At 38.8% G+C, this 72089-nt stretch overlaps 1 protein-coding gene and 1 long non-coding RNA gene across 3 annotated transcripts; both read left to right on the forward strand.

The window, feature by feature from the left end:
- Window positions 1-21898: 21898 nt before the first annotated feature.
- LOC128517096 (globoside alpha-1,3-N-acetylgalactosaminyltransferase 1-like) lies at window positions 21899-38449 on the forward strand. Of its 2 annotated transcripts, XM_053490878.1 has the most exons (7): window positions 21899-21997; window positions 26926-26961; window positions 28809-28835; window positions 30695-30748; window positions 33132-33164; window positions 34542-34676; window positions 37363-38449. In XM_053490878.1, exons 1-7 carry the CDS (start codon window positions 21951-21953, stop codon window positions 38051-38053), a joined length of 1023 nt encoding a protein of 340 aa, XP_053346853.1. In that variant the 5' UTR covers window positions 21899-21950; the 3' UTR covers window positions 38054-38449. The 2 variants fall into 2 exon arrangements, with proteins under 2 accessions (XP_053346853.1, XP_053346854.1); XM_053490879.1 differs by lacking the exon at window positions 30695-30748.
- A 5268-nt stretch (window positions 38450-43717) lies between these two features.
- On the forward strand, window positions 43718-44673 carry LOC128517092 (uncharacterized). The gene is made up of 3 exons (XR_008356789.1): window positions 43718-43764; window positions 44023-44111; window positions 44604-44673. It is a non-coding gene; the product is annotated as an uncharacterized LOC128517092 (long non-coding RNA).
- Window positions 44674-72089: the final 27416 nt, after the last annotated feature.

Below are 72089 nucleotides of genomic sequence, written 5' to 3' on the forward strand. Positions count from 1 at the left end.
TTTGTTCCAGTTTTCTCCTGTATGACTCTTTCCCCTCCTTGATTTTACCAGTTAGCATTTTTTGAGCCTTCTTCACTGCTTCCTTATCACCAGACCTAAAAGCATTTTTTTTTGCATTTAGACACGCTTTAATGTCCTTGGTGACCCAGGGTTTGTTGTTGGGGAAACAGCGAATATCTCTCATCGGTACACATGTGTCAACACAGAAGTTAATGTACTCTGTGATGCAGTCCGTCACTCCATCAATGTCCTCGCCATATGATGCACTGAGAACCTCCCAGTCCGTAGCCTCGAAACAATCCTGTAATGTAGCAGTGGCTCCTTCTGACCACCTTCTTACACTCCTCACTAAGGCAGGCTGTCTTTGAACAAGGGGTTTGTATGTTGGCATGAGGTGGACCAGGTTGTGATCCGACCTCCCCAGGGGGGGAAGTGCTGCAGCACTGTAAGCACCTTTAACATTAGCATACAGCAGGTCTAGTGTCCTCTCCCCCCTAGTGTGGCAATCCACATATTGAGTGAAAGTGGGAATAGTCTTGGTCAGCGATGTGTGGTTGAAATCACCGGAGATCAGGAGAAAGGCGTCGGGGTGTCGAGTCTGGAGTTTGGCAGTTACCGAATGTATGACGTCACAGGCGGCAGTGGCATTCGCGGATGGAGGAATGTACACAGCCGTTATTATCACATGAGAGAATTCTCTGGGTAAATAATATGGGCGAAGTCCGACAGCCAACAGTTCAATATCTGGACTACAAACGCGCTCCTTGACAGTCACATGACCGGGGTTACACCACACGTTGTTGATGTACACAGCCAGCCCCCCTCCTTTCCTCTTACCGCTCTCTCTCCTCGTCCTGTCGCTCCGTATCGCGCTGAAGCCGTCCAGTGTAATATTAGAGTCAGGCACATCACTGTGTAACCAAGTCTCAGTAAAACACATCAGACTGCACTCGCGGAAGATGTTTTCAGTCCTTAACAAAGCTGTCAACTCGTCCATCTTATTGTCCAGAGATCTCACGTTGCCCATGATGAGAGACGGGACATACGGCTTGTACTTTCTCATTTCTTTCTTATGCGCTGCGCGTTTCTCTTCCTCTCTTGCTCCTCTGCGCCGCTTCCTTCCACCCCTGCATCCTCTTGTCGTCCTCCTCCGTATCTCATCCGGAATGTTTAAAGTCCTGTACAGAATCGGGTCCCTGACGCCGGCCGGCTTCAGTGCGATCAGCTGTTCCCTGGTGTAAATAAAGGAGCCGGCTCCTTGCTGTTGCGCGCTGATCACCCGGAGCGCCGAAAATGTAATTAACATTGCGTAACTCAGAACAAGAACACTTTCAAAATGCATGGTTTTGAAAGGGCGACCTTACTTAGTAAATACAAAATAAAGTTATAAGTAAATAATGGAAAGAAAGTATAATAAAAGTAAAAACACACGAAAATTCCGAGAGCAACCACACCAAGCTGCTGCACGCTCGCGCATGCGCAAAACACCCGGACGTGTTGGAAATGCAATTGAAAATGGATTAGAGATTGCGTTTGAGTTTTGGCGGCTTCACGCGCGACGCAGAGAAAGTGAAAAAGCAAACGTGGTCATTGATTTTGTTTAAATATGGCAGGCTCATGACTTGTAAGACATGGGAAACGCAATTGCAAATGTAATTAGCACTTCCTTTTGAATATTGTCCGGGATATTGAATTTTAGATTTTTGTGTTCAAGAAACTCAGCTTCATTTGAATATGCAGAGGTCTTTTTGCACCTGCTTTCTTTGTTATTTGATTGTTAAATTTAGTTTAGTGAGTAATCCATTTCAGAGTGCCTGTAAAGTGAAAATACTAAAAGACTACACTACATTTTCCTGACTTTCTTGTTTCTGACAAGTTACTGCTCTGAGACTGCCTACTGTAAGTACACAGTCTGGGTGTGTGAGTGTCTTAGAGAGGTGTGTCTATAAACAAAGACTTAACATTACAGTCAGGACACTGTGTAATTGTAGAGACATGTACAGTGCAAGGCTTTTATAAGCCTTTATAATCTCTGAAAATTATTCAACTTTACTCTTTCATTCCTGTAACATACGCCCAATAAACACAGTGTAAGAGTTTAATCTGACAATAAATCTAAAATCTTTATCAGTCAGTGAGAGACAGAACTGTGGACATACTGTACAAACAAAACAACAGATGAGGTTACACACATCAGAAACATTTTCAGTAAAGTTTCTCTGATTTATAATTTATTAATAATGAGTTTCTTTTTATGTTCCTGTTTTCTTCTGCTTCTTATCCTTAAAGTCAAACAAATAACTCTAATAACACTGATTTCTTTGTTGTTGTTGTTGTGTAATTCAATAAATGCGAAAGTAGGTCATCTCACAGCGCCGCCTAGAGGTCACTCAGCTTATTTCTAAGTGTGAATACTTGTCACCAGGACCGCTTGCAGATGGATAAATCTGTCCTATGGACAGGACTCATTAACACAAGCATTTACAGACAGATGGCGATGTTAAGGCTAAGGGACACTGTAGAGTTCAGCAGTAACGCTTTATGTCTTCTAAGTGATTGTTAAAAACAACTTAGAAACTTGCATATGTGAGCCGGAGATAACTGCCAATTTTATAAAACATGATCAGAGTCTTTTTAAAGCAAATATTAATAAAAATTAAAATAAGACTTTAATTTATTAAAATCACTAAGGAGACACAAAATCACGCCTAACTTAAAAACCTTTTTTATTTTATTTAAAATTTTATAATACAATTTGAAATTACTATAAAATATATTTTATTTTAAATTTACAGTACAGTAAAAAAAAAAAGTATTTCTTAGTACAAACATTTTTATAATGATTTTTTTAAATTATCATTTTTTATTATTTTAATACTTTATTATTGCATTAGTACAAAATCATTTCAGATTCTGATACATCCGGAATTATTTTAAAAACCCTGTCCAACAGTGTTTGACTGGTACTTAGTTAGTAACCTGGTAACCCAGTTTAAGAATCTATTTAATGATGAAAACTTAAGCAGTTTTGTGGATAAGAGAGTCTGTCTATTGCCTAAATGTAAGTGTAAATGTAGGTGTGACAGTCATCGTCATCAGAAGATCTGTGTGTGTTTTTGCAGGATGCTCAGTAAAACTTGGTGCCTAATTTCTTTATGATTTCTCTATATACAAACTGTACATAAAACTAAAGGAGACTCAAAGCATCATCACACCAAACACTAACTTTGTGTGATTAATTAATGTTTCCTGGGCTTTGTAATTGTGTCATTGTTTTTCTTCTTCTTCTTAAGGAATGCATGCTTTGTAGCATTGATTTGCATGTGCCTAAGCCTTTTCACAGTGCTGTACATACAAGGTAGTCACAAACTAATCAAACAAAGCAATGTGATTTAAATTTCATCTTCTTCTTCATTTATCATAGGCTTGAGTATTAATTAATGATTTGGGATGCAGAAGATCTTTTAGGTTTTAAAATGTGACGTTCTCAAGGCTGTTCCAAGGCACCAAGCAGTGTTAAGTTGTGTGTTGTGTGAATCTGTCTGCTTCTATTGTGACAGTTTATTTAAATTTTCAGGGTGAAAGAGTTTTACTTACAAATCTTTATGCAAATAATGACCTCTGGCCTTTTTCCCCTGCACTGCTCACATTATATGAACCTCTCCATAATATTTCTTTATATTTTTCCAAAAAAAAAAAACAGAAAATTTTTGTGTGTCTATTATATTCTATCTTTTCATCTCAAATGTGTTAAACAGCACATGTTAGATATAAATGTATTCACTTCAAAACCAAAACACTTGTCGCTATATCCTTATTAAATTACCAGTGAAAAAGCAGTTTTAAGGGGTTTTAACTACAGCAAAATGAAAACTCCAGGAAACAGGGTTAGGGTTTTTTAAAAAGTTGTTGTTAATTTTGCTGCATGTTTGCATGCAGTTAAACAATCAGCAACAAAAATACAAGGAACACAGTAAACAATGATTCTATCAAATGTATTTCCTGGACACTTACATTTACAGTCTACCAACTGGACAACCTGGTCCATAGAGTATGTTATTTTCACAGCCACCCATGTTGTACTCGTCCACGCTGCACGCTCCCACGCTGCATTCACCCACACTACACTTGCACATGCTACACTTGCCAGCGCTGCATTTGCCCATACAGAAATATTTATGTAAGGATATTATTTAGAGGATTATGAATGCTACATTGCTAATATAGCACCCAGATTTTCAAAAAAGTGCAACAGCTTATTTATCTGTTAAACTTGTTAGCTATTAACTGAAGCCTGAATTATGTATCTGCGTCATTCTACAATTATACTTCCTTGTGAGCGTTTATCCTTGTGCGATGGTGTGTTTTGGACTAAAGAATAATAATATATTAATAGCATGAAAACACCTTTACTATTTTCCTTTCTCCCTCCTTAAACCCTCTCCTTCTCTGTTTACACCCTTATAGCCCCAAATACATGCTCCTTGCTGAAGTTGAACAGTCTCTCTTTGTTTACATTGTCCTGTGTTGCATGAAACAGGACCTAAGAATAATGCAGGTGTTACTGTATTTCAGTGGAACATGCTATCAGTGGAATGTTTTAGCTGAATTGATTTTGCAACAGATTACTAATCTAATGTCAACTGTAATGGAAAAAGCACATTTTAATCATGTATTCATTTATAGGTAGTGTGCCACATAGACTATAGAAGCTTTAAACCTGTCTGATGACACATAGGAAGACAAGGCTGAGAATAGAACAGAAACAAACTGATTGTAGTTGCCACTGAATGAATGATAAGACGAGGACATCTGGTCTGGGTCTGATAAAGTGTCACGCGTTTTAATGTAGGAACTTCATGTACGGGGTGTTGATTATGTTAGCAGAGATGTTTGTGGACAAAATGGGACAGCTAAGAGAAAGAGATCACGTTTCTCCATGCTGCACCTGTTTGCTGTATGAGGCTGGTCTTTCTGCAGAAGTTTAAAAAAAATCTTTGTTACTTTGCTCTTACCCACTGTATGAATTACTTGTCTTTATAATGTTTACAGAATTTCCACCACACAACTCTTCACTGTAATTGAGAAGCCTGTGCTCCGAACACTGAGGCTGTGATTCTGAGCTTACACATTCAATTTGCTTCACAAAAATTAAAGAAATTCATTAAAAAATAATGAATTAAAATTAATAATAATTTTATTATTATTATTATTTTATTTTATTTTTATATATAAAATAAAATAAAATAATAATAATAATAAAATAATAATAATAATAAGTTGTGTATGTGTGAGAAAAATGTGTCTAGATAATAATGAGATGAATGAATGATGAATGAAATGTCTCTGATGAGCAAGCCAAGGGTGACGGCGACAGTGGCAAGGAAAAACTCCCTGAGATGGTAATAGGAAGAAACCTTGAGAGGAACCAGACTCAACAGGGAACCCATCCTCATCTGGGTGATAACAGATAGAGATGATATAACACCATGTGTGTTATGCAGCTGAAAGTACAATATAACAGAAATTCTTTAAATTAACATGAAGTCCAGTTCAGCACAGGGAGTCAGTAGGTGCAGAGGGCAGATGGGGTCTGGATCACTGGGAGCACAGGAGCAGGATGTGTAGCTCCAACCATCATAAAGCAGAATCCAGCTGGAGCTGGTCCTTCTCTGGATGCCTCAGGATCCTCACAGGGTTGGCCTTTGTGTACTGAAGCTGGTACAATCTCCAGATGCCTCGGGATGGGTAGAAAAGTACAGAACCGATGGAGAGAATTAGCATAGTTGCCATTCAGAATAGATGTACTGAAGTATGAAGTTATGGGATGAGTTACGCGTATGCCAGATTAAAGAGATGCGTCTTGAGTCTACTTTTAAACTGGAAAACTGTGTCTGAGCCCCGAACACTGTCTGGAAGGCTATTCCAAAGTTTAGAAGCTAAATATGAAAAAGCCCTGCCCCCTTTTGCAGATTTTGAAATTCTGGGAGGTTTGTGATCTTAAGGAGCGTGGTGGATTATAGCGTATCAGAAGACTGGTTAGGTATGTGGGAGCTAAACCATTTAAAGCCTTGTATGTAAGTAATACTATTTTGTAATTAATTCTAAACTGAACTGGTAGCCAGTGCAGGGATGATAATATTGGAGTTATATGATCATATTTTCTGGAGCTAGTGAGAACCCTGGTGGCTGCATTTTGGACTAACTGAAGCTTGTTTATTGAGGATGCAGGACAACCACCTAGTAATGCATTACAATAGTCCAGTCTGGAGGTCATGAATGCATGAACTAGCTTTTCTGCATCAGATACGGATAAGATGCTTGGCGATATTTCTAAGATGGAAAAAGGCTGTTTTTATGATATTGGAAATATGATTTTCAAAAGACAAGTTACTGTCTAATATTACGCCCAGGTCTTTTACTGTTGAGCTGGTAGTAACAGTACATCCTTCTAAACGCAGGCTGAATTGTGAAAGCTGTTGTGTTCTGGTTTTTGGGCTGATGAGTAATATCTCTGTCTTGTCTAAGTTTAGTAAAAGAAAGTTATAGGTCATCCAATCTTTTATGTCCTGGACACACTCGGTTAATCTAGACAACTTAGGTATTTCGTCTGGTTTTGTTGAGATATATAATTGGGTATCATCAGCATAACAATGGAAACTAATCCCATGTCTTCTAATGATGTTTCCCAAGGGAAGCATGTATATTGAGAACAGAAGAGGTCCTAAAACTGACCCTTGTGGGACCCCATATTTCACTGGCATTACACCAGACAGTTCTCCATTTAGATCTACAAAATGGTATCGATCAGACAGGTAGTATCTAAACCATTTTAATGCCTGTCCCTGAATACCTATGTGATTTTGTAAGCGATCTATGAGAATATTATGATCTATAGTGTCGAATGCAGCACTAAGATCAAGCAAGACTAGTATTGAGATGCAGCCTTGGTCTGAAACTAAAAACAAGTCATTTGCAATCTTAACTAGTGCAGTTTCTGTACTATGATGGGGCCTGAAACCTGACTGAAATTCTTCAAGGATGTTGTTTTTCTGCAAAAATGTGCATATTTGAGCTGATACTACTTTTTCAAATATTTTTTATATAAAGGGGAGGTTTGAAATCGGTCTATAATTTATTTCATTTGCGCAAATGCCCCTTACACATTGATGACTAAAGGGATCTCTAACATATCTGGCTAATTTCTACTCATGTCCTGAGTCGCCATGATAAATTACTGCTGTTACTGGATTATGGTACACCTCATGACACTCTGTCTGTCCAGGACATTGGGCATCGTGCAGTTACATCACCTAACCCCTTGTTTGAGGTGGGGTATCTGTGCCACTCTACTGAGTCTCTTCGCCACTCTCTTTTTTATTTTTTGTACTACAAATAACGGAAAATAAAAGTGAGCAGATTTTTCTGGAGTTGAAGCTAATAAATTTGATATATATTTAATATACTTGATAGGGCATCACTGTAACAGGTCCTGGCCTTGCTGGCAAAGGATCATCACTACTGAGATAGAATTGTATGTGTATGTGTGTGTACCCAGAGGAAACCCACCAATCACAGGGAGAACATGCAAACTCCACACACACAGAACCACGGCAGGAATCGAACCCAAAACCTGGAGGTTCAAGGCCACAGTGCTAACCACTAAGCCACCATGCCGCCATGCAACAGAAATAAATCAGTATAAAAAACAAAAATACAGGAATATAGGAATAATAATGTCACTGAAAGTTGTTTAATTTTATTAAATTGTTGATCTGTTTAGCACAATTATGACTGTTCCGATTATCATAATTTCTTTTGCATGTGTTTGATGCCTCACACAGCTGTAAATGTCTGTTAATTTTAAGTGGATTATGCAAATATCATTTTTCTACATTTGGGGAGAAAAAAAAGTGTTGAGTGTGGAAAGATAAGTAATTGCATGAGTTTTACGCTCAATTCCTGACGATTGGCAGCTTTGAATATTAAATGTTAAATAGAAGTTTTCAGAGCCTGATTTTGGTGTGTGAGCAAGTGTGAGAAGCTGAATCTACAGCAGTTTGGTTTCCTGCACAATGGTTATATTCAGAAGTGTCTTTACCATAGTGAGTCTGGGAGGTTATTGTAGGTTTGTGGTGGCTCAGTCTACGACTAGGCATTTGGCAAATGCCCTTATCCAGAGTGACTTACATTTTTATCTCATTATACCTCTGAGCAGGAACCTCACTCAAGGACCCAACAGTGACAACTTGATGGTCAGGTGGTTTGATCTTGGGACCTTTCAAACTATAGTCCAATGCTTTAAACACTGAGCTACCCCAGACTTAAATCTTGGATTTGTGATTAAAAGGTCAGGGGTTCAGGTAAAAAAGAGAATTTCAGTTACATGTATGTGACAAACAGGATTAATTAGATGTCATTATATTAACGCGAGTAAGGACACTGGTGGCTCAATGGGTGATGTTTTGCCTGCCATGCGGAAGGCCCGGGTTTAATCCCCAGCCAGTGCCCAAATGTTAGTCACTGAGGTGCCCGGTCCCAACCCCAGATAAAATGGGAGGATTGCGTCAGGAAGGGCGTCTGCCATAAAACCCGTGCAAAGCTTCTATGTGCAGACCAGATGGTCAGAGATGGTGTGTGTGCATGCGTGAAAGTCGTCCTGTACAGTAAATCCCCCCCCCAACCCCCCACTGTACCTAGGATCAATTATTGACTTGTGTTAAAGTGTGTTAGGATCAGTTAGTTGGGCTTGTGCTATCTGGGTAGGGCCATCACAGGGGCTTACTTTATCTCTGACATAAATTATTCAGTACCTTTTTATTCTCAAAAAAACAGTCTTTTATTGTTAAACACAATAAACACAGTGGAGAGAAATACATTAATTTTCCATCACTGATGCAACAGATCAGAGGGAATCAGACAGCAACACGTTGTCATCTTACAGAACCTGTCATGTTAATGCTGGAAGATTCTTAAAATAGTTTTAATAATCAAACATTTGTGTACAGTGGGTTTGGCAAAAGAGGTGAGAAATCCTCTGTGTTTATTTTAATTCTTAGTTTTATGTAGATTCTAGCAGCCTGTGCAGAGCATACAGTAGCAGCTAAAAACATGTGATCACAGACAAATAATTGCAAATTACTTCGGCCATGGATGGAGATCTATCAGACAAACGTAGGCTAGGGCCTCATACATTAACATTTTTAAAAATGTCTTTTTAAAATTTCTTTTCATTTTCTCAAACTAAGATAAATTAATGCCAGATGTTCTTAACCAGCCCAAACTGCTTTTACCTAGGTGCGCACTTGGACTTGCATTCAAAGTACATAGGTTTTAGAATAGGATTAACTTGTAATTAGCATAGGCAACATTCCAATAACCATTATATCCACCATGTAAGTGCAGGTGCATGTTTAGAATTTAAGAGATTTCATTAAAAAGATAGGAAGGTGAAGATGAAGAATCTAATCCAATCTTCAATGGCATCATGCCTGCAGTGTACCTTAGCTTTGAGGTTGTGGGTGCCATGTTAAGCTTGTGCCTCAACATAGCTCAACAAGATTCTGATCAGAACAACAACAACAACAAACAACAGACTGGCAGTTGACTGGACAACTACAGCTAAGGTGATCAGGGGGTACTTAGTGTATCATCGCAAAAGGAAAAAGTGGACAAGGAGACTTGGTAGTGGAACCAGGAAGTCCAGAAGTGTATACAGAGAAAGAGGCTAGCTAAGAAGAAGTGGGACACTGAAAGGACTAAAGAGAGTGAAGAGGAGTACAGGGAGATGCAGCATAAGGGGAAGGTAGAGGTGGCAAAGTACAAAAAAAGAGCATGTGAGGACTTGTATACTAGATTGGACAGTAGGGAAAAAGAGATGGATCTGTACAGTTTGGCGAGGCAAAGAGATAGAGATGAGAAGTATGTGCAGCATGTTAGAGTGATTGAAGATAGGGATGAAAATGTACTAACAGGTGCCAGGAGGGTGATGGGAAGATGGAAGGAGTACTTTGAGGAGGGTGTTAAAGAGGATGAAGAGTGGAAAGGCAGTTCTGAAGACATACCTGTGGAGGTATAGAAGTGCTTAGGAGAGGTCGCAGAAGAGTTTCCTACTAGACTGTTTAACAAGATCTTGGAGAGTGAGAGGATTCCAGAGAAATGAGGGAGAAGTGTATTAGTGCAAGTTTTTAAGAACAATTGGGATGGGCAGAGCTGCGGCAACTACAGAGGAATAAAGCTAAAGAGCCATACAATGAAGCTTTGGGAATGAGTAGTGGAAGCTAGGTTAAGGGCAGAGGTGAGCATTTGTGAGCAGCAATATGGTTTCATGCTTAGAAAGAGTACATCAGATGCGGTATTTAATTTAAGGTAATAGGGAGTTGCATTGTGTCTTTGTAGATTAAGAGAAAGCATATGACGGTGCCGAGAAAGAAGCTGTGGTATTGTATGAGGAAGTCTGGAGTGTCAGAGAAGTATGCTGGAGTGGTGGAAGACATGTATGAGAGCTGTAAGACAGGGGTGAGATGTGCTGTAGGTGTGACAGAAGAGTTCAAGGTGGAGATGGGTCTGCATTAAGGACCGACTCTCAGCCCCTTCTTGTTTGCTATGGTGATGGACAGGATGACAGATGAGGTTAGACAGGATTCTCCATGGACAATGATGTTTGCAGATGACATTGTGCTTTGTAGCGAAAGGTGGAGGAAAATCTAGAGAGGTGAAGGTATGCTCTGGAAAGCAGAGGAATGAAGGTTAGCCGCAGCGAGACGGAATACCTGTGTGTGAATAAGAGGAACCTAAAGGGAACAGTAAGGTACGGTGGCCCTGAAGTGCAAAACAAATTAACAAAACTGAAAACAAAATAACAAAACCCAAAACAAAATAACAAATTCAAAACCAAATTAACAAAACGGAAAACAAAATAACTAATATCCGACTGGCCGAGAAGTGCAAGACAATTTAATAAAACGGAAAACAAATTAAAAACCAAATAACAAAACCCAACCTTTTTTTTTTTGGAGGGGGGGGTTGGTTGTTTTGTTTTTGTTATTTTGTTTTTGGATTTGTTGTTTTGGTTTTGAATTTGTTAATTTGTATTGCACTTCTCGGCTAGTCCGATACCAACCGGAAAAGGTAGGTATAGTTAGCGAATGAAATACTTACCACTGATTGGACAAGACATCTGTCACTCAAGATATACAGGAAGTAGGAACTTGTTTCTTTATCTTTGTTTCTTGTGTGTTCTGCTTTACTTTAAACTATGATGGCCGTGAAGTGCAAAAAAATTAACAAAACTGACTTCAGGGCCATCGTAAGTACGCCATATTTGAAACCACAATAATGTTTGCACATTCATACACACACAAATCTACCGCTACTACAGTACTTCCTGTATATCTTGAGTGACAGATGTCTCACCAATTAGCGGTAAGCATTTAATTCGCAATCTATACCTACCTTTTCCGGTTTGTATCGGACTGGCCGAGAAGTGCAATACAAATGAACAAAACGGAAAACAAATTAACAAATTCAAAACCAAATTAACAAATCCGAAAACAAAATAACAATACGAAAAACAAAACAACAACCAACCCCCCCAGCACCCCCCCACCCCCCACCCCCCCCCCACCCCCTCCAAAAAATAGTTTTGGGTTTTGTGATTTGGTTTTTAATTTGTTTTCCGTTTTGTTAATTTGTATTTCACTTCTCGGCCAGTCAGATATTAGTTATTTTGTTTTCAGTTTTGTTAATTTGTTTTGCACTTCAGGGCCACCATAGCAAGGCTACAGGAAGCAGAGGTAAAGAAGGTGCAGGACTTTAAGTACTTAGGGTCAACAATCCAGAGGAACAGAGAGTGTGGAAACGAGGTGAAGAGGCATGTACAGGCCAGCTGGAATGGGTGGAAAAAAGTGTCAGGTGTGTTATGTGACAAAAGAGTATCAGCAAGAGTAAAAGGTAAGTTGTACAGGACAGTGGTGAGGCCAGCAATGCTCTACGGCTTGTGGCCCAGCAAGTGGCACTGAATAAAAGACAGGAGGCAGCAGAGATGCTGATGTTCTCTTTAAAAGTGACAAGGAAAGATAGGATCAAGAATAGGTTTATTAGAGAGACAACCCCTGTTAGATGTTTTGGAGAGAAAAATCAGAGAGGCCAGATTGAGATGGTTTGGACATAGTCACAGGAGAGATTGTGAGCACATATTGGTAGAAGGATGCTGACGTTGGAGCAGCAGGAGGTCTAGAGAAGGACCAAAGAGGAGATTTATGGATGCAGTGAGAGAGGACATGAAGTTAGTTGGTGTGAGAGAAGAGGATGCAGAGGATAGGGTTAGATGGAGGCAGATGGAGACAGACCCCTGAAAGGGAGTATAAGAAGTATAATAAGAAGTATAATAGACACACGTACTGACTTTATTGCACCAGTTATGTACTGATTGCTCTAATTATGTCATCATTGGCACAATGGATATGTATAATTAAAGCATGAGTCACATTAGTTTAGTTTATTGCCAATCATCATATAGACAGGCACCATATTGCACATTGGATTGAATGTTGTTTAGTGCTTGTTGAGACTGAGGGTGTTTAGGTCCTTGGAAATAAACCATGTTTTGATGGTTGCCTGCCAGATGGCACCAGGTCAAGAAGGCAATGAAAAGTTCTTTTAGAATGTTTTCAGCTTTGTAAAGGAAATGCCATCTTGTGACATTTACTTGCAAATTAATTGTGCACACTTGTGTGCTAATGATGCTCATATCTGCTGCAGAGTAGCTGGTGTACCACACTGAGGTACTCATATTTCAAAGTGTACTCACTGCTGTGCCTTCAGGATACACTTAAACCTTAGATTTTAAGCATAATTTCTTCTAGAAGCTTGCTTGTGTGTCAGAACACTTGTATATAAAAGCAAATTCTCCCCATAAGCAATAATAAAAACTCAAGCGATTCATTCTACAACCAAATAATATTTATTAAAAAATCGATTATACAAAATATAAAGTAAAAATAAAACAAATTAACCTGCACTTTACTTTGGAAAATACTAGTGACTGGTGTTAGATGAGAGCAGAAACAAGAGCAGGGGGGCTACTGTGTAGGACAACTTTCACACACACACACACACACACACACACACACACTACCAAAATCAATCCTCTAAACAGATTGATCTCCGGCACTGCTACAAACTTTTGACTTTTTTTTTCTTCATAAGGGCTATTGTTGCAGTACAGTAACTAAAGAACAGTCACTACACTTGGACACAAAATGTAAAAACTGCTTTCAGCGGACACACATGTGGTCACAATGTGATAGCAAACAGTACACACACACATGGACGTTGACTATATGAGTGACACACGTGCACTGAGACTAAGCTTGGGAGATGATTACCCACAATCCCACAGCATGAGAGAGAGTAGAACCACTGGCCCAGCTGTAATCATGTGACACTTGGCATACAAAGCACATGCGTACTACTCATATATAAAGACCTGCCTTATTTAAAAAGTTAAAATTAATTTTGAAATTTTGCTTATTCAATTCAATTCAATTCAATTTTATTTGTATAGCGCTTTTAACAATTGGCGTTATCCCAAAGCAGCTTTATCTTGCAAAAAACTAGCAGACTTACAGACCAAGCTACCATTTCCGTCTAAGATTCTGAAGAAGGTAGTTTATACACAACTAATAAGTTATTTTGGTGAGCATGGAATTCTTGAGGCCCAGCTCAGCGAGCGTCGCTTCAGCTCCTCAGCTGGGCTTCGAGGACGGCCCGCTTCTTCCTCCGCCTCCCGGCTTTGAGGACATCACGCCAGTTCCTCAGCCGCCGCCGGACGCAGCGAGCGTCGCTCCAGCTCCGCCGCCGCCGCCCATCTCAGCGCACGTCGCTCCAGCTCCGCCGCCGCCGCCCAGCTCAGCTCAGCGCACGTCGCACCAGCTCCGCCGCCGTCGCCCAGCTTAGCGAGCGTCGCTCCAGCTCCTCAGCCGGGCTTCGAGGACGGCACACTTCTTCCTTTGCCTCCCGGCTTAGAGGACGTCGCTCCAGCTCCGCCGCCGCCGCCCAGCTCAGCGCACGTCGCTCCAGCTCCTTAGCCGCCGCCGAGCGTCGCTCCAGCTCCTCAGCCGCCGCCGAGCGTCGCTTCAGCTCCTCAGCCTCGCATGCGGGCGTGGATTACGCAGGCTTTGCGGTCCTGCTCGCGAGAGGGGATCGACCGCCTCAGTGTTGGGGGTCCAGACTGGGACCGCTGGGGAGGGAGTCCGGGTCCTCCGGTAACGCTTTTTAGGGGGGGGTATTGTAATGGTTAACCCCTAGAGGGCGCCAAAGCGCCTGGGTTTGTTTTGTTATGTTGTAGTTTTTGTTTAAGTTGGACTTCGTGTCCCAGACTGCACCTTGGTCAGGTGACGTAGGAATTCACCTGAACCGAGGTAAGCTAATTAAGTTAATTATAAATAGCCTGGAGCGCAGTCAGGCGTCTAGCTTTTGTTGTCGTTTGTTATAAGATTTATGTCGGTGTTTATTTACGTGTTTCTTTAATAAAAACCTTTATTGATATGCCAGCTCGCCTCCTGCAAATATGCCACGCACACACAAACACCGATTGAGGAATCGTGACACTATCTTACTGACTTTTTCTGTTAGCCTTGAAGATCTTGAGTAATCATCAGCTCCTCTTACATATGGGGTCTATCCTTGGACCCCTCGTTTCTCATTGTATTTGTTGCCGCTCGGCTATATCCTGAGAAATCATGGCATCTTCTTTCATGGCATGTATCTCTGTTATTGAAGACTACTCTGTCAAGGCGCTGTTAACATGTCTAGATGACATAAAGGCATGGTTAGCCCAAAAATTTTTACATTTTAATGATAGACGTTGGTTTTGGTATTTGGTCCTGGTGCCAAGGGTAGAGTTCCACCTCTGGATTTAGGAGACTTGGAGCAGTATGTTAAACCCACAGTGTCAAATTTAGGGGTTATTTTTGACCATGGCCTTACATTTTGATAAACAGATTAGTGCTGTGGGTTGGTCCCCTTTCTTTCAGTTAAGGCAATTGGCAAAACTTAAACCTGTTTTGTCCCTTAGGCTGTTCGAAATAGCCATCCACACCTTCATCAACACTTGCATTGATTACTGTAATACTCTGTATTTGGGGGTTTTCAGACAGCATTACATTAGCTACAGCTGATCCAAAACTGCTGCTCGACTATTAACGTCTACGCGTAAAAGAGAACATTTCTCTTCAGTTATGGCTCCTCTTCATTGGCTCCCGGTACAGTACTGAATTCATTTTAAAATTCTCTTGGTCACGTTTAAATGTTTACGTGGCTTTGCCCCGCCCTACCCCTCGGATCTGCTTAAGCCTTATGCTCATTCCGGTCTCTTAGATCATCAGATAAACCTTAGCTGATGGTACCCAAGACCAAATGCAAGCTCAGGGGTGATCGGGTGTTCTCTGTGGCGGCACCCAATTGTGGAATGATCTACCATTGACCATTCTTGTGGCCACATTACTGAGGGTGTTTAAGTCCAATACTAAAACTCACATGTTTTCTTACATCATACGATGTTGATTTTACATATTGTTTTGATTAAATATGTGCTATGCAAATAAAGATGAGTTAAGTTGAATTGAGTGTGATAAGTATTGTAATGGACATGTTTACTATGTAAGCAAACTTGTCTGGCTTTACCAGCATCTAGTCAGTAGTTATTTAAACTGACAATGCCTGATTTCGTAGATAGGATAATAAGAGGATGTTAGGGTGGGGCGATTGCTTGTGTTAAGAATAAAGGTACTTGTGAAGATTCTGCTACGCAGATACACACATGTGAAACTATATCATGCCCTGCAGCCTTTTTCAGGTTTACTGACCTTAGCACACAACTTATTTCATAATCCTGTAGAGTAATTGTGGGCATGCTACTCACTGGCAAAGGTGGGTTTTTAAGACTTAAAAATGAACAGTTTCTCTGCCAGGGAGACTTTCTCACTCACAGTAATAGTGTTGCTGCTGTTGTAGTTTGTGATATGCCATATACCTTTCCACACCTGCTTGGTGCTTGGTTTTTCACCTTAGTGGCATGTATGCATGGGTAAGGAGCAGAATGAGATGGACCAGCTGGCCCCGCAGCTGAATATACATACATGTTGGAGTAAACATGATGAGGTATGGAATTTATCCTGGTAGATACCATGCAACTGTAGATATTATTTATTGTAGTAGAGTTTTTTCTGGAGCTTAGCTTAATTCTCTCACCTGGTCAAATTGAATCCAACATAAAGCATACATATTAATCTGCACCCCTTCTATACCTAGGCCAGCCAAATCAACTCTTTTTGCTCTTTATCTGTGCATAAAAGTTTTTGTCATGCGCACTCTCTCCGCGGCTGGCACTAGGACCCGTAAGTAGTACGGTCGCGATTCAGGAAGCATAAAAGAAGCGTTTGGGTTTACCGTCTAAGCTACAAGGGCTTACTGCTAGTCTTCTGTTCCGCCTATAACACTATAATTTATCTATCGTACCACCCGGGGTTCAAAAATACCAAGGCTGACGCCCTCTCCCGGCAGCATGAGGCATACATCCCCCGGGCGGACCTACGCCTGTCCTCCCACCATCCAAGATCATCGTGCCACTCCGTTGGGATTTGGATTTCTTGGGTTCACCCAGAACAGGCTGCAGGGACCAAACCAGCAGCTGTGCCGCCTGTGCGACTCTACGTACCCAACACCATGAGAGCATAGGTCATTTAGTGGGGCCATTCTTCCCCCCTTTTTGGGCACCCTACACTCGCCGCACCCTCCAGTTCATCCAGTGCGCGCTCTGGTGGCCATCCATGGCAAGTGATGTTGACGAGTTCATCCAGGCATGCCCAGTGTGTGCCAGGGCTAAAGACACCAACCAGCCAACGCCGGTGGAACTTCAACCACTTCCTGTCCCCCGCTGGCCCTGGACGCATATTGCCATTGATTTCATCATGGGCTCACTGGTCTCCGAGGGAAAGAACACCATTCTGACCATCATCGATCGGTTCTCCAAATCCGTGCACCTGGTGGCTCTCACTGGACTCCCGTCAGCTAAAAACACAGCCGAGCTGATACTAGAACACGTAGTCCGCCTGCATGGGTCCCCAAAAGACATCAGCTCGGACAGAGGGCCCCAGTTCACTGCCGGGTTGTGACTGTGCGATTGACCTTTTTCCTGGCACCTCTCCACCCAAGGGGCGACTTTACTCCCTCTCTCGCCCTGAGAGAGAGGCCATGGAACAGTACATAAAGGAGTCACTTGCCGCAGGGATCATCCGCCCATCCTCTTCGCCAGCAGGGGCAGGGTTCTTCTTTGTGGAAAAGAAGGACAAATCCCTCAGACCCTGCATTGATTACAGAGGGCTAAATGAGATCACGGTCAAGAACTGCTACCCCCTTCCTCTGATGTCATCAGCCTTCGAACTTCTCCAGGACGCCCATGTCTTCACCAAGTTGGATCTGAGAAACGCCTACCACCTTGTCAGGATACGGGAGGGTGATGAGTGGAAGACTGCCTTCAACACACCCACCGGCCATTATTAGTATCTAGTGTTTCCTTTTGGCTTAACCAATGCGCCGGCAGTGTTTCAGACTCTCATAAACGATGTCCTCAGGGATTTTCTCAATGTCTTTGTCTTTGCCTACATCGACAATATCTTGATTTTCTCACGCTCAGTCAAGGAACACAGATCCCACGTTCCCCAGGGCCTGCAACGGCTACTTGAGAATAAACTTTACATCAAGGCAGAGAAATGCGAGTTTCATTGCTCGTCCACATCCTTTTTGGGATATTGCATCTCCCCTGAGGGCATCTAGATGGACCAGCGTTAGTTTCATGTCTCGACTACCTGTTACTGACCACGCTTCGCTTCTTCTCGACCACGCCACTGTCTCACGTTTGGATTCCACGCTCACGGAGATTTGTTATCGACCCTTGGATTTGCCTCAACGACCACGAATTTGGATCACAGACCTTCTCTTGTCTCTCTGGCTCTGAACCTTGCTCACCTTCGACGACGAAAAAGCTTAGCAAAACCAGCCACCACCTGTGCGGCGTCTCCATTCGCTCGCCGGCTCTCCACGTCTCTGCAACACTGCGCGAATCGCGCTGCACACCAAGCTTCCTCACCGGCTCTTTGCACTTCCGCATTCCTGCACAGGACACACAAGACGCTCTTGCCAACCGTGAACTATTGGCGGTCAAATTGTCCCTAGAAGAATGGAGGCATTGGCTGGAACGGGCCGACCACCCCTTTCTTGTGTGAACTGACCATAAAAACCTAGAATATCTAAGAACAGCAAAAAGACTCAACACACGCCAGGCACGGTGGTCGTTATTCTTTTCTCGTTTCCGCTTCACGCTGTCGTATCGCTCTGGTTCCAAGAACGCTAAACCTGACGCCCTCTCTGGCCAATTCTCGCCAAGAGGAGGTAGCCGTCCCCTCAGCCCAAACCTTTATCCGGCGCTGCAAGAGAACATGGCAGCGTGCCCGCAACCAGCTACGGCTACAGGTAAGTGCTTTCCAAAGCCAGGCTAACCATCAGCCCTCTAGCGCCCCGTGACATCCATATTACTTGGAGTAGGGCCCACTTTGTTTTATTAAATATCCTAGTCTCATTTTAAAGTTATATATACTTACATTATCTAGTTAGCAACTAGGCATTTCTTATATATTATAGTTAAAATACCAGTTGTGTAATTTTGTACTTTGAAATGCAACTTCATCCAGCACAAAACTTGAAGTAAGAACACTTTTTATCATGTGCATACACTCCTGAACATCCACAGTTCCTTCAAAGTGCACTTTGTTAGTCTTCTGCTTGTTAAAACTTTTTGCACACGAGGTGAACAGAATGCTCCAAAGAGTTGTTTCCTACTGCAATGAGGCTTTGGTGCACTTTTAATTTGATACGGGGTTTCCCAATGGGTTGGACTATAAATTATCCCTATATGCCGATGACTTGTTGTTATATGTGACTGATCCTGCAGCCTCTATTCCTGTTATTTTAATCACTCTGGATAATGTTGGTTCTTTCTCTGGGTATAAACTAAATTTGCATAAGAGTGAACACTACCCGGTTAACAATAGTGCTTTACAACTTTACCATTTAAACCTGCCTTTTAAACTCAATTGTTCAGGCTTTAAATATCTTGGTATTACAGTGACTCGTTCTCTGTCTGACCTTTCTCATGCCAACTTCTCCTCTCTTATTGCTGATGTTAAATCTGATATTCAGAGATGGAGCAATCTGCCTCTTTCTTTAACCGGAGAAATCACTGCAGTTAAAATGACCATTCTTCCTAAATTTCTTTATTTTTTTCAATCACTTACTTTATTTCTTGCTAAGTATTTTTTTTTTTTATTCACAGATTATATTTTAGTGCAATATGTAAAAAGTGTGCTATATTTAATTCTGTTTTTGTGTCTATTTATTGTATGTTTCTTTTACATTTTTTATTTCTTGTGTTTTTACTTTTCCTTGTCTTGAGTTTTTGTTTTGTTTTGTTTTTTTAATTAATTAATGCAACTGTATAACCAAGACAAAGCAACTACCCTCTGGGATTAATAAAGTTCTTTGAATCTTGAATTTTGAATTTGGTCCAAAACACCGCTGCACCTTTTTTAACAGGAACACGTAAATGGAAACACATAACTTCCTTTCCGGGTGTCCTTACAATGGCTCCATGTGCAGCCTACAAAGCCCTAAATAATGTAGTACCACCGAATATTTCTGACCTTTTAAAGCCATACAACCCAGCACAGTCTCTCAGGTATGTTCATCAACTATTACTTACAGTTCAGAATGATCATGCCTTTTCAGTAGCTGCCCCTAAACTCTGGAATGAGCTGTATACATAAGGCTGACCTCTGCTATTCCTATTTATAAATCTCACCCTAAGACCTTTTTATACTCTTTGGCATTTAATACAGTGTGAGCGCATAATCTTTTCCCTGTTTTTATTTATTATTTTTTATTGTTTTATTTGTTTCTTTTATGCAGTGAGCGTGGACTTCTTACTGTTTGTTTTATTTGGATTCTGTTTTTATTTCAACTTCTTGATTGTTTGTTTTTAATGTTTGTTAGAATTCTACAGCACTTTGTGTTGTACGAAACTGTGTTGTGTTAAATGTGCTTCAAAAGTAAATTTGACTACTGTGTGTGCGGATGTTTTCACTTAGCCCTGCAGACTTCCTGGTTGTTTGGTTTCCTTTCACTGTCCAGGTGTGCAGTAATTTAACATTGTTTCTAGAAAACACTCTGAATCCTCCACCACCTGAACCAGGATAAATCACTCACAGAAAACAAATAAAGGATTAAATAAAACATTTTTTATTTTTGGAAAAAATGGAGGTCTGTGACCACACCCCTTCTCTCTCTCCCTCTTCCTCTCTCTCTCGTTCTCTCTCTCTCTTTCTCTCTCTCTCTCTATTTCCTTACACACAAACACACACAAACACCTCTGGGAGCAGACTAATCCCTTTGTCGTTGCTGAGTGACGGACTATCTGAAGGAAATACATAATGCGAACCCATATTTATTTTCTGGTACTTGGTATTGCTTTGGTCGGGTAAGTTATTATCATTATTATTATTATTATTATACAGATTGCTTAATATTTTACAGCATGTTTTTTAATAAATAGTGACATTTATGTAAATCAATGTAAAAAATTTAAATTACATTAGTAATACATTTTTTAAAATAATTTTTGTAGTTGTTATTCAATAAAATTGAAGCTAAAGTGTTATTAATATTAGCTGTTAGTGAATGCCGGATGTTACTTTGAGGTTGACCACGACACAAAATCTAGTTGTAATTGCTGCTTATGTTTGAAATATCTGCGGTTAAACACAGAGTAAACAGAAACTATAGAAAAAATTTTAATGACATTTTTAATGTAATTAGAGTGTAAAACATTTTAGTTTAAAACTAATTCACACTAATCGATTTCTAACTACGGTAACTACTATAGAACAGAAAAATATAAAAATTACATCTAAATGTTTAACACTGACCTTCCTCATGTCACCTCCACCTTTCCAGTTGGACAGAAACTCAAGAAAAAAAAAACTCATCACTTTGTGTAATTTTTTTACACTTCTATTTGTGTTTTTAAAAAAAGAATCCCACATTGCACAATTCCTCAGCAGGTCTCTTATTATGTACGTTACTTCACAAATCTTCATCTCTACATCTAGACCACTCTCTTCTTTTTTCCTTATCTGCATAAATATTATTTGTTAATAATCGCCTTTAATGTATCATGTTAATAATCAGCCGTGTGATATTAAAGTCACAATAATCTTTCCCATTAAATAAAATAAAATAAAATAAAATAAAATATAAGTTAATGAACCAGTTAAAAAGGGGCATTTTACGTTTCCCAAGAACTGAAAGAGACTTTTCAGCACAGAGCTGTGTTCTTATGTATGTTTTGACAACGACAAAAAGCAGGCACTCATCATCACAGACATAGAAACTCGGGTCGGGTGTTTCGAGCTGCTTTCTTTCAAGCTGCAGGCGATTTAACTCGTTCCTCCTGACAGAACTGGTGTAACTGGTGCAAGTTTGTAGGCTTACTTAACCACACACACTGTTTCAGTTCACACCTCATTAAACTAAGGTCACTCTCCAGGTGTGCAGTAATTTAACATTGTTTCTAGAATACACTCCAAATCCTTCACCACCTGAACCAGGATAAATCACTTATACAAAATAAATAAATAATTAAATAAAACTTTTTTTTTTCTTGGAGTAATTGAGGTCTGTGACCACACCCCTTTCTCTCTCTCTCTCTCTCTCACTATCTTTATCTTTTTCCTCACACACACACACACACATACACATAAACACCTTTGGGAGTAGACTGGTATATTTTTTTCTTTGTTGTTGCTGTGTGATGGACTAACTGAAGGAAATACATAATGCGAACCCATATTTATTTTCTGGTACTTGGTATTGCTTTGGTCGGGTAAGTTGTTATTATTATTATTATTATTATTATACAGATTTCTCAATTTTCTACAGCCTGTTTTATTCAATAAAGCTAATGATCATATATAACACTGACATTTACGTCAATTAATGTAAAAAATAATAATAATAACATTAGTAATTAATGAAGAATAAATCTTTTTTGTAGTTGTTATTTATCGGTAAAATTGAAGATAAAGTGTTATAAATATTAATTGTTAGTGTGAATTCGCCTTAGATGAGCCGGCTGTTACTTTAAGGTTGAACACAACACAAAATCTATTGTTTCTGTATAATTATTCATAAGTAGTTGTGATTGCTGTTTGTGTACTGGGTAAAACACACAGTAAACCAGAAGTACATTAAGTATATTTATGTAATTATAATGTAAAACATTTTAGTTTAAAACTAATTAACACTAACAGTTAATATTAGTGACACTTTAGCTTAAATTTTACAAAATATTTAACAAGCACAAAAAAGATTTATCCTTAATTTATTACTATTGTTTTTTGTTTTTTTTGTTACATTGATTTACATTGATGTCAGTATAAAATAATAAAAAATTTAAAACACTATCAAGGCAAATATTGTTTTGGAAAAGCAAGTAAATAAAACGCAACACACACACACACACACACACACACACACATTTGAACCTGCATTGAACAAACCATTAAATGATTAAAGCCTCAGAATTTAATTTTAACTAACAGGAAAATATACCTTCTTCATGTCACCTCCTCATTTCTAGTTTGACAGAAATTAAAAACTCATCACTTTGTGTAATTTTTTTACACTTCTATTTATGTTTTTAAAAAAATAATCCCACATTGCACAATTCCTCAGCAGGTCTCTTATTATGTACGTTACTTCACAAATCTTCATCTCTACATCTAGACCACTCTCTTCTTTTTTCCTTATCTGCATAAATATTATTTGTTAATAATCGCCTTTAATGTATCATGTTAATAATCAGCCGTGTGTAATTAAAGTCACAATAATCTTTCCCATTAAATAAAATAAAATAAAATAAAATAAAATATAAGTTAATGAATTCAATTCAATTCAATTCAATTTTATTTATATAGCGCTTTTAACAATGGTCATTGTCCCAAAGCAGCTTCACAAAAAAAAAAAAAAAAAAATTAAAGATTTTTTTTTTTTTTAGAAAAGAAAAGAAAAGAAAATATTTGGAAGTGTGTAAGTGTGAGAAAAATGTGTCTAGATAATAATGATGAACCAGTTAAAAAGGGGCATTTTACGTTTCCCAAGAACTGAAAGAGACTTTTCAGCACAGAGCTGTGTTCTTATGTATGTTTTGACAACGACAAAAAGCAGGCACTCATCATCACGGACATAGAAACATTATGGTTTACACACACCTTAGCCAAATACATTTAAACTATTTTGTTCACTGCGAGCATCACTACTTTATTTGAGGAATGTGAAATGTCAGAATAATAGTAGAGAGAAAGATTTATTTCTGCTTTGATCTCTTTAATCTTACACCCACTCAGCCGTTTACACACACAGCGTTAGTATTGGGTAATATTTAATTAAAGTATATTTGTATAAAACTTGTATAAGAATTGTCATTGTCGCAAAGCAGCTTTACACTATCAAAAAAAAGTTTTATTCATTTTTATAGTATCGCCTTTAAATTGTGTAACTCGGGTCGGGTGTTTCGAGCTGCTTTCTTTCAAGCTGCAGGCGATTTAACTCGTTCCTCCTGACAGAACTGGTGTAACTGGGGCAGGTTTGTAGGCCTCCTCAAACATTTTTTTGTCAATTATTGTCCTTAAGCCATTTTGACAAACTTGGAAAGTATTCTAGGGGTCATTGTCCATGTGGAAAATCCATTTCTGACTAAACTTAAACCTGGCCGTTGTCTTGATATGTTGCTTCAACATAGCCACATGATCTTCCTTCCTTATGATGTCATATAGATTTTGTGAAGTGCACCAGTCCCTCCTGAAGCACAGCCCCCTGACAACATTGTCCCCAGCTACAGTATAATAAAACACAATGCTGCCCTCCCTGTTCTTCATGATAACCCAGGCTTGTGGAGTTCCACAATTTTTAAGGAGGTTTTAAAGAGTTTTTATGATTTTCCTGTGATGTCAAGCAAAGAGGCACTGAGTTTAAGGGTTTGCCTTTAAATAAAAAGACAGGAAACACAATTGATTTAAATTGTGTCATTTAGACAATTAGAAGCTTCTAAAGCCTAAATAATTTTCTGGAATTTTCCATACTGTTTAAAGGCACAGTCAATTAAGTATATGTAAACGTCTGACCCACTGGAATTATAATATAATAAATTAAAAGGGAAATAAACTACCTGTAGGGTGGCACAGTGGTGTAGTGGTTAGCACTGTCGCCTTGCACCTCCAGGATCCGGGTTCGATTCCTGGCCAGGCTCGATTCCCGTCTCTCTGTGCATGGAGTTTGCATGTTCTTCCTGTGCTTGGTGGGTTTCCTCCGGATATTCCGGTTTCCTCCAACAGTCCAAAGATTTGCAGGTTAGGCTAATTGGCGTTCCTAAATTGCCCCTAGTGAGTGTGTGTGTGTGCTCTGCGATGGATTGGCAGCCTGTCCAGGGTGTACCCTGCCTCGTGCCCTAAGCCTCCTGGGATAGGCTCCAGGTCCCTGCGACCCTGAATACAGGATAAAGTGGTATACAAGTGAGTGAGTAAACTAGCTGTAATGTGTTTGCTTGTTTGCTTGTCCTATTCACTTCATGTTTTTTTTTTATTTAACACAAAACTAATGGATTGCTCAGTTTCCTAAGTCTCATTTTTTTATAGTTAACTCTGTTTGCTACTGTAATTACCTGAAATTGAAAATTTTTGTCTGCTTTTTTCTTACATTTATTTTTAACCTTTATTAAAGATAAAAAATATAGATAAAATATATTTGTCCGAATAAGAACACACAAAGTTACAGATGATATGAATATAGGTTTAACACCACCTTACCCAATGACAATGAATCAATAATACATGATAGAAATATCCATAAAAAATCCCAAATCTGAGACAAAAATCTAAAACATCTGACAACTCTCTACTAAGGAAAATGTTAATTTTGCATAAACAGACAGAGTCAGACAACCATTTTAATTTATTTACAGTAGGACGAAAAAAATACAACAAACAAAATTAACTTTGCTGATTATAATTTTATATTTTATATAGAAAGTGTAAACATTCACTGTGTGAAATTAGTGGGAAATATTTTTACAAGGATCTCATGGCAGACTTTAAATGCAGGGCTTTGACAAGAGATTTTGACTTACTGTGTGTTTAATGCTGTTCAGTAATGCGTGTAATGCCCTTACCAAGAAACACAAGCACGTACATGAACAGGAATGAAAATCTTTCCACCTTCACAGTTTAATAGAATTGAAGAAATACATTTGAGAAATACAGGGAAGGCATGCCCTCTGCATGACAGCAATCTTATACTTTAGTTTTGTGTTGGTTTTGTCCCCTGGCATTGGGTGTGTCAGTTGGCACTGCTAAATTATCTAAAGATCAAATTTCATTTGAAAATAAGGAACTTGTTTGGGAACTGGTTTGGTCTGTCTTGTTCTTCAAATCATTTCAGACTATAACACAGGTACACAGGTACACAGGTACAGGTCTTTTTTTGAATAGCTTACAGAATCAAATTAACCAAAAAGCAAAAAACAAAAACAGAAAACGAGCAAAAGTTACAAGCAACATGTACATACACATGCATATACATCACACAAACATACACACACATTTCTCTCTCTCTCTTTCTCTCTCTCTTTTTATCTGTATATATACTGTATATAGTACTGTGCAAAATCTTGCACATTATCATCTTGAGTACAAATATTATGTATGTATTATTTTATAACAAAGAGTTTTCACATCAAATACTGATTGTGCTTATTCTATTACTCTTTAGTGTTATTCTCGTTCATGTGGAAATATATTTGTCAAAGACATCTTTGCGTATTAAATTTATTTTTGTACAGTATTTAATTACTTTTACAAAATTTGCTAATCATGTCCACATTATTACTGTATATAAACCATTCACTGTTTTTAAACACACCTTAAAAACTCATAAATAAAGAGAGGAATGTTTGCATGTCTGTAAAGAAAGCAACATATTACATGCACAAACAGTTTCAAAGAAACAAACAGCAAAAAAAAACTGTACTGTTGGGTTTTGCATGAAAATAGAATAGAGCGAGTATGACAAAGTAAACAGAAGGACTCATATCCTTCAGAACTTATAAAACTGGATACACGCACAAATAGTTACTGTTTACTGCGTTTTATGTTTTTTTAAATATGTGTTTAAAAGTGTTCTTTTTAATAAAAGTGGTAAAAAAATGGTACTATAGAACAAAAAAAATGGTACTATAGAACAAAAAAGCAGATCTTGGCTTTATCTGTTAAAGGTTTCTGCTCTGTCTGGTCTGGTTTAGATGTCAGTTCTGTTAATTCTTTTATAAACTTTCTGTTTCTAAGGGTATTAAAATAACCATTTGTGTTAATTTTTCAATAAACCCCTCATCTGTGTTTACGCCGTGCCAACAGCTTCCTTTACATGACAGCCCGTATGAATTTGGGATTATTTAAGGATTTCCCCTTCAAAACCGCTAAATTTAGTTTGCAGCAAAATAAGGTTTTTGTTTTCCTTTTTTTAAACATGGATAAAAATGTGTAAAAAAATAAAAAATAAATAAATAAATAAATAGTTCTGCATTTATCAAGTTATATTCCATACAGGAAGAGAGAGAGAGAGAGAGAGAGAGATTAAAAAGTGTAATTATAATAATTATATTAAAATAATAATAATTAAAATTATTGATATATGAATTATCTGGTTTGCCAATTGTTGGTTTTTGGTTCGGGTTGTGAACTTGTGTGATTCTTCTTACAGGTTCGCTTACTACATTTTTTATGTCTCACAGGCCAGGTAAGCAACACACACTCATATTAATCTATATACAGGTACACTACCGTTCAAAAGTTTTGGAACACTTGCAAATTTCCTTTTTTTTTTTATTTAATGATTTATTTTTTTACATTCTACAACAATACTGGGGATTTCAAAACTATAAAATAACACATATGGAATTAGGTAATTACGTAACAACAAGAGAAACAACAGTTAGTTGTTATTTTAAGCCACAGATTTCACAGAGATTCCTTTACAATGTAGAAAGAAATAAAAATCAGGAACCATCATGGAGTTAGAGCTGTTCTAAAACTTTTTTAGTGTATATATAATAGATCACATAATACATTTAATTATGCATGTGTTATTAATATCTTTATTCTTGCTAATGAGAGAAGTGTGGAAGAGACATGTTTAAAAAATTGTACCCGAGCAGAAATACGATTAGAAAGCCTCTCATTTTACTCAGGTACAAGATTTTTGTCTTAGTGTTTTTTTTTCCCCTGCTAATGTTTAGCTATGACATAGCTAGTTTAAATATTATAATAATGGATGCTGTTGGATAAATCAATAGTCTGACAGTTTATCATGTCTCAAAACTTAACCATTGTTTGCTTTAGCTGATGTTTAGAAAGACCTGGCACAGCGGGTTTATGTGCTTTAGGGTTCATGTGAGTTAGAGTTGTAGTTAATGTGGGCTAATGTCGATGGCTAGGTGTTGGGATTGGGGTTAGGGTTATTGTTATTGCATTGGGGTTAATGTAAATAAGCATATTTCATTTAATAATTAGGATTAATGTAGGGTCACAAAGCCCCGGGTTTATGGAACACAGAACAACAAATAACTTAAAGCATCAAATCAATCAGAGATGAGACTGAAGTAGTTAAACTTAATAAAACTGGAGAAACATGAGCTACAAACCCATACTAACCATTATAAAAGTACAATTTAAAAAAGTAACACATTTAGGGACTCAACAGGGAACCCATCCTCATTTGGGTGAAACAGAGAGCAGGAATTGATCTGCATTTATACAGTGTGTAGGGTGGGAGGCAGTTCAGCTGTAACAGTTGATGTTAATTGATGTTAATATGGAGTCCAGGTAGTTATTGAAGACAATTGCAGTCTCGAACTATCCAGCAACCGCAGCCAAGTCAAGTCCTCAGAGAAACAGTTGTCAACACCAGTCAAGGCCAGAACCGTCTTTATGGTAGAGTGAAACCATCCCCAGACACCAGACGCATCCCAAAGAGACACACGGGGCATCCATGTGACGAGAACTCCAACCAAAAGCGGGGCACCAGGATGGGTCAGACAGGTCCGGAGGGCAGAGGGAGTCTGGATCACTGGCAGCTCAGGAACGACATGTGTAGTTCGACAGAGAGAGAGAAAGAGAGAGAGGGGGAGATAGGGAAGAGAAGGAATAGGAGAGAGAGCACGAGAGGAGAGATAAGAGTTAGGTCTCGTCACAGTCACACAATGTATAATGTGAATGTATATTAACTGTAGAGTGCAAGCAGGGACTCTGGCAGGACTAACTATGACATCATAACTAAAAGAATAAATAAAAGAATTTGTATCGAATTGCCTTTGAACTGTACATGTGTGTTTAAATCCTTGATTACTGCTAGGTAACATGAGTGTAAGCCTCTGCCAATGTATTGACAACTTACCTCACAGTTTGGGTTACAGCTAATACAAAGCTACAAAGCTAATTAGACTTCCAAATCCCTCTTTAACCCCTAATCAAGGGCACTACATGACATGGGCAACAAGCGATTGTGAGATGTTTGGGGTTGGGGGTATGTTCTGATTTGATTCTATTGGACTAAACAAAGATTGTTGTGTTTAATGTTTCCATTAGTGGTCCAGCAGAATGTAACCTGAGCAAGTGAGTATGCAATACACAACCATATACTTATTCAAAGTGACGTGACATTTGTGTGGGGAGTGTTGTGTGTAGTGGGTGTGGTATTTGTGTGTAGTGCATTTGTGGAGTGTGTAGAGTGTGTGTGTTGTGGTTTTTTTTGTAGTATCTAGTGTGTGTATAGTGTGTTGTGTGTTTGGGGAGTGTGTGTATGTGTGTGTATAGTGTGTTGTGTGTGTGTGTGTGTGTGCGTGCGTGCGTGAGAGAGAGAGAGAGAAAGAGAGAAAGAGAGAGAGAAGCTTTGGAACATTGTTTGTGCTCACATTCTTGGGACATCTTTTATTTTACTGACAAGTGTGTTTCACAGACGAGCCAAAAGTGTGTTTTTCAGACGTGACACGAGTCTGTTTAACAGACGCAGGATGTGTTTCCCAGATGAGAGATGAGTGTCACAGACAAACAGACTTAAAAAGCAGGTGACTCAGTATACTGTTGTGCCCACAGATACATCATAGGCAGTGGACTCACATCTGCAGTGAACATTCAAATTGTTCATTTCAGCCTTTCTGTGCCACGTGTGTTTTCAGAGTCTGCACTACACCCAGATGAGGATGGGTTCCCTGTTGAGTCTGGTTCCTCTCAGGGTTTCTTCCTATTACCATCTCAGGGAGTTTTTCCTTGCCACTGTCGCCCTCGGCTTGCCCACCAGAGACATTCTTATAATTGTGTTTTATACACATTCTTCTTCTGATTGTGTAAAGCTGCTTTGCGACAATGTCAATTGTTAAAAGCGCTATACAAAAAAAATTGAATTGAACTACAGGGACCTGATCCACTGATTGTGAGTATAGTTTCACAAGAGAGAGGAATAAATTTTCAAGCCAAGAAATTAGGATGTTTAACACACAGGAGTCGAGTTTGGTTCCAAGATGAGAAGTGAATGTGTTTCACAGACAAGAAACCAGTCATGATTAAGTTTCCCAGAATGGTCTATGTTTCACAAACAGGAAAACGGCTGCATTTCACAGACGAGACATAAGTGTGTTTCCTAGATAAGAGACAAGTAAACACCTGATCCACTATGATGCATAAATAAAAAAAATCTCCTCCATTTTTGTATCATGAGGAATTAAACACTGGAAATTAGCAGGTAGATTACAAAAACAGAATTTTACTATAACTGTTGATGGGATGCCGAGCTTTCAGTGGCAGCCCTGAGGTTGATGAACTCTTAACCTTCCATCAAGAAATCTATCCTAGAAGTTTCCTCATCTAATGTAGATTTGCTCAGACAAGGGGCAAAGCAATTAGGCTGAAGCATCCAGAAGGTTTTTCAATACAAACCAGCCAAATGCTGCAAGTTTCTGCTGATTACTAGTTTCCTTATTTAAGGCCCAGTTTTACACTGAAAATGGAGCCATTGTCTTTATAGTTGAGATCCCATAAGGAACATTGCTAGCTTCTTTTCTCTTAATGCTATACACCTCAGCAAAAACCCTGCAACATCGTAAATTAGTAGATGTGGATGTGGACTTGAATGTGGACTTGGATGTAGAGGCATGGGCCTGAACATGGACTTGGACATGGATGTGTATGTGGATTTGGACATGAGTATGGACATGGTCATTGATGTAAATGTGAATATAAATGTGGATGTGGAAGTGAACTTTGATATAAATCAAATGAAGATGAAGATGTGGATATGAATGTAGATCTAGCTGTAATGTGGAGGTGGTGAAAATGTTGTTTGTTTTTTATTGTGTGTAATTCTGTTATTTTGTTGGTTGATGTACAGTTTTTAAAGTTTTATAAACACACACACACACACACATGCATTAAATATGCGTACAAAATAATTAAAGATAAGCCTCATCATCTTTCAGGGATAAAGAAGTTAAGATACAAGAAGTTAATAAGGATTTACTCGTTCCAGAGGGGTGAGAAAACACACACACACACACACACACACACACACAGAGTTATGCTCACCTGCTCTAGTTCCCTCATGTATTCTCATCATGCCGTAGGTGGTAGGAGGCGGGGCTAATCACTATAGTTACCTGAGTCACCTGGGCCAGCTGCTTCCAGACTATTACACCTTCACCCCATTCAGCTATCCTTTTGATTTACACACATTCACACATATACAGGTCCTTCTAAAAAAAATTGTGATAAAGTTCATCATTTTCTTTAATGTACTGATAAACTTTAGACTTTCATATATTTTAGATTCATTACACACAACTGAAGTAGTTCAAGCCTTTTAATTATTTTAATATTGATGATTTTGGCATACAGCTCATGAAAACCCAAAATTCCTATCTCAAAAAATTAGCATATTTACATTTAGCAGACGCTCTTATCCAGAGCGACTTACATTTTTTTATCTCATTACACATCTGAGCAGTTGAGGGTTAAGGGCCTTGCTCAAGGGCCCAACAGTGGCAACTTGGTGGTTGTGGGGTTTGAACCTGGGATCTTCCGAACCGTAATCCAATGCCTTAACCACTGAGCTACCCCTGGCCCGCATATTATGAAAAGGTTCTCTAAATGAGCCATTAACCTAATCATCTGAATCAACTAATAAACTCTAAACACCTGCAAAAGATTCCTGAGGCTTTTAAAAACTCCCAGCCTGGTTCATTACTCAAAACCGCAATCATGGGTAAGACTGCCGACCTGACTGCTGTCCAGAAGGCCATCATTGACACCCTCAAGCAAGAGGGTAAGACACAGAAAGAAATTTCTGAATGATTAGGCTGTTTCCAGAGTGCTGTATCAAGGCACCTCAGTGGGAAGGAAAAAGTGTGGCAGAAAACGCTGCACAACGAGAAGAGGTGACCTGACCCTGAGGAAGATTGTGGAGAAGGACCGATTCCAGACCTTGGGGGACCTGCGGAAGCAGTGGACTGAGTCTGGAGTAGAAACATCCAGAGCCACCGTGTACAGGCGTGTGCAGGAAATGGGCTACAGGTGCCGCATTCCCCAGGTCAAGCCACTTTTGAACCAGAAACAGCGGCAGAAGCGCCTGACCTGGGCTACAGAGAAGCAGCACTGGACTGTTGCTCAGTGGTCCAAAGTACTTTTTTTCGGATGAAAGCAAATTTTGCATGTCATTCGGAAATCAAGGTGCCAGAGTCTGGAGGAAGACTGGGGAGAGGGAAATGCCAAAATGCCTGAAGTCCAGTGTCAAGTACCCACAGTCAGTGATGGTCTGGGGTGCCATGTCAGCTGCTGGTGTTGGTCCACTGTTTTATCAAGGGCAGAGTCAATGCAGCTAGCTATCAGGAGATTTTGGAGCACTTCATGCGTCCATCTGCTGAAAAGCTTTTTGGAGATGAAGATTTAATTTTTTAGCACGACTTTGCACCTGCTCACAGTCCCAAAACCACTGGTAAATGGTTTACTGACCATGGTATTACTGTGCTCAATTGGCCTGCCAACTCTCCTGACCTGAACCCCATAGAGAATCTGTGGGAGATTGTAAAGAGAAAGTTGAGAGACACAAGACCCAACACTCTGGATGAGCTTAAGGCCGCTATCGAAGCATCCTGGGCCTCCAAACCACCTCAGCAGTGCCACAGGCTGATTGCCTCCATGCCACGCCGCATTGAAGCAGTCATTTCTGCAAAAGGATTCCCGACCAAGTATTGAGTGCAGAACTGAACATAAGTATTTGAAGGTTGACTTTTTTTGTATTGAAAACACTTTTTTCTTTTATTGGTCGGATGAAATATGCTCATTTTTTTAGATAAGAATTTTGGGTTTTCATGAGCTGTATGCCAAAATCATCAATATTAAAACAATAAAAGGCTTGAACTACTTCAGTTGTGTGTAATAAATCTAAAATATATAAAAGTCTAATGTTTATCAGTACATTACAGAAAATAATGAACTTTATCACAATAGGCAAATTTTTTGAGAAGGACCTGTACACTCATATACACACACACACACACACACACACACACCTTTACTTATGATGCTACTGATTTTGATGTTTTGGTGTCGTGTTTGTTCATCTGCTGTTTGTGTCTCCTTGTTGTTCTTCATGATTGTACTTGAATTAAGTTCATTTTCATGGCAAAAAAAGACTATGGAATTCATCTGATCACTCTTCATAATATTCTGGAGTATATGCAAATTGCTATTATAAAAAGTTGTTCTTTATGATTGCACATGTAATTCAGTCTTTGTATAACTTTATTTTCAAGAAAATAAAACTGAAGCATTTTCCTGTTTCAGTGAGAACATGCTTTATTTCTTTCTTTCTTTATTTCTTTATTTAACTATGTCTTGTCCTGTTCACTCCTTCCTTAGAATCAAATACAACCAGCCAAGCACGAGTAATAGGTGAGTTTCGTGTGTGTTTGTGTGTTTGGCAAAAGTATTCACTCTCCTATTAAAATCATTGAGTTCAGGTGTTCCAGTCACGTCCATGGTTACAGGTGTATAAAATCAAGCCCCCAGACACGCAAAGCACTTCTACACACATAAGTGAAAGAATGAGTTGCTCTCAGGAGCTCAGTGAACTCCAGCATGCCACCTGTGTAATAAGTCCAGTCATTAAATATTTTCAGTACTAAATGTTCCACAGTCAGTTGTTTTCTGACAATCCGATGGACAAGTCTGGGTTTGGTTGTGGCCTGGTTTGGTGCAAGCTACCAGTGACCTGCAAGCCAACCTGTCATCCTTCCGTTCCTGGAAATGCACAGGGTGCAAAAAACATTGTTAATAGGGTTATCAAAAAAAACTAAATTAATTAACATAAATAGAAGGGAAAACATGACAAAAACACTTTAAAAAAACTTACATGATAGGGACATGTACGTGTATATGTGTGTATATTCTGTATGTGTAGATGTGTATACTTATGCTCACTTTTTTTTTTTTTAATTATATATATATATATATATATATATATATATATATATATATTTTTTTTTTATAACACTTGCACTATATTTTACTTCTGTATTATCCATATGTATATTTATTCTTATAATTGTACACCACTATTGCTTGTGTAGCTTGCACATAAGAATTTCACTCACGTGTACGGTACCAGTGTACCAGTACGTGATGTGACAATAAAAGCGACTTGACTTGACTTGACTTGACATTTGGATATGATTTTTATGATCAGCAGCCAACAATCTATACAGTACACCAAACAGAGCAAAACCTTTGTTGTGCAGTATAATCTGCTGATCTTTAATGTACTCTTAAATGTAGTGATATTATTATTATTATTATTATTATGATTATTATTTGAGGTTGAAGCCCACGTCCATGTCTGTGTGTCTCTCTGTACAGCAGAACTCTCTGTCTAACTTATTAATACAAAGAAATCCCATTCTGTAAGGTTGAGTATCTTACGCCTTGTTTACACTAAGTTGTCCTTCTTTGGTGCTCAGACAAATACACTCCCTGTTCGGTAATCGGAGAGTGAATCACAGATGAGAAATGGAAAAAGTAGATCAAAGGATAAAGATGAAGTTTTGTCTTAAAACCACTCCAGCGTGTTAAAATTCACTTATACCACTTCAGCGCTGTTATTTCAGCCAAAATATTCACTTTATCTTTTCTAATTAATATCTATTGGTGCAGGTGTTTGTTTACATTGAGACAGTAGCGCATTAGTAGATTATTTTGAACTTGATTATTAAATCCACCACATAACTATATATATATGTGTGTGTGTGTGTGTGTGTGTGTGTGTTTTGTCAGTCGCCCTGATGTTGCCACAACAACCGCATGGTTAGCCCCAATAGTCTGGGAGGGAACATTTGATCCGTCTGTGATTGATGCCATTTACATGCCACAGAACATCACCGTGGCGGCCACAGTCTTCGCACTGGGAAAGTAAGTCATCACATTTATTTATTTATTTATTTATACATTTTAACTACACACAGTGCATTATGGGTAATAGTTTAAATGACTTTAATCCTAATGCTGTACTTAAGCGCATTCACACTGCAGGTGTAGTCCATTTCCGATTTACTGATTATTATAATGTTTTTTTATACTCTTAATGTGTTTTTTTTTTCACGCACCCAATCTGATGTACAGTCGTGGCCAAAAGTTTTGAGAATTACATAAATATTGGAAATTGAACGCTTAAGTTTTTATAATAGCAATTTGCATCTACTCCAGAATGTTATGAAAAGTGATCAGATAAATTGCAGAATCCTTCTTTAAAATTAACTTAATCCCAAGAAAACCTTTCCACTGCATTTCATTGCTGTCATTAAAGGACCTGCTGAGATCATTTCAGTAATCGTCTTGTTAACTCAGGTGAGAATGTTGACGAGCACAAGGCTGGAGATCATTATGTCAGGCTGATTGGGTTAGAATGGCAGACTTGACATGTTAAAAGAAGGGTGATGCTTCTGCAGAAAGTATGGTTAATGGACTGCTGAGGACTGGGGCAAAGTCATATTCTCCGATGAAGCCTCTTCCCGATTGTTTGGGGCATCTGGAAAAAGGCTTGCCTGGAGAAGAAAAGCTGAGCGCTACCATCAGTCCTGTGTCACGCCAACAGTAAAGCATCCTGAGACCATTCATGTGTGGGGTTGCTTCTCATCCAAAAAAGTGGGCTCACTCATAATTTTGCCCAAAAACACAGCCATGAATAAAGCATGGTACCAACACCCTCCAACAGCAACTTCTTCCAACAATCCAACAACAGTTTGGTGAAGAACAATGCATTTTCCAGCATGATGGAGCACCGTGCCTTAAGGCAAAAGTGATAACTAAGTGGCTCGGGGACCAAAGCGTTAACATTTTGGGTCCATGGCCTGAAAACTCCCCAGATCTTAATCCCATTGAGAACTTGTGGTCAATCCTCAAGAGGTACAAACAAAAACCCACTAATTCTGACAAGCTCCAAGAAGTGATTATGAAAGAATGGGTTGCTATCAGTCAGGATTTGGCCCAGAAGTTGATTGGGAGCCCAGTCGAATTGCAGAGGTCCTGAAAAAGAAGCGCCAACACTGCAAATACTGACTCTTTACATAAATGTCATGTAATTGTCGATAAAAGCCTTTGAAACGTATGAAGTGCTTGTAATTATATTTCAGTACATCACAGAAACAACTGAAACAAAGATCTAAAAGCAGTTTAGCAGCAAACTTTGTGAAAACTAATATTTGTGTCATTCTCAAAACTTTTGGCCACAACTGTACATGGCACAAAGGAAGCAACACTCTGTCACGTCCTCAGTTTGCATGCTTAGATGCTTTCAATTTTGCTTTTGAGCTTCTAGATTTCCTACAGCACTGCACAAATTTTGCTTGTCAGTGCACACCCTAAAGCATAATCAGCCATTTGGTCTGTTTCTATTGGTTCTTTTGCATGGCATGAGAATTTCTAATCATTGGATCTTAAGGTGTTTGCATAAATGTATATCAATTTGAACTGGACTGTGTTCTCCTTACTTGGAGTAAAAAAAGGAGTGGAGCATTATTTAGGTGTAGAGTGTAACCTCGCTATCCTGCCACTGTTTTTTTTAATCCTGATCTGAACATTTAGACTAAAGTACAGCAATCAGTGAATGGAAATGGTTCGAATCAAAGTAAAAAAAAATCAGATTCCATGTCCTGTTCACACTGGCATAAAAAAAATCTGATTTGAGTCACATAAAAAAAAAGCAATCAGATATTGCATGCCATGTGAGCAAAGCCATACGCATACTTTAATATTTATAAATGTGGCTTTTTAGACTGATTTCTTTGTGTTTGTGTTTGTGTGTGCTGATCACTCCTCACACATTAACTGCAGCAATGCCATAACTTCAATGTTTTACATTCTTACATAATGTTTCATATTCTAACTTAATTTCTAACATACAATATTGGATAGATAGTCTTATACAAAAGTTTAGGCACCCCTTAATAAATAATGCACAATATTTTTAGCAAACATTGATTTATAGTTACTTTTTATGTCATAAATTGAACAAAGATGAAAAAAAAATATTGTGGCACTGTGCAAAAGTTTGGGCACCCTACATAATCAGTACTTAGTAACACCCCCTCTAAACGCTTTTTATAGCCAGCTAAAAGTCTTTTAATTCTTGTACTTGAGATTTTCTTCCATTCTTTATTGCAAAAGGCTTCTGTAATATTCTTTGGTCATCTTGCATGCACAGCTCTTTTAAGATCCACCAACAAATTTTTAATGATGTAAAAATCAGGGGACTGTGATAGCCATTCCAAAACCTTCAGCTTGCATCTCTTGAGGTATTTCATAGTGGATTTTGAAGTATTTAGGATTATTGCCCTGTTGTAGAAGCCATCCTCTTTTCAGCTTCAACTTTTTTACAGATGGTGTGATGTTTGCTTTTAGAATTTGCTGGTATTTAGTGGAATTCATTCTTCCCTCCACCCATGAAATGTTTCCTGTGCCACTGGCTGCAACACAACCCCAAAGCATGATAGATCCACCCCATGCTTAATACATTTACATTTAGGCATTTCAGTTCCAGATTAATGACTTTTAAAACATTATGATTAATCAATTGCTTTTATAATTCTCTGTCCTACAGGTATGTGCGTTTCTTAAAGGATTTCTTTGAGACAGCAGAGCAGCACTTCATGGTGGGTTACCACGTGCATTATTACCTGTTTACAGATCGCCCAGATGAGGTTCCGATTGTTCAGCTGGGGGAAGGACGTGAGCTGGTGAAGATTGAAACACCAAGCTCAAACCGCTGGCAGGAAATCACGCTGCGCAGGATGGAGATGATCGAAAAGCTTATAGAGGAACGCCTTGTCAATAAAGCTGACTACATCTTCAGCCTAGATGTTGACACCAAATTCTATGGGCACTGGGGGGCCGAGACTTTGGCTGATGTAATTGCTGTGCTGCACCCTGGGTATTTCGGGACCCCACGGAATGAATTCCCATACGAGAGGCGTCCCGAATCTTTGGCCTACATCCCCTTGGAGGAGGGAGACTACTACTATGGAGGGGCCGTGCTTGGGGGACGTCTTGACCAGGTACTGAAGCTGACTAAGACGTGCCGCACACAGCTGGACCTCGACCGAGCCAATCAGATTGAAGCCGCATGGCAGGAGGAGTCTCACCTGAACAAGTACTTTCTGTACAACAAACCTGTCAAAGTGCTCTCACCTGAGTACCTGTGGCAGGACTTTAAAGCTAAAACCAGTAACATGAAAGTGATTCGCTTCTCACAGGTGATCAAGAACTACGCTGAGGTCCGACCCAATCCCTAACTTGACCCAATCCAATTCTTACAACACCACTACTTCAGTCAGACCTTTCAGATCTTTACCCAACAAACCAAACCTTCTCAAATGTCTTTTAATGGCTTACATGTAAAACATGAAGTAATTAATCTTCTTAATAAACCTGCACACAAAGTAGAGCACAGATTTGCACATGTTTGTCCAATGGGTAGGGACATCAGTCAATCTTCTTGCACCTCCTGAAACACGTAACGAAAAAAGAACATTGACATTATGTCTAATAAATAAGACAACAAAATATGTTAATGAAATCTTTTGTAAATGTGTGGTGTAATGAAGAGCATCATGTAACATCGCCTAACATTAACCTTATCTCAGCTGTTTATTTAAAATCACTTGATTATTACACATTACTCTTAATTTTGGAAAATAAAAGTTATGAAGCAATCTAGAGTTCTGTTACACATCTATGTGAAATTATTATAACCGAGTAAGTGTATAAGTATTTTTATTTTTTGTAGGTGTGTGATTGTATAAAAAGCTTCTGTTTAGGACCTTTGTATTTTGTTTCCTGATTAGTATGTTGTGTAATATTATGTTGCTATGGTTCATCCTTTGTGTTGACACCTGAGGTGAAGGCAGTGTAACTTCCTTGTCTTCATTTTTCTGTAACATCTTTGGGTGAGAGTGAAGTGAACACTGGATCGAGTTGTGGAATTTTTGGTTGTGGTGAAGTTCTTCAGGCCAAGATAACACCAGCATCTCTCCTCATTTGGACATACATAATCTTACTCAAGTAGAAGTAAAAAGTAGTAATCCAAAATATTATTCAGGTAAGAGTAAAAAGTATTCTGTTGAAAAGATTACTGACATGGGCGTTTCAGTTAAAGGGGGCTCAGCCCCCATAGATGTTTAACACATATGTGGCTCAGAATCTTTGTCTATGTACAGGAACAATCAGAACAATGTAACCAGAAAACAGCACATAACTTTAACGTTACATTGATTAGCAATATAAACAACACACCTATGAGGCTGGACACTGGAATAAACTGTGTGGTGCCAATAATCTCAAACATTTATCTGTTCATTCTTTGACGATACTGCTGCTTATTGTTGGAAACTGGCAGACATAAACAATGTGAAAAATAGTTTCTGATGCAACGACTTCAATCAGTGTTGTGAACCCAGTGTTAATGTTCCTGAGAGGCCGCGCTTTCAGAGAACTGAACTGGAGAACTGAACAGAGAACTGGAGATGGAGGGGTTTTATAGGTCACATGACAGTCGGTCTCCAAATGAGCAGCAGGTACGAATAGAAGATCTTTATTTATGTGACTTGAGAAAACTTCCATCTACAGTTAAATATAAATATTAAAACTTTGATCATCATGTTATCTAGTTTAATTTAGTGTTTTAGCTACATAAATAAGACAGTAGGTTCTACATTCAACCCCTTAACACTTCATAGCTACTGGACTATTTATTCAAATTCATTCATATAGACAAACATTATTTTAATGTAATTAAACAAAGCATCTTTTTAATATCATTCTTTTTTTTGTTTCTATTCCTCAAAAAAAGTAACTTTTTCTAAATCAAAGTGACATAAACCCTACTCTAAGACTAATAAATGTATTTTACCATTTGGGACATTATTTAATACAATACAATATTTATTACAAAAAAATCTATCTATCATCTATCTATCTACAGTTTATATCTATCTATCTATCATACATAAATAAAGTCATATCATATGTAAAGTCAGTTTTTGGGTCAGCACTGCTGTATGCGTTGGAGTGACAATGGCTGTTAATATTTATGCAATTCACACCTGGAGAGACAAAAGACACTCCTCCACTGGTTAATGTTCCCCCATCAAGGTAGAATGCTGTGAGCCAGCCTAAAGAAACAATGTAACAAGACTCAAGGACTCAAAAACAAGACAAAACAGTACAAATGGGGACCATGCAATAAAAACCAATTCTGTTTAGTATACACAAAGAGAGACGAGAGTATTACAGAAGGCAAATAGTTTGTAAAACCCCACTCACCCACCTATGCGCAACCTACTCATTCACATGGTGTTATAAATGTTGTGTTATGAGTAAGTTTTATGTAGTGGTACAAAAGAGACATTCGGGGTATCAAGGAGGAGAGAAGGACACTGATGATCTTTGCAGCCCAGTGGTCAGTGGGAGGTTGTCAACACACCACACACACATACCTAAACACAGTCACACATCTTTGTGCCACTCTTGAAAACTGTTTCTGTTCAGTTGAAGACGTAATTGAACATCGCATGCCTGACATTTCCATGACGTTAAATGCCTTTTACTATGCACTGCTTTGAAATGCACACAGCAATGGCTACCAGTACCAGTACTGGAACTGGTATATGGTCACTATTGGTCCGTTTTGGTGCTGCTTTCTGTAATACACCACACAGCTCTGTGGCAAGTTGTTCCATAAACTCTTTATGGGGCAAATTACCAGATAGCTCTTTGTGCACAATAAAAGCATTGGTGGCAGCAATGTCCAAGAAGTGTAGAAAAATCTTTCTGTACCACTTCATAGTTTTGTGCTGTGTTGTGTAATACTGCAACAGCTGATCAGATGGGTCAACGCCCCCATGTGCTGATTGAAGGCGGTCACAAGTGCAGGACATGGAAGTGTTTTTGTCATCCATGTATCTTGTGATTTTACCCTTCTCTGCACAATATCTCCAGTATAAGCAGAATGAATGGTAGAGCAGACAGATACCTCTCATGGTCTATCCACTTCACAAATACAAGAGGCCCATCCTGAATTCATTTGATGAATCCCCTGGCAGATTTTTTAGATAGTGAATTATCTGCATTCTGGGGACAGTCCTTCCTGTTGTCTCTGTAAGTCCCACATGCACCAAACTTCATTGTGAACAAATTTTTCAGGAGCTTGTGGCATGTAAAAAAAATTGTCCATGTACACATTGTACCCAGAACACAGATATGTATTGTCCAAAAGAGATGTCACAGCATTGTATGACAGTCCATGGTCTGTAGGAAAGCTGTTCTTTCCTGTGTACACAGAAAAATCCACAGTGTATCCATTCGTAGAGTCTGCAAGAACATACAACTTAAAACCACACCTGGTTGGCTTGGGTTTCATGTACTGTCACACTCCTAAATTACTTTTAGAATGATAGACAGCTTTGCAAGCATGTCGAATAGTGTCCATCAGAGGTTTAACCCTGAATGGATGGTCATGTTCAGCTGTGCCCCTCTTTCTGTCATTTTCCTTGTCTGCATCTGGGTGACTCATGTGCACATTTCAAGAAATTGTCCGGTATCTATCCCTTGTCATAACTGTAGCTGAAAAAGCACAACGAAAACACCGCTCTGTCACCAGTAATCACTAATGGAGCTCAGCTTCACCATGGCCATGTAAAAAATGAGTCCAATATAGCGGTACATCTCACTGATGTTTACATCTGTCCATTTATATTTATGGCCCTTTGCAATTGCTTTGGAAGCTTGAGTGTTGGTGTTGTGGCACAGAGTTGACACAACACTTTTTGGAAAAAAAACAGTTTAAATAGACTCAGGGGAGAATGTAAGTCAGCAGACCTCAGTTGTGGTGTACACCTGCCTGTCCCTGTGCGAGGTGCTGTTGAGAGCATGCGTGATGCAGCCATTAATTTTTTACAAAAATTTAAAAGTTAGCATACATTGTCCAACGCAAACCGATGGGCAATTGATGTACACACAATAGCCTGTGTGTCTATATCTGCTGATGGCCCATAGAATGCATAAATATCTGTTGATGGGCTGTAGACTGCACGCATGTAAAGCATTTCAAGCATTTACACCAAAGACAGGTATTTGTGAAAAAAAGTGAAACTGCTGTGTCATTGATACAAAGTATGTTTCTACATGGATCTGATGGAAATTTTTAATTTCCTATACAAAACTGATATTTTTACGTTGCTTAAAAGCAAACATTTCAGCTCCTGGTTAAACTTAAATGTTAAATGTATCTCTTATATGAGCAAACGATTGATTTATGTCAGGAACAACTACTTTGTAGATTGAGTTTTGCGTCTGTGTTTGCTGGCTAAAAACACCTATACAGTATTACCTAGCATTAGCAAACTAACGCGGTTAATTTAAAAAACACCGGAGTTTCGAGGCTAAGTCAGCTGTGCCGAATAAAAAGAAATTAATTATATTTAAGTACCGTTGGTTAACGATGTAAAAAAAACTAGGAAAGTGACCTAAACATAGAACAGCCAGTTTGGAGTGAGTGTTGTTTGTACTGTACTTATAGTTATGCTTAAAACCTTCTGGACTTGCTAACGTGTAAGTAATGTAATATCGCTAAAACTTTATTCCCTCGTATGAAACGGGGCATTCGCAAATGTTCCTGACATACTGGTAACACTTTATGACACGTTTTTTATGTTATCAGTATATAAACACTGGCAGCAATTTTTGACACGTTGATTTAACGTTACTACAAGTAAAAGTACAAAAGTCCACAAGTCGACTGATTAAATTAACCATGTAAATTAAACAAAATTTGAAATAAAACACAAAAACAGTGCCTATATATATATATATATATATATATATATATATATATATATATATATATATATTCCAATTTGCTTGGTATTAGTAGCATGGATTAATGGGCGGAGCACTGTCCCACTTTGAGCTAGTGGTCACTTAGACCAAGAAGCTGAGGTTAGCCATTACTATGAGGTTTAAAAGTAAACATGAAATCATTATTCACTTTAGTGTTTACAGGTCTGTTAGCTTTTCTAAAAGGGCATTATTTTACCCATACTGCAGACATTGGTAAGTTCCAGAATTCACAAATAAACTGTTCCCACAACTCAAGATAAGTTCCAAGTCCAAGTGCAATATCTTATCAGTGCAATATTGTCCAAGTGCAATATCTTATCAGATATTGCACTTGGACTTAAGTTCCGAGTCCAAGTGCAATATCTTATCTTACTTTTGTACAATATTATTTTCTATTCACTTATACTACATTTTAAGTGCAATGTCAGTATACAGATTATATTTTCAGTGCAATATGTAAAACGTGTGCTATATTTAATTCTATTTTTGCTTCTTTTTATTGTATTTTTCTTTTCATTTTTATTTCTTGTATTTTTACTTTTGCTTGTCTCAAGTGATTGATTTTTTTTTATTATTATTATTATTTTAAATTAATCAATGCAATGCAATAACCAAGACAAAGCAATTTCCCTCTGGGATTAATAAAGTTCTTTGAATCTTGAATCTAAATGTCAGTGTAATCTCAATATCCTAAAATAAACTCCCTCAAAATGACAGAGCACTGAAAATTAGTATTTGAATTATCTGATAATATCAGAGAATAATTTCAGTTATCCTGCGAAACTGAATTATGTTCCTGGGTTTATGTATTATCAGTAGTGAGCACTTAGAAAATGCAGTTATTTTAAAGGTGTGTGTGGGGTGGTGATTCTTTCTATACATACTGTAATTAAGATTTACTAAGAACTTGAGCCAGTCCAATTTTTGTTTTTACTTTTTTTAAGATCAGTAATGAGTTCCTGAGAACTACAACTGTTCCACTTAAAGCAAGATTGCTGGTTTCCTTGAACAAGCAACATTACAAACTAGTTGAGATCATCAGAAACAAGAGAGGAATTGTCAGAGAGAAGACCAGAGATATAATCTTCATCTTCAAGTTCTTGATCTGGTATGTAGTTGCTCAAAAAATTATCTTGGTGTCAAATGTAATATTGTGAATGGAAGCCACAGGAGCTGAGCAAGGCATCCAAATCAAGTTGGCTGTGACGCACTAAATTAAAACAAAACTAGCAGAATAAAACATTTTAGTTTAACTTGTTCACAGGTTAGTGAATGCTGTCTGAATACAGGTTTCAATGTTTGCCATGTTCATTTTATTACGCTTTAAAAGCCTAACATAATACTATGTTTGTTCTTACATGCCTAGAGCCTGGAGGTGAATGTATGAAGAGAGTATCTCCTGAAATGTCTTATGGTGTATTTAGTGGAAGATGTGGACCAACTGTTTAAACACTGGTAAGCATTTGTTCATGAAGCATTTCAACCTTAGGACTGAAAAATGTTACGAGGTCAGTGGCGTTATCAGCTGCAGCACAACCTTCACACAGGGCCATTTAAATCATTGTATGTATTTACATTAGTTACATACATGATCCTTAAACGTGTGAAAAGACTTTACAGAAGAGCTGAAGCTGTTACAGCTGCAAATGTCCAACATCATATCAAACCATATGGATTAAGAAGTGGATGCATGTTCAAGAAGTTCATATTCATGTGAAGGCAGGCGAGCCAATACTTTTGGCAATATAATGTAATATATAATGTGTGTATATGTATGTTTGTTGTTTTGGCCTATTCATTGACATAATTAAATTTAACTTGATGCACCATAATCCTAGGTGTTTTTTTGCACTCATAGGGAGCATTAAGTGATTTTTACATTCATACATCAGACACTGTTTTGCCAAATAGAGCAGCTTGTCTAACAAATGTCCTTTCTTTTATTAGGTTGTTCAGAAAGGTGAAGCTCAGGCTGAACTTGAGAGGTGCACGATGGCCCTGTTTGTCCTCAGGGAGGAAGAGTACTGTCTTCCGCCACGACAGGAAATCGGGATTGTGACTTATTGAGTTTCCATCAGTTGCACATGAATGTTCCATGTTTGGCCTCATCTATGCGTTAAACTTGAGCGATCCTGGTGAGCTCAAACACATATTTGTGGCCCGGCAGAAATAAACGTTTAGGTATTCTATATTGACATTAAAATATTAAATTTTGGTCACTTTATTTTTCAAACAATTGTCAGATTTTCACATGGTTAGCAAATAGGTTTATACAGTTCTTAAGCTTAAGTTTTTAAAAATGCATTGTTTTATTGATTTTATTTTTGTTTTCTGTCTTTTATTGGAGAAATAATTTAATAGTACAACATGGTATGGTTTCAAGGATGGTAATAAAGATTTTTGGAGGAAAACTTGTTTTTTCATTGTCTTCATTTATAAATGTAACCTCTCTACATAAATAAACTTTTGTGTGTAATTTTTTTTTATTTAAGAAAAAGACTATATATTGATTTTTATATATAATTCATACAATACCACCATAATTTACTCCTATTACTTTATACTACATAAATGTAATTTGTTTCTTTCAAGGTAAAAACTAAATTTAAATATAATGTTAAATTTTAGGTTTTTTTAAAGTGAGATAATCAAGTTGTTACAAAGTCAAAAAATTTAGTTTTACTGGCCTAAGGCATGTTTTGTATTTGATTTGGATGGATGGATTTATTATTTTTTGCTTTAGGGAAACTTAAAACTTATATCTATATTTTATATAAAATTAAACCTTAAATAAAATTATAACATTTAAGAAAAAGTAAAAAAAAAAATACTTGTAACAAATTGAAGGATTTTTTTTTCCATTTAAATTATGAATGCCTTAAATCTTTATTTGATGCAACTTAAAAAAGTTAATTTGCTTAAACATTCAAAAGTGGTTTATATCAAGTTTATATTTTCAGGTTAGATTTAGCAGAATATTTACATTAAGTAATTAGGTGCATTCGAGCTCATGCTGCGCTGCACAGACCGATCGGCGAGATTAGCCAGAAGCAGTCGGGGAGGAGCTGAAAACGGAGCCGTCAAGTCGGACATGTTGTGGATCTCGTTGCTTATTCAAACATGGCAGATCACGTGGCGTTTGCCTACTTTATTGCAGATGAACTGGAAGCTATGGAAATACCTTTTTTGTGGAAGAAATGCAGCAGAATGAACAACGACGGTAAGTTTATAAACAATATATGTGCATGTGTAAATCATTTCATTTTAAAGTAACTAAACAAATACTGTTTTACAAATCAAGCTCATATATAATCAAATTATGTTTTGTTTAGTGGTGTTATGTTAGGGCTTATGTTGCAGAACCAACATGTAATCATTTCAGTTAAAGTTAAAAATTGTAGACAGTTAATATAATTTAGTCTGTAAGACTTACTAGTAAAATTGTATGAAAGTGCAACAAATGCAAGGCAAGAGCTCTGAAGTGTCACCTCAAAGTGCATTTTGAAATTGTAACTGAAAATAAGAGGCAATTTATAACATTGGAAAGATGACAATAAAAGTACATAGACATTTGCTTGAAACAATATAAGCTTTATTTGCCATGTTTTCTAGAAGGTTTTAGTAACTGTATAATTTGCTCTTGTTGTCTTCTGATTTTCTTTACCTCTTCCACAACAGTTCCCAAACTGGTCAACATCTTTTTTTTTAAATGATTGTCTGCGCCTCTCTTTTAGTTGACGCCATCTCTTCAGGTCCAGCCTTACAAGAGACTCAAGCACAGCTGTTCTTCGTTCTGCGTTCTGCAGGGTTGTGAGGATCTCTTCCTCCTGGACATGCTTGTACTGGCAGAGGTCCCCGGCTGCTCGTCTACAGAAGCACCTGCTGCCTGAGCTTGAGGAAGAGAGATTGATGGAGGCCTGTTTTGAGAAGGTGGATCTTCCACACATAGAGGAGTAGAGCAGATAGTTCCAGGTGGTGCAGTTCCTATCCCAGAGGACCCAAATAGCTCATCCATTTGCTGCAGAAAAAGCACAATGTGATACGAAAGTGACTTTGTAATAAGATGCAAAATGATCTTATACAGTGCAGTCTTAGACTTACTGTGTAGTACTCCCAGGTTTGCTTTCCCTCCCCAGTTGCACGGCGGCGATCCTTAACTTTTTTGTAAGTAGTTAACATGTTGGTTAACTTTTTTCTAATTTTTTCACTTGACATGGTGTATACTTTTTGTGAAAACGTAGTTTGTAGCTTTTTATAAAAAGCAGTTTTGTTGCGGAAGTAGAGTTGCTAATAAGTTTTTGTAAGGTCCAAAAGTAGCAACGTCATTTTGTGTGTGATTTCTGAAAAAAAAATTTTTACCACTGCAAACACATGCATCTTTTTTCCAGTCTTAGGTGCCATACCTTGTGATTTAGGGCGGTCTATCTGGACGGAGGATGGGCTTCTGGCTCCTGAAGAGTTACCACCCACTACATCGGTTTTTAGGGTGGCAGTCGGTAGGTCCTGCCTAATGGGTGTCTGTTGCACAGGGCACTGGCTGGTTGGTGGTTTTACAAAACTGAGATTTAGGGGTCCAGGTGACTCAGCGGAGGTAGAGGGACATAGAGAAGGAGGTTGGGGAAACACTGCAGCACAAGTTAAATCGCTGATACTGTAGGAGCTGTTTAGAGAGAAAGCTGAAAATTTAGTTATCACTTATGTGTCCAGTATGTGTTTGTTCATCACAAGTGTTTACCTTGTTTTGTGTCAACGGCTGTAACGTTTGCCATGACATCAGAGAGGAACATCTGGGGAAATACTCAAAACTATCACACAGTCCTCTCTCTGGAACTTTCTTGAAGGTCTCCATTGACTATGCCTTTCTAAACTTGTTTCGTGATTTGTTTTTATTTTTGTCTTTGCATTTAAGAATTTATAGCCATTAGAATGTTGCCTGTTGTTAAGATACCTGTACCACTGCTGTTGTTTTGTTGAAAAATGTAATTTAAAAAACTATCACACAAATCATTGTTAACTTGTATTTATTCCAGTTCTTCCATTTACTTACCAGTTTTCATTCTTTCTGCAATTTCCTTGGAAACCTTAAGCGTAAAGATTCTTCCTTAGCTGTTCTTCATACTTATTGTTATATTATTCATTTAGTTTTTTCTTGCACTTGGTAATGCATGGTCTTTATATATGTGAAGTGAGAGACCATGGGACTATACTCAAGGTGTGTGAAGCTACCGAGAAAAATCATAGATGCACAAGAACAATGTATTTGTCTTTATTATAATTTATACCAGTGTATAAAAGTGATCTAAATGTTGTATTTTTCACTTGACAATGCACACCAGCACAATGCAGCACATGCAAGTGAAGCAGCAACTACAGATTTCAGCATCATTCAATGTTGACCACATTACATTAAAATCTGTGACATTTTAGTTATTCCATAAAAAATATAACTTAAATATGCAGCTGAATACTATAAGTGGTCTGTATGAAAAAAGTACAATAAACTTATGCACAAATCCAATATAAAGAATTTAAAGGAAACTATTTACGAAATGGCATGCACATTGATTTATTATGCAATTATATGGATTAAGGCACGAAAGACTCGTGATCATCGTCATGTGGTGAATGTGGCCAATCATGAGAAGCTGTGACGTCATCACAGCCTGGCGCAGTCGCTCCTGAAATGCTGCGCTGGCTGAGCAAGCCGGCTGTTCTCGAAACGCTCTCGCGTTACTTTGATGCCACACGTGAACGTCACGTGGCGTCGGCGCCAGTTCAAGTCGGACAAAATTTCTAACCGGCATGCACTACTTCAAGTCAGCCGGCGATCGGTCTGTGCAGCGCCGCATGAAGTCGAACGAACCTACTGTCACATCTGAGCCACCTGAGTCCTGGGGAGTAAGATCTGGGTCACCTGACTACTGAGCCGGCGCTTTGTCTCCCCCTAGTGTGTCTGCGTGTGTAGTGTTCCCCATTAACCCTGTTTATTACTAGATTACGTTCACCTGTGTCTACCCCATGTGTGTCCCTATTTATTCCAGTCGAACCCGTAGCACTTCGTCTGGGGTCCGTTGTGCACCCTTTTGTATTGCATGTTTATTCATCCCTGTGTTTGTGTATGTTTCTACACAGGGGTCCGTTCTTCATACGTCGCTAACTCAGTTAGCTGGATTTGATTGTTGTTGATTTGTCCTGATCTTGGATTGTTTCGTTCTTCGATGCGCTTCTAGCATTTGTTGTCATAGCAACATATCCGTAAGCTTGAACCTGCTCGGGAGAAGCTTTATTTCATGTAAACAGGATTTGGCCTGCACTCCTGGCGGGTTATGATTGGTTGAAATGGCGAGGTCACATCTGATTGGTTAAAGAGCATGACCGACTCACGTGGAAAAAGAAAAGTATATGCCCCCTGCCATGGACTCCCCCACCCACACACACACACACATAATCGCTATCAAATATTATATATGAACATAAATTCATAGGTTTATTATTATCAATTATGATATTACTATTATAATAAACCCTAGGCACGAGACAGCCGTCAAGACCATTAATACAAATTCTTGTATAATGTTTATTTTGTAACATTTATTTTTCAGGGGTTTGTCATAAAAATATGCTAATAAATATTTATATATATATTAAAAATTTATATTTTATAATGATAAATTGGACGAAACTAATTTTATTATAAAATAAACAATATAAAACTATACATAATATTTATATTTTTTCATATACAACATATTTATTTTCATATTGCTTATTTTATTTTATTGTCTCATGTAATTTGTAATTTGTAAACCATTAACCTATAAATTAATGTTCTAATATAATATTTGATAGCGATTATGTAGGGGGGGGCAATCCATGGCAGGGGGGCATTTCAGCGCATAACACCGTTACTAATAAAAGTTGAGCCGCTCTTTTTCCATTTCGTCAACCAATCGCAGGGCTTGTGATCAGTGTTTCTACTGTCGATGCATATCGCCTTTTAAACCAACGCACGAGCGCGCAATAATCCTAGACAACTCAATCCAGATATACTAATCATCAACAACAGGTGAGCTCGAAGAACCGACTTAGCCAGATCGTAATTAGCACGATGATCTCATCTTAGATGTGTCAATTCATCTCGGATGTGTCAAGCGACGTACGAAGAACGGACCCTGTTCTGTTATTAATGCCCCGGAACTACGACTTGCTTCAACTTATAATGTTTTTATTCCATAAGCACACACATTGTATTCCACTTCTTAGTCTGGTGCATCAATCAAAAACTGTCCGGTCTCAAACACCGAACCGGAACTCTAAATGTTATCGGACATAACATCACATCTTCCCCCCTTTAAATGTAAATAACGTTCCTTTGAAATCTTATGTTCTATCAATTTGTTCTTATGCCAAAAGTAACATTTCCATAACAACATCACACCAAAAGCATCACAGACTTTTGACAATGAACATTTTTTTTTTTAACAGATCTCAATTAACCTTTCAGGGGGTCTAACAGTGCGTTTTTGTCTGCAACCCTTCCCAGGTGAAGCAGTAACTTCTTTTGTCAGATCAGAGTCAGTATAATCCACAGAACATTTGTCAACCTGTTCGCTTGTGGAAATTTGAGACACATCATGTTCATTTGATAGCGACTCGACATCTTGAACAGTCACTTGTAGTCTTATGTCCCCTCTGTTCCTTCTTAGAATTGCACCATTCTCGGTCATAATCTTGTATGACCGTGGTACCATTTCTCTTTCAACACAACCTTGTCGCGTCCATGTCCCTGTTGCATGGTTCAGGATACGAACTTGATCTCCAGGCTTGAGTTTTCGCAGGGTCTTTGCTTTCTTGTCATAGTTCTCTTTTTGTTTGCTTTTGAGTTGTTGTTTTGCTTCTTTGATTCTGTTTGCTCCTGCAGGTGTCAACAAGTCCTGGTGAATGGGTAAGTTAGTGCGTATCCGTCGACCCATTAGCATTTGGGCTGGAGACAACCCATTTTGAAGCGGAGCACTCCTGTAAATCATTAGGCTCTTATGGAAGTCTGTCTTTCCATCATGACTCTTCTTCATGAGAGCCTTCACAATCTTTACAGAACTCTCTGCCAGCCCGTTGGACCTAGGGTAGTTTGGGCTCGATGTAGTGTGTTGAAATCCCCACTCTTTAGCAAAGGCATCAAACTCCCTACTGCAAAATTGTGGGCCATTATCAGAAAACACTTCACATGGAACTCCATGTCTTGCGAAGACTGTCTTCAGGAAAGCAATGACAGCCTGACTAGATGTCACCTGAAGTGTTGCAACTTCTGGATAGTTGGAGAAATAATCAGTAACTACAATGTGGCTCTTACCATTGCAGTCAAACAGGTCTACCCCAACCTTTTGGTATGGATAATCGGGCACTGGATGAGGCATGAGTGGCTCTGCTTGTTGCCTAGACCTGTATGTGAGACATATTTCACATGAAGCTGTAGTCTGACTGATTTCATGGTTTATTCTTGGCCAGTACATTACGTCACGGGCCCTGCGCTTACATTTCTCTTCACCTAGGTGTCCCTCATGAACCTTGTGCAGCATTTCCTTGCGCATCGATGCAGGGATGACAAACTTGTTTCCCTTGAATATGATGTCATTCACTACTGAAAGTTCAGCTCTGCATGACCAGTAGTCTTGAATTTGCTTTGGACAGTCACTTTTCTTTTCTGGCCAACCTTTCAGTATGGTCTCTTTGAGTTGTGTCATTGTTTCATCTGCATCAGTTGCATTTTTAATTTGTTCGGTTTTCTCTGAGGACACAGGAAGAGAGGTCACTATCATGTCAACATACGCTTGTATGTCTGCACCTTTCTCACTGATAAGGCTTTCATGCTTGTCGACAGCCCGAGAGAGTGTATCAGCTGCAAACATGAACTTTCCTGGTGTGTAGATCATTTTGACGTCATATTTTTGGAGTCTGATGAGCATTCGTTGGATTCTCATTGGGCAGTCATTTAAGGCTTTGGACATTATGGACACCAGTGGCTTATGGTCTGTTTCCACTTCAAAGGACTGTCCGTAGACATACTGGTGAAACCTTTCACAGGCATATGTACAAGCCAAAAGTTCCTTTTCGATTTGTGCATAGTTGGTTTCTGCACTCGTCAAGGCCCTTGAAGCATAAGCCACTGGTTGCCAGCTCTCTCCATGTTGCTGCAAAAGCACAGCGCCTAGGCCGTATCGTGAGGCATCTGCTGAGATTCGTGTGGTCTTGTGTGGGTCATAATATCTGAGCACTGGCTCCTCTGTGATGATGAGCTTCAATTTTTGAAAGCACTTTTCCTGCTCGTGAGCCCACATCCACTCATTCTTTTGTTCGAGGAGACATCTGAGTGGAGCAGAATGTGTTGACAGCTGGGGAATGAATTTGGCCAAGTAAGTGACCATTCCAAGGAATCTCCTCACTTCTTCTTTATTTTGAGGCCGTTCCATGTTGACTATTGCTGAAGTTTTTCTTGGGTCTGGCCTGACCCCTTCCTCAGACAAAACATCCCCAACAAATGTTAAGCTCTTGACTGCAAACTCACATTTCTCCTTGTTCAATTTCAGATTTGACTGTCTTATTAGCTCCAGGCCCTTCCTCAATCGTGCATCATGCTCCTGCCGGTTAGAACCCCACACGATTATGTCATCCATCATAGTCTCTACCCCTGGTAAGTGTTCAAATATCATGTGGATTGTTTTATGGTATACTTCAGGTGCCGACAGAATACCATACGGTAGACGGAGGAAACGATATCTGCCTTCTGGTGTGTTGAAGGTACAAAGTTTAGAACTTGCCTCATCAAGCTTCAACTGCCAAAAGCCAGACGACGCATCAAGCTTACTAAACCACTTCGCTCCAGCAAACTGAGACATGATCTCTTCCCTGGTTGGCAGTTTGAAATGTTCACGTTTTATGGCTCGGTTGAGATCCCTTGGATCAAGACATATTCTCAGGGAACCATTTTTCTTGAGCACAATGACTAGTGAGCTCACCCAGTCTGTTGGTTCATCAATTTTCTTTATGACATCCAGCTTCTCCATGCGTGCTAATTCCTCTTTAAGTTTTTCTCTCAATGCAAATGGAACTTTTCTGCATGCATGCACCACAGGAGCTAGCGTGTCATCAATGCTTATTCTGTGCTCCCCAGGCAGACATCCGAGTCCTTCAAAAACATCTTTGTACTCCTCCATGAATGAAGTTTCATTTGCTTTGAACTGTGATGTCACTACAAAAACTCTCCTCACTAAGTCAAGTTTTTCACATGTGCTCAGTCCTAGAATTGGCTGGACACTCTTTTCCACAATCAGCATGTGTATCTTTAACAGCTGCCCGTTGTGCTGCAGGGTCACCATGCAGCTTCCTTTGACAGGGACATCCTCACCTGTGTATCCTGTTACTTTTATTTTTGTTGAGTGTATTTTGTTTTTAACTTTAAGAGTTCTGTAGTCATCCACAGACATCAGGTTAACTTGTGCACCTGTATCTAATTTGAATGGAATTATTGTCTCATTTACAGTCAGTGGTACAATCCATTCAGCTTTGTCTTCCATGTTTGTTTGAACAGAATCAACAAAGAATTCCTCTGGCTGCTCTTCAACTGTGTATACTTTTTTTCTTTGCATAATCAGCTTTGCAACACTTCGCAAAATGATTATTCTTCCCACAGCTGTTACAGGTTTTCCCATAAGCAGGACAAGATCGTGGCATGTGTGTTCCTCCACATCTGCTGCACTTGCTTCTTAGGGTTTTCATTCTCTGTTTTTGTTTTGTTGGTTGTTTTGTGTGTTGCTCCTCTCTTTTTACTGCATGCACTGCAGCATCATTTCTATGCAGCTCTTTGGCTTGAGCACGAGTTATTTCCGCAGCTCTACACATGTTGACAGCTTTCTCCAGTGTCAAAGCTGGTTCACGTAGCAGTCTTTCCCTGAGACCATTATCGGAAATCCCGCAGACTATTCTGTCTCTCACTAGTGAGTCTCTTAAATCTCCAAAATCACAAGTCTTACTCAGTGTGTGCAGTTCAGCAAGATATTGATCAAAAGCCATTCCTTGTTTCTGATCAGCAGAGAAAAATTTGTATCTCTCGAATGTGACATTCTTGCTTGGGACAAAGTATTCTTCAAACTTTGTCATGAGAACAGTCAGTGTTAAATTTGCCTCATCAAGTTGGAAGCTATTATATATATCCAGTGCATCCTCACCTATCACGTGCAGAAAGATTGATGCTTTTAACTTCTCATCATCTCCACCCGCACCACTGGCAGCAAGATAGATGTTGAATCTCTGCTTGAAACGTTTCCAGTTATCCGCAAGATTACCAACGAGCTGCATAGGCGATGGTGGATTTAACTTCTCCATGACGGGAAAAACACTCGTTCTACTTCTGCACTCGGCTCGCGGGCGCTCGTCTCCCGTATGACTCTCCCCGGCCGCTCTCCGTGCCGCTGTTTCTCCGTGGGTCTCGCTGGCGTTTTTTTTTTTTTTTTTTTTAATCAATTAATCGCCAATCCCTATTTCTGACACCATGTTACGTTATTAATGCCCCGGAACTACGACTTGCTTCAACTTATAATGTTTTTATTCCATAAGCACACACATTGTATTCCACTTCTTAGTCTGGTGCATCAATCAAAAACTGTCCGGTCTCAAACACCGAACCGGAACTCTAAATGTTATCGGACATAACATCACAGACCCCAGGACTGAGGGGAGTCTGCAGGCGGAAGCTCTTTGTTTTTCTCAAGTTCAAGTTCAAGGCTGACCACGGGTCAGCACAGCGTCCGACACACAGGCTGAGTAACCAGTTCGTTTGGTGTGGCCTAGCTAGCTCTATTAAGCCGCCTGCAGACCCAGTCTGGGGAAGTAACCCCAGCCCTGTTTTTGTCTTGTGTGTTTATTTTGTTGTTGGACATTTTACTTTAACCATTAAACCTTGTTTTCGTTATAACCCTGCATCTGCGTTCGCCTCATCCATACCCAGTCATGACAGTAATATAGCCAACTCATTTATTTTGATTTAGATCAACTTTAAATATTTGGTTTGATTCACCTTCAGAAGTTACAGTAAATGGTTTCTTTACATTACATCAATGGTAAAAAATTAGGTGTGACAGATTACTTCAATTTTTTATAGTGTTATATTTTTTTCAGTGAAGGCAGTATTTTTTATAGATAAAACTACCACAGACTTGATGAAATACATAATAAACACACATATATTCATGACAGTGTTATACATTAGCCAAAACCAAGTGAAATATATAAAAAAAATAATTTATAGAGCAGGCCTATCATATTACAAACCCAGAAATACACTATAAAAGTGCAATGAGTAGCCTAAATTTTATCTTCACTTCAGCCTCTAACATTATACACAAACAAACGCAAAACTGAACGAAATATATTACAAATTAATTAAGAGAGTCCCACATTTGAAACCCAGAAAAGAGATATAAATGCAATGAGTATTTATTCATTTTAATTATATTACACTTTAGCGTCTAACATTATACACAAACCATTGTAAAGCAATTTTATATAATCAGACAAAGAATAATAACATTAAATAACTTACTCCTAAGGATCTTTGGCAGGATCAATTCGCTGTTCAAAATGCAGCCTCTCATCATCTGAGTTGCGATCTTCCTCAGAGGCAAAGGTGAATTCTTTCTCACTGTCTAAAATCATCTGAAGGCCCTCTTCACCGGAGTAGCGTGCCATCCTCAAAACGCGATGAACGTTCAGTGAATTCGATGTAAAAAACATGCTTCATATGCCTTCGATCGGAAGGCGTTTACATGTCGCATGCATCTCACATGGACAATTGTAATAACAAAGCCAAAGTAGCTTGTGGGCGTGGTCGCATTAAAATAATTAGATCAGACTGTGAAACTATACATAGTGTTGGTTTCATACTGATTACTTTATCAAACATTATTTGGTTTTAACATGACCTATTGCATTTAAAAGTAGACTCTTTAAGCTCTATAGATTCTATAGATATATGTCTCGTGCCTGTGTGTCTTGTTTTCGCAGTTCATTTTAGTGATGTATTTTTAAAAACTGTTCGTTGGAGAGACAAAATAAAGAACATGGGCGCTGTTTATTTTACTTATTTTGCAAAAGCAAAAATTTTTTTATTATTGTGAGTGTACACAAAAAAAGTAGACACCTAACTAATTCGAATGGTGTATAACACTTATTTGTGTGACCTTTGTGTCTTTTGCACTGATAAGAAAAAAAAGACGCTGGTCACACCAGCAGGACGGCAACCTCAAAGAGTTCAGCTAAGTGAAGTACTAGTGGGGAATACAGACATGACAGGTGGGACGCAATAAACGGGAGGGAATTAGTGAAAAATAATAGGAAAGTACCTATTCTAACTCATCCTTTTCTTTATTGACAATAAAGATCGGACACTCGAAACTAAACAATCACACGCAAAGAAATGGATCATTAATACAAGTAAATTAAAATAACATCAGAGAAAAAGTGGAACCATAGTGCAACAATAATGGTTTAACGTCGGCATGTTAATTGCAGAGGAACAATATATAAGGAAACATTCGGTATTATATATGTCATTTCATTTATTTCAATGTGTATGCTGATGTTTCTGTATTTTTGTTAAAAATTAATAATTTATCAGGCAGTACTAGTCTGGCATTTTTAGTTTCCAGTGCGGCAACAAAGTTGCTTTTTGATCCTTCAGGCGCTGAACAGAAGGGAAGATCAATATCGTTCTACGCATTTTGCGATGATCCCTAAACCATTCGTTGCGCCGTAGAGAATAATGGTGTTTATGCTTTTAAACATGTATAATTTAAGGCGGATGTAGCTTAAAGACAATGTAGAGAGAAAATATATGTGGGTATCTTATTTGCGGGTTTATTTACGCAGCTATTGAATTCAGAGATGCGAATATTAAACTAACTTTACCGCGGACACAAACGGGGTCAGTAGCGTACTGTATGTAGTGAGCGTAATAACGTCAGTGGATACATTTGTTACATGGACCACAAAAAAGCAGGTGATTCAGCACTATCAGCCTAATCAACAAAAAGCCAGCCGAAAGGAAAACATGATGAAGCCTACTGTATGTTACGCTTGGATTCATGGTGGTGATGGGGGGGCAGAGGAGAGACACGTGTGTGTTTTGTGTCTTAAACCGCTGGCAGCAGACAGCATGAGACCGAACAAAGTAGGAAGACACTTAGAGACAACACACCCCAGTCACGTTAATAAGCCACTCGACTTCTTCGAAAGTAACTTTGTCTGTCTTACTAAATAAGTGACAAAGTAAGTCTGTTATAACAATTGCACGTGTATTTTATCTGTTTTGAACTTGGTGTTATTTGATCCTATTGGTTTAGAAATTGATATTTTAATAAATAGTACACTTGGCTGATTTCGTTCTCATTTTGTTGACAAGTGGGGCTTGAAAATTTGCCCACCTCCTTGAGGGAATGAACCACGAAGCTAAACTAACCGCAACATGTTTGCTTCACTGTCTACCACAGCTGAAGACAACCCTTCCCCAGTCCAAGTAGAGATAATTATTTTGAGAAACAAAAAAATCTTTAAAAAATGCTGACTACATTATCACAGAGAAAACATATACATGATTAAAATTACCATAATTTCATATATACTTCAGATTGTTAACAGTGAGTTAAATTACTTAGCAATAATCTTGCATCAGTATATCAGTACGTAACCCCGCAATTCTTGAACCAGCCATCCCTCCAGCAGATGGAGCCCGCACCAGAGTACTGTAGGTGTGTTCCAAACGGCCATGTTAAGTGTGATTCCAAATTGCAGGGAGCAAAAATGTTCAGTTCAAAGGGAACTGCGAATGTTGTAGGGAAAAAGTGAACAACAGGTCTTCACGTCAATGGAAAAGGGTCATTGCTGCTTGGTGGCGCATGAAAAAAATGGATCTCAAAAAAAGGATTTATATATTCATTATCATTATTATCAAGAATGACATCATATTAAAAGGACACAAATTTACATTTTAATTTAATCAGAAAATCCTTAGTCTTATATAGGCTAGTAATAGTAATAGGTAGAAATAACTCTCTATACTTTTTTTTCAACTATTATTATAATTCATTAATAATTTATTTACAAGTTATACACGTTTCAATAGTATGTTTTATAACGGTACCAGATTTTGTAAATATTTAATAGTAAATAAATAAATATTAAATATTTAATGCCCGTAGTGTGAAATTTTCACAGCAGCAGCAACAGGTGTTCAAGGGGCTTATGTTACCATGATAACACATGAAGGGAGTGACGTCAGCGCTGGTGACTTCGCAGGGTGTTCCAAATGGTGGAATTTTGTCGAGGGAAGTTCCCTTCACTGATATTCCCTGCAAACAGAACAGGGAGTAGGGAGAACCCTGTGAAGGACACTTCAGAATGAAATGCAGCCTAAATCTTTGTTTAAATGATTGTTCCCGCGAAAGTTCCTCGTTTGTTTGTATCGGGTTTAGATTACATTACCTTTTCTTGTTTATTCTAAATAATAACATTAACTAATTTTCAGGCTTTAATACTACTGGATTTTTGCCTTTTTCTGTTTGTTTGCTTTTTGCGCTTTTTCGGAGAACGCGCGTATCATCTGAGAACAACAAGCAGAATCCATCACCAAATAACTAATCAGGTACCTTATCATGTCTAATATTCAGCTCGTTCAGTGTGTAGAGTGCAGGATGTTTAGACATTCTTCCTCCGTCATTAGTGGTAATTTTATTTGTGATAGGTGTGTGTTAGTGAGCACTCTGACGGAGAAGATATCAGCGTTAGAGGAGCGCATCCAGACTTTAGAGAGGGTTAGAGAGTGTGAGAGCAGTGTTATTCCTGTAGCGGACAGTCTGGGTGCCGCAGGCGGAGATAACCAGCCCCCGACTCCAACATTAGAGCCCTCACAGCGGGGCGAGTGGGTGACGACTCGGCGGCATACTCGTTCAGCCAAAGCTAACGCTAAGGCTAGCCCACCGGAGCACACCTCTTCTGCGCTTTACGTGTCCAACAGGTTTGCTCTCCTCAGTGATGCACCCGCTGAGAAACCTGAAAGAGCTCTGGTTATAGGAGACTCTATACTGAGACACGTGACATTAGCCAGGCCTTTAGGGGCGCCAGCGGCAGTGGTTAGGTGTATCCCGGGAGCCAGAGCACCGGACATAGCAGGTAATCTTAGGGCTCTAGGACAGCATAGGTTCTCCAAGATAGTAGTATATGCTGTAGCTAACGATATACGCCTTCGTCAGTCAAAGATTAGTAAGAGTAACTTTATAGAGGTGTTTAAATTAGCGAAGGCGATGTCCGATGGAGTAGTATGCTCTGGTCCCATCCCAATGAGACGTGGCGACATAACTTACAGCAGGTTATGGTCGCTGAACCGCTGGATGTCCAGGTGGTGCTCAGAAAACAACGTGGGCTTTATAGATAATTGGAAGGCCTTTGAGGGCAAAGCTGGCCTGTTAGGACGGGACGGTGTCCATCCCACTCGGGAAGGTGCTGCTCTCATTTCTTGTAGTATAGCTCATAGTCTCAGAAGAAGCCTAGTTAATCGGTGACAATCCAGAGCCCAGGCCAGGGTACAGACAGACAGGCTAAACCAACCGTCTGCTAGCTGCATAGAGTCGTCACTCAAGGTTCACTGTATTGAGACTGTGTCTGTTCCCCGAGCTTAAAACAAATTTAGAAAGACTCAGAAAGTCTGTTTTAATAATTTAATTAACATAGATATTACAAACTCAGATCAGACTGAATGCGCAGCCGGCACCTCTGATCTGAAGCTAGGACTGTTAAATATTAGATCTCTCGCATCTAAAGCAGTTATTATTAACGAAACTATTACAGACCAGGAGTTTGATATATTATGTTTAACTGAAACCTGGATTAAACAGGACGAGTATGTAGCTCTAAATGAAGCTAGCCCTCCTGGATACAGCTACATACACCAGCCTCGGTTAACTGGTAGAGGAGGAGGCGTCGCAGTTATTTACAACAATAATCTGGTTATCGTACAAAAACACAGATTTAAATTTTATGCATTTGAAATTCTCTTTAGTAACATAAAGTCAGCTCAGACGATTCCGCTAATCATCATTTACAGACCACCAGGGCCGTACTCTGAATTTCTCTGTGAATTTGCAGATTTCCTTTCAAACCTTGTCGTTTCCGTAGACAAAGCGTTAATTGCTGGAGATTTTAATATTCATTTTGAGAATTCAGAAGACCCTCTCAGAACAGCATTTATGTCCATACTGGACTCAGTAGGAGTAAATCAGTGTGTAGTAGGACCCACTCATAAAGCAGGTCACACTTTGGACTTAATATTATCCTTCGGAGTGAGTATAAGAAACATAATTACAATTCCACAGTCTGAAGTTATATCAGATCACTGTCTTGTCTTGATTAAAGTATCTCATAGTAATAATGTACGCACAGCGCCGCGCTACCGCCTTAAACGTACATTCACATCAAATACCACACAGAGCTTTATCGATAATCTTCCAGAGTTATCAACTTTGATTGGATCGCCATCTGACCCCACAGAACTCGATCAAGCGACCGAATATCTAGAGTCAACACTTCGTCATAGCTTAGATAATGTAGCTCCAGTTAAAAGAAAAATGATTAGAGATAAGAAACTTGCTCCTTGGTATAACGATCACACACGCACTCTAAAACAAACCGCTCGGAAATTAGAACGCAAATGGCGTCAAACTAAATTGTTAGTTTTCCAAATAGCATGGAAGGAGAGCATCCTGAACTATAGAAGAGCTCTCAGTGTTGCTAGGTCAATGTATCTCTCCACTCTTATAGAAAATAACAAAAATAATCCTAGATTTTTATTTAATACCATAGCTAAATTAACTAAAAACAAGACCACTGCAGAAATCTCCACAACAACAACATACAGTAGTGAGGATTTCATGAACTTTTTCAATAACAAAATCATAAATATTAGGCAAAAAATTCAGGCTTTAAAACCAGACAATTTAAGTGATACAGATGATAAATTAATCACATCACATCAGAACCTAGAATACTTTACTCCCCTTGAAGCGAGTGAACTAATTTCACTCATCTCCTCTTCAAAATCGTCAACCTGTATATTAGATCCGATACCGACACATTTTCTCAAGCAGATAGTTCCAGCAATAACAGAACCCCTGTTAAAAGTAATTAACTGTTCACTCAGCAGTGGGTATGTTCCTAAATCCCTTAAATTAGCAGTTATTAAACCACTAATCAAAAAACCGGACCTTGACCCCTGTCAGCTTTCCAATTACAGGCCGATATCAACCTCCCGTTTATCTCTAAAATTCTGGAAAAGGTAGTATCACAACAGCTATGTTCATATCTACATAGGAATAGCATACATGAATTGTATCAGTCAGGATTTAGGCCTCATCACAGCACAGAGACAGCACTCGTTAAAGTAGTAAATGACCTCCTAGTGGCCTCTGATCAGGGTTGTGTCACTATACTTGTGTTACTCGACCTCAGTGCAGCTTTTGACACTATTGATCATAATATTCTCCTTTACAGATTAGAAAATGTAGTAGGAATTAAGGGAACGGCCCTCTTGTGGCTCAAGTTCAAGCTCAAGTGTTCTCAAGTTGAGTTTGGTGTTCCACAGGGTTCTGTTTTAGGCCCACTGCTTTTTTCCCTTTACATGCTTCCTCTAGGCAACATAATTCGTAAACATGGTATTAGTTTTCATTGTTATGCTGATGACACACAAGTATACGTTTCAGCAAAACCAGATGAGAAAAACCAGCTTACTAAAGTTGAGCAATGTGTGCAGGACATAAGAAATTGGATGTTAATTAATTTCCTTCTGCTTAATCCTGATAAGACAGAAGTTCTAGTCATAGGACCACAAGCAGCTAGAAGTAAGCTTTCTGATTTTAAATGGCCTTTCTGTTCCATAAAGTGCAACAGTAAAAGACCTCGGTGTGATTATAGATTCCAGCCTTTCATTTGAAGCACATGTAGATAATATTACCAGGATAAAATTCTTTCACCTCAGAAATATTGCCAAGATAAGAAATATATTATCACTAAACGATGCAGAAAAACTAGTTCATGCTTTTATCACGTCTAGGTTGGATTATTGTAACGCCTTACTGTCTGGTTGTTCAACTAGGTGCTTAAACAAGCTTCAATTAGTCCAGAATGCAGCAGCGAGAGTCCTCACTTCAACCAGAAGATATGAGCACATAACATTGCATTGGCTTCCTGTGAAATTTCGCATCGATTTTAAAATACTACTCTTGACGTATAAAGCATTAAATGGTCTCGCGCCGCAGTATCTGAGTGAACTGCTAGTGTCTTACGATCCGCCACGCCTACTTCGATCAAAGGATGCAGGCTGCTTGTCAGTACCGCGTATTATTAAAACTACAGCAGGGGGCAGAGCTTTTTCTTACAAAGCCCCAAAGTTATGGAATCGTCTTCCAAATAGTGTTCGGGACTCAGACACAGTCTCAGTGTTTAAGTCCAGGCTAAAAACCTATTTATTTAGCCAAGCATTTTTATAAATAGATTATCCTTAGGTAAAGGAGCAGATCTGGGGGACTCATGGACGTAGAGTATTAGGTGAACTGGTATGTTTGGATACTGTATTCCCCACTCTTATTGATCACTCAGGTTTGTTGACAGTGAGGTGATTGGTTGCCTTACATCTCTGGAAGCCCTCATGTTTGTGTTTCCTTCTGGCTCTCCCTTTTTAGTTATGCTGTCATAGTTAGTCCTGCCGGAGTCTCTGCTTGCACTCTGAACTAAATATACATTCACTTTTTACATTGTTCGACTGTGACCAGACCTAACTGTTATTTCTCCATCTCTTTGCTCTCTCCTTTTCTGCTCTCTCCTCTCTCTCCCCCTCTCCTTTTTCCTCTACCTATCTCCTCTGTCGAGCTATACATGTCGCTCCTGAGCTGCCAGTGATCCAGACCCCCTCTGCCCGCTGGACCTCTCTAACTCATCCTGGATTCCTGCTTCTGGTTGGAGATCTTATCACATGGATGCCCCCGTGTGGTCTGCCTGGAATGCGTGTGGTGACTGGGGTTGGTTCCACTTTTCCATGAAGGTGGTCCTGTCCTCGACTGATGCAGACTGCTGTTCTCTGAGGACCTGTGACTTCAGTCGCTCAATAGTTCAGGACTGAAATTTTTCACAGTCTACCTGAGCCTCCAGGAACAAACTGGACTTTAATCTTACACATCTCCTCTTATATTGAACTTCCAGTCTCGCATATTATTATGCACATCAATCCCTGCTCTCCGTTATCACCCAGATGAGGATGGGTTCCCTGTTGAGTCTGGTTCCTCTCAAGGTTTCTTCCTATTACCATCTCAGGGAGTTTTTCCTTGCCACTGTCGCCATCGTCCTAGGCTTGCTCATCAGGGACAATCAGGGACAATCATATCATTTTGATTCATACACATTCACATTTCATACAAACTTAGTTCTTTTGATTGTGTAAATCTGCTTTGTGATGATGTAAATCGTTAAAAGCGCTATACAAATAAAATTGAATTGAATTGAATTGAATTAAATCATTTCCTAAGTCACCAGTTCACTTCCTGTTTGTTGTGTATTTAAGCATGCTTACAGTAACCATCTGGGTGAAGTATTATTAGTTCATCTGCGTACCAAGCCTTTCCCGTTCCCGGTTTCTAGGTTAGATCATCAGCCAACAAGGGATGGAGTTAGATTAGATCAAGGTTAAAACTCCTTCTCTAAATCTCCTACTAAATTTAGATAAGAGAGATATTACTTATTGGCCCAAAAAACAGTACACAAAACAGCTCTCACAATTCAGCCTGTGTTTAGAAGGATGTAGTGTTACTATCAGCACGACAGTGAAAGACCTGGGCAGAATATTAGACAGTAACTTATCCTTTGAAAATTATATTTCCAATATTACAAAATATATTGGCAAGCTTAGCAACATTTTATCCATATCTGATGCAGAAAATCTGGTTCATGCATTCATGACCTCCAGACTCAATGCCTCATAGCTTTCCAGACAGTGTTTGTGGCTTGGTCACAGTCTACCAGTTTAAAAATAAATTCAAGAAGCATGTCTTTAATCTGGCATACTGTACACGTAATTCATTCTATAACCCCGTACCCCAGTACATCTAAATGCACACTCTTATCTAGTGCTGCTAATTTAAGTTCAAGTAGGCTTTATTGTCACTTCAACCATATACAGTTAGTACACAGTGAAACGAAACAACGTTCCTCCAGGACCAACTTACAACATAAATTAACAGAGAAGCTAAACTAGCTAACTAAGAGGCCTAGTTAGCTGGCTAGCAGAGACAAGACAGATAGTCCTAACATAAATTACAACATAAATTAACAAAAACTAACTAACTAAGGAAGACTATCTACAGGTTTTACAGACAACATAAAGTGCATGTGCAAACGAGCAACAACAAAGTGACAGTGCGACAACTGATTTTAGATCCAAACTCGGCAAGGGGAAAAGAGCGCACGCACGCGCCGCTGGTTCACACGAACATTTTACATTCACTAAAAGACTAATTCACAACCACATTTCGGCTATTCACACACATGCATTGTGCTATGTTGTTTGTAGACACTTTTACTTTTCCCCTTCTAATCTACCCTTTGATCAAAATGCTACCGATATGAGCCGACACGAGCTCATATCGTTTCATAAAGAGAGGCGACATATACTTGATTAAACACTGCATTTTTTTAAAGTGAAAGCGCGCGCGATGTGAGCAGCTTTAATTATTGATAAATAAATAATTATTAAATGGTGGACATAAACAGCAAAAAGAACGATATTATTTTATTTTTGATTATTATTATCACGTTATTGAATGATTATTTGAAACTGAAGTGCTCCTTGTAGATTCATGCCACGAGTCATTTTATCTTACAAAGATTATTACATGGTGTTCGGACCACTAAGCGTCTGTGAATTCAAAAAATTGACATTTTTAACGTTTAAAATAAAAATGTTTTTACAAGCCCTTGAGCTGTTGTTTGTGCTGTTTTCTTTAATAATAACAATAACAATAGACAGATAAAAACAGAGTTTGTCTAAACAAAATTAATTGCAGCCGTTTGCAAAATGTCCCTTTGCGCCACCTGGTGGTCATTTCACAAATTACTTTAAATTGCAACTGATTTATTTTGGCTGTTGCCATTTGCTGCAAAAGAGTCATAGACATTCCCCTTGAATAACCACTGTAAGTGCATGTGTACAGAGAAAAACTTGTGGCACAAACCTACGATGGGCTGCTGTCTTTGCTTCATCCCTCAATGGCCTACAGGCCAAAGTTAATTCAATTCAATTCAATTTTATTTGATTTATATAGCGCTTTTAACAATGGTTATTGTCTCAAAGCAGCTTCACAAAAATTAAAGAATTTATTCTTTTTTTTTTAGAAAAGAAAATATTTGGAAGTGTGTATGTGTGAGAAAAATGTGTCTAGATAATAATTAGATGAATGAATGATGAATGAAATGTCTCTGATGAGCAAGCCAAGGGTGACGGCGACAGTGGCAAGGAAAAACTCCCTGAGATGGTAATAGGAAGAAACCTTGAGAGGAACCAGACTCAACAGGGAACCCATCCTCATCTGGGTGATAACGGATAGAAATAACATCATGTGTGTTGTGCAGGTGAAAGTTCAATATAACAGAAGTTGTGTAGATTAACATGAAGTCCAGTTCAGCACAGGGAGTCAGTAGGTGCAGAGGGCAGATGGGGTCTGGGTCACTGGAAGCACAGGAGCAGGATGTGTAGCTCCAACCATCATAAAGCAGAATCCAGCTGGAGCAGGTCCTTCTCTGGATGCCTCAGGATCCTCGCAGGGTTGGCCTTTGTGTACTGAAGCTGGTACAATTTCCAGATGCCTCGGGATGGGTAGAAAAATACAGAAAAGATGGAGAGAATTAGCGTAGTTTCCATTCAGGATAGGTGTACTGGAGTATGAGGTTATGGGATGAGTTACGCGTATGCCAGATTAAAGAGATGCGTCTTGAGTCTACTTTTAAACTGGGAAACTGTGTCTGAGCCCCGAACAGTGTCTGGAAGGCTATTCCAAAGCTTTGGAGCTAAATATGAAAATGACCTTTTGTAGATTTTGAATTAACCCCCTTTTGTAGATTTTAAAATTCTTTACAAGAAGTCCAGAGTTTTGTGATCTTAAGGAACGTGGTGGATTATAGCGTATCAGAAGACTGGTTAGGTATGTGGGAGCTAAACCATTTAAAGCCTTGTATGTAAGTAATACTATTTTGTAATTAATTCTAAACTGAACAGGTAGCCAGTGCAGGGATGATAATATTGGGGTTATATGATCATATTTTCTGGATCTAGTGAGAACCCTGGCGGCTGCATTTTGGACTAACTGTAGCTTGTTTATTGAGGATGCAGGACAACTACCTAGTAATGCATTACAATAGTCCAGTCTGGAGGTCATGAATGCATAAACTAGCTTTTCTGCATCAGATACGGATAAGATACTGCTAAGTTTGGCGATATTTCTAAGATAAAAAAGGTCTTTTACTGTTGAGCTAGTAGTAACAGTACATCCTTCTAAACGCAGGCTGAATTGTGAAAGCTGTTGTGTGCTGGTTTTGGGGCTGATAAGTAATATTTATTTAGTAAAAGAAAATTTAGTAAAAGAAAGTTATTGGTCATCCAATCTTTTATGTCCTGGACACACTCTGTTAATCTAGACACCTTGGGTATTTCATCTGGTTTTGTTGAGATATATAATTGGGTATCATCAGCATAACAATGGAAACTAATCCCATGCCTTCTAATGATGTTTCCCAGGGGAAGCATGTATATTGAGAACAGCAGAGGTCCTAAATCTGACCCTTGTGGGACCCCATATTTCACTGGCATTAAATCAGACGGTACTCCATTTAGATCTACAAAATTGTATCGATCAGACAGGTATGACCTAAACCATTTTAATGCCTGCCCCTGAATACCTATATGATTTTGTAGGCGATCTACAGGTGATAAGTTTATACAGCTCTTCCTGTCCTATACCTGTAAAGCACTGAAAATCTAAATGTGAAGCTTTAGGCTGAACTGGATCGTGAGATACTATTAGAGGTTGAACCTCTGTTATTTTCTTCCTAATACTATTGATTTTTTCATTAAAGAAGTCCATAAAGTCTTCACTTCTAAACTGTGATGGGATACTCTCTGCGGGCATCCTAGGTTTTGTTAGGCAAGCCACTGTACTAAAAAAGAACCTGGGATTGTCTTGCTATTAGTTGGCTAAGATGCTCGGTCCTAGCAGTTTTTAGGGCCTGTCTATAGCTGCACATACTGTCTTTATACGCAATTCGAAAAACTTCTAATTTAGTTTTCCTCCATTTTTGCTCGAGGTTACGGGTTGCTCTCTTTAGGGCGCGAGTATGACTGTTGAACCACGGTGCAAGTGTTTTATCTCTGACTTTTTTTAATCTGACGGGAGCAACAGTGTCTAATGTACTGGTAAAAATAGTGTCCATGCTGCTGGTCACTTCATCTAGATCGTCTGCATTTAGGGGTCTAATAAGAATTTGAGACAGATCCGGCAGATTACTTGTGAATCTGTCTTTAGTAGTCGGATTTATATATTTTTAACAAATCGATAACGTGGGGAGACACAGCTAATCCGTTCTACGGGTAGAGTATATATCAAGAGGTGATGATCTGTGATATCATCACTTTGAGTTAAAATCTCTATATTAGAGACATCTATACCATGAGATATAATTAAATCTAGCGTATGATTAAAGCGGTGAGTTGCTCCATTTATATTTTGTTTAACTCCAAAGGAATTTAGTAAGTCCATAAATGCGAGTGCTAAAGTGTCGTTAGCATCATCTACATGAATGTTAAAGTCTCCTACTATTAATACTTTGTCAGAGTTAACAATTAGGTCTGATAGCAGATGTCCAAATTCTTTAAGAAAATCGGTATATGGCCCTGGGGGTCTGTACACGGTGGCCAGAGTAAAATATAGCGCGGGTTTATTATGTATTTTACTGAGTGCAACATTAATGACGAGCACTTCAAATGAGTTAAACTTGGGCCTTATTTTCTGAGTAACAGTGAGTACATCTTTGTAGATAGTGGCGACACCACCACCGCGACCGGTTAGACGGGGCTCGTGCTTATAAAAATATCCTGACAGAGTAGACTCATTCAGACCAATATATTCATTTGGTTTAAGCCAGGTTTCAGTGAGGCAGAGTGCGTCAAGGCAATAATCTGATACCATTTCATTAACAATAAGTGCTTTAGGCGCGAGGGATCTAATGTTGAGAAGTCCAAACTTTAGAGTTAGATTTTGATTACTTATTTGGCCTTTTTCTGGTTTAATGGTTACCAGATTGTTTCAGCTGGATTTAACGAATTTATTCTTTTTTCTCACTATTCGGGGAACAGACACAATTTCTATAGGGCAAGCTATGTGTGTGCGTCTATCAGTATGGTGAGTTGTATTGTGGCTGATATCTAAAGAATCTAAGGTATGACTTACCACCAGTCAGAGGGTTCGTAATGTTCTGGAGATGTTGTCTGAATGTATGTATATGTGTGTCTGTGTGAAATTCAAATAAAATAGAAGAAAGGTTTATTGTGTATGATGAGAAAGGGGAGACAGGAGGGGTTGAAGCCCTTGAATTGAGTCCTTCCGCTCACCGGCCCGGAGGTCTTCCAGCGCCCGCAGCGCTTCGCCTTCTACTAGAGTGCTACTCTGGCTGTGGTTTCCGCCAGGGGCCAGCCCGCAAGGTTGGCAGCTAGCTCTACCTGCTGACGGCGCACGGAGCTTGCTCCGGTGCTAGGACTCTCGATGAGCGCCTTCCAGGATCCACTTCCTTACCGAGATCCAGTGCCGGAATCTTCATTTCATTGCTCCGCTTCGGTCACCCTGGTTTGCTCAGGTCCTCGATAGTGCGCTCGAACTCATTAATCTCTATCCCACTTCTGACGGAGCTACATGGCATGATGGTCGCCAGCTGCCGCCACCTACACCACACTATATTTAAAGTTGTCTTTTTAAATGTAACATATTTTTAAATAATAACAATAAACAGATACAAACAGAGATACATATAATAGTTTATTGTTTGTACAAATAAAATTGTTAGCTAGTGAACTTGATCATCTTTCTAAACAACATTTAACCAATGTTTTTTTTTACTCATTATTGTACAGTAAATGTCAAAGCTCTAGCTGTGATTTTTCATGTTTGTTGTGTTGCATCCCTAGGAATGTATGCATATTAATATTCATTTGGGGTGTTGTTTTTTCCCGCCCTTTGGGTGTGGCTGTCTGGTTCCTGTGCTGTGCTCTCTCACTCTCTCTGCTTGCTTGGCAGTTAAATGCTCCCAGGTGATGCCAATCAGAGGGTGGCTACAGACGGTGCTGCTACAATGATCAGTGCACGCATTCCCGAGGAGAAGCTCACTTCTCCCCTGCTCCAGAATTGTGTTAGGTGGCCTGCTATCAGGATAATCGTTGTTGTGATGCAAGTATCAATGACTATAGATAATGGTTCAGTGAGTAGGTTGTATGTTTATTTTCTATAGTTGGTGCAACCTACTTTAATATATATTTTCTCTTTGTTAGAGGTACTAAGAGGTATTGTAACTTTTGTTTCTTTTTATTATAGTTAAATGGGAAGCATAGGGAGAGGGTGCCCTTTTATTTTCTTTAACCCATGTTTATCCCTGTTTTTCAGTTAGTAAGGGAGTGGAGGAAAGCCTTTGTTGATTATTTCTTTTATTTTACTCGGTTGGGTTTAGTATTCCCTCAAACAGCTGAAGTGTGTTTTGTTTATGTTGGCCTTGACCCTCTCCTGAAATCATTTATTTCTCCCATCTTTTTAGTAAATAAACCCTTGCTTAATTATTAAAAGTGTTGTTGCATTTCTGGGGCAGTGGACTGAAGTGATCCTTCCACATTTTTGTTAATTTCTTCCTTATAAGTTTTATTTCTTTTGTTACCCTCACTCCCACCCCTGGACGTAAGGGAGAGGGATGTAACAGTTGTATAAAGTACTCGGTGGTGAAAATTACCATCACTGTAGTATTTCTTCAATACAACATATTATGAATGACTTCTACTTAGAAATAAAAACGCAATTTTTACAAAAAAATTATGTATATACAACTATATATGTATGTATGAACTGATGTATATATAATATTGTTATAATATTCGATTATATGATAATTGTCATGATGCTGTGTATTCAAAGGACGCAAACGCAGGTATATTGAGTGGTATAGCGTGAACGGACATAACCCTACAGGACTGGCTTAAATAGAGACACAGGGGAGAGACGCAGGTGAACATAATTAGTGATGGGGAGCCATACCAACGTGCACACACTAGGAGGGGACAAAGCTGCGGCTCAGTAGTCCGGAGACCCAGATGTTATTCCCCTGGACTGTGGTGGCACAGATGTGACAATAATCATCATCCCCACTCCTTTTTTTCCTTTCTTTCTTGGGTTGGGAAAGGAAAAAGAGAGAAAATGTGGTTTAATTATTACAAGTATACTATTTGTTATGTTTTACATATGGTTTTAAAAAAAATAAAGCTATAAAAAAATGAAATTTTTAACGTTGGAGTTTCTCATTTTAACTGTTACACCATATGAACTGTACCACAATAAACTTTATAACTATTGTTTTTAGCTGTCTTAACTGCATAATATTTATTTAATGTACCTTAATTGTCACCCCATTTACAACTTTACACGCTAAAAAATGCTGCAATATTTTTTTCTACCCAAACGCTGAGTTTCCCCTGTTGGGTCATTTTTCTGGGTTATTTACAGAGAATTGGGTAGTTTTTGTGTAACCCAGCTGTTGCAATAATTAAAATAAATTGCAAATTACATTTGCAATTGCGTTTCCCATATGTGGACGCACAAAGTGTGCCACAATTCAAATGCAATTGCAAACTTTGCATTACTGTTTGCTGTTTCCCCACACCGGCTGCCAAATTTCAAATGAAAAAGAAAAGTCCATTTGCATTTGTATTTCCCATGTCTTACAAGTCATGAGCCTGGCATATTTAAATAGCAAAATCAATTACCACGTTTGCTTTTTCACTTTCTCTGTATCGCGTGTGAAGCCGCCAAAACTCAAACGCAATCACAATTCATTTGCAATTGCATTTCCAACACATTACACGGAAACCTGTCAATCAACATCAGGGGTGGGCCTATACTGTGGGGCGGGATTGTGTGGGGAGTGATGTGACCAAGAGGGGGATATGTGAGCAATGGAGGTAAACCGCAGTAAAGTTGGTGTCACGGATTGCACCCCCACAAAATCTCTAATATTTTAGGACATAATCAAAAATTCATATTATCATCAAATATATTAATACTATTATAATAAACCCTAAGCACGTGACAAATTAATACACAAAAATTAAGACACGTAATACAAATTCTCATATAATGTTTATTTTGTGGCACATTTATTTTGCAGGGCTTTGTCAGTGTGCAGACGCATCCCAGAGAGACACACGGGGCATCCATGTGACGAGATCTTCAGCCAGAAGCGGGGCACCAGGATGGGTCAGACAGGTCCGGAGGGCAGAGGGAGTCCGGATCACTGGCAGCTCAGGAACGACATGTGTAGCTCAACAGAGAGAGAGTAATACTATTTTAAAGTACAGCTACTTTTACTTGAGTACATTTGTGGCTACTCTATCCACCTATGTGTATGAGATTCTCTCAGACTGCCTTTGGGATCCTAAAAATGACTGAAGATTTGTAAATTGTAAATGTAAAAAAGCAATAATCTGATTCTAAGTAAAAGTACACAAGTGTTAAATAAAACGTTTTCCTTAGGTCACTTTGAGATCATTAATACGGGAGCTTTAGTGTGAAGCGGCATGTTACTGATGTAGTCTACTGTATGTCTTTCGGCTGCTCCCATTGAGGGGTCGTCACAGGGGACCATCTGATGCGCACAACAACTCGGCACAGGTTGTGACGGGTCAGGCACCTTATATTTATCCTCATATTTATCCGGGTTTGGGACCGGCACTGCGTCCAGTGGCTGGGCATTGAACGCATTGCAGGGCCTTAAGGCAACTGAGAAATCTACCACTAAGTCACCAATGCCCAAAGTAGTGTACTATACAGGACAGTTTTATATTCAGGGACACCAGTTTAGTCTGAGATGACATGAGATGATTAATGGCAGAGAAAAGAAGGAAAAGAGTTACACAAATCTGATTTCTATAATATAAAGAGGTATGCCAGGCTAAAAGCTGTGAGACAGAGTGGAGGCGCCAACATTTTTTTTGGTTTTTCTTAATTTCTTGCCAGTTATTAATTCATTAATAAACAAAGATGACAT

Source organism: Clarias gariepinus, unplaced genomic scaffold (genome assembly GCF_024256425.1).
Source record: "Clarias gariepinus isolate MV-2021 ecotype Netherlands unplaced genomic scaffold, CGAR_prim_01v2 scaffold_34, whole genome shotgun sequence".
NCBI classification, from domain to species: domain Eukaryota; kingdom Metazoa; phylum Chordata; class Actinopteri; order Siluriformes; family Clariidae; genus Clarias; species Clarias gariepinus.

Excerpts from the sequence above, each read along its gene's own strand:
- LOC128517096 (XM_053490878.1), top strand. The coding sequence starts at position 21,951 with ATGCGAACCCATATTTATTTTCTGGTACTTGGTATTGCTTTGGTCGG. Across the intron at positions 21,998-26,925 it reads CTTGGTATTGCTTTGGTCGG|GTTCGCTTACTACATTTTTT; the intron begins GTAAGTTGTTAT and ends TTCTTCTTACAG. Across the intron at positions 26,962-28,808 it reads TTTTATGTCTCACAGGCCAG|TGGTCCAGCAGAATGTAACC; the intron begins GTAAGCAACACA and ends TGTTTCCATTAG.